This window comes from Diadema antillarum, unplaced genomic scaffold (genome assembly GCF_040938485.1).
Source record: "Diadema antillarum isolate AM-2024a unplaced genomic scaffold, OU_Dant_1.0 seq00000693_RagTag, whole genome shotgun sequence".
NCBI classification, from domain to species: Eukaryota; Metazoa; Echinodermata; class Echinoidea; order Diadematoida; family Diadematidae; genus Diadema; species Diadema antillarum.
The window spans coordinates 159,008-231,096 of record NW_027271598.1 but is presented as its reverse complement, the minus strand read 5'-3'; the positions used below and the strand labels follow the sequence as shown (position 1 = coordinate 231,096).

General features: G+C 37.0%; 1 long non-coding RNA gene across 3 annotated transcripts; it reads right to left on the bottom strand.

The window, feature by feature from the left end:
• Positions 1-20,186: 20,186 nt before the first annotated feature.
• On the bottom strand, positions 20,187-56,222 carry LOC139737410 (uncharacterized). Of its 3 annotated transcripts, none has more exons than XR_011711374.1 (7): positions 56,091-56,222; positions 54,857-54,901; positions 53,080-53,187; positions 52,281-52,411; positions 51,174-51,246; positions 29,612-29,671; positions 20,187-27,366 (listed from the first exon to the last, which is right to left on the bottom strand). It is a non-coding gene; the product is annotated as an uncharacterized lncRNA (long non-coding RNA). The 3 variants fall into 3 exon arrangements; XR_011711375.1 differs by having other exon boundaries at positions 51,182-51,246; positions 56,091-56,221; XR_011711373.1 differs by lacking the exons at positions 20,187-27,366; positions 29,612-29,671 and having other exon boundaries at positions 47,878-51,246; positions 56,091-56,214.
• Between the last annotated feature and the right edge of the window lie 15,867 nt (positions 56,223-72,089).

Here is a 72,089-nt window from a genome sequence, read left to right as displayed (position 1 = left end):
GTTGAAATTTAAACATGCTCTAATCAACCTCAAAATTGTTTTGCACACGTTTCAGGTCATTTACAGCATTTCAAAAAAAATCGACGGACGCGTACGCGCGCGCGCATATACGCACGCACAGCTCATATGCAATAGAAATTTCCCGTTTTATCGCACGGATCGAATGTCTGAAATGTCAAGGAATATTTCTACCAAGTTTCAAGTCGATCCGACTCAATATGACGTCATACGGGCCAATCAAAGTTTAAATTCCGCGCGCGCGTCAATGGCGATATACAGTGCAACTATGCCAAAAAACCGCCAATTTTAAATCCGATTTTACTCGTCAGGATGGACGGTGACCCCCCATTTTCTTTACATATTTTGAAAGCTGATGAGTTGTACATGTCATTTCATGGGGTGGTAATGCTGACAAAATGATCAAAAGATATCAAATTTCTTAATAAAGTAAAAAAAGTGAATTTTCAAAATGACGTCATCAAATTTCAAGTTTATTCGAGCATATCTCACTAGTCCTTTGTCAATTTTCACCCAGATTTCAGTATGTTGTAGCTTATTTAATGTTCTTTCAAACATAAAATTACAAAATTTTGATTGAATAATGGTATCACCTCGTAAAAATGGATTGAAAGTAACCTTGTCAAATTTGACCAGTTTACGTGTTATCTCTATGGGAGTGCAGTTTTTCTGGAAATGAAAATTGACATGACTATCTTTATCGAGCACTAGCTCACTTACTCTTCGGTAAATTTCTCCCAGATTTTGATATGTTGTAGCTGAGACTTTACGCTACCGTAAGTGTGCCCTTCGTTTTTTCATACGATGTCGGGATCACGTCAAAAATTTTGGTTGAAATTCAGGCTTATCTTCGATGTATTGAGATATTTCTTTCTTTCTGCAACTTTCTTTGCAATAGCTCAAGAAAAACACGCCCTATCATTTCTATATTTTGCACATGTTTAGTTCATGTCACGTACATTATTTCATAAAATAACAACTACTTGATCGGACACCTTCTTGGGTATGTAAATTAGGGTCAAAGGTCATAAGTGTTTCATCCTGTATCTTAGTGAATACATGTCTTATCTTTCCCATATTTTGCAAACGCAAAGACCATGTTACAAGGACCATTTCACAAAATAACCACTTTTTACTCAGATGCCATCTTGTCTGTGCAAATTGAGGTCAAAGGTCATATGTACTTCTTTTTGTTTCTTCGTTATGACGTGTTATCTCTATGGGAGGGAATTTTTTTAAATGTGAAAATTGACATGATTGTCTTTATCGAGCACTAGCTCACATACCCTTCGGTGAATTTCTCCCAGATTTTAATATGTTGTAGCTGAGACTTTGCGCTATCGTTAAATTTCATTTTGTTATTTCATACGATGTCGGGATCACGATAAAAAACTTGGTTGAAATTAAAGCTTATCTTCTATGTATTGAGATATTTCTTTCTTTCTGCAACTTTCTTTGCAATAACTCAAGAAAAACACGCCCTATCACCCCCATATTCTGCACATGTTTAGTTCATGTCACGTACATTGTTTCATAAAATAACAACTACTTGATCGGACAACATCTTGGGTATGTAAATTAGGGTCAAAGGTCATAAATGTTTCATCTTGTATCTTGGCGAATACCTGTCCTATCTTTCCCATATTTTGCACACGTATAGACGATGTCGCAAGAATCATTTCACAAAATAACCACTTTTTCCTCAGATGCCATCTTGGGAGTGTAAAGGTGGGTCAAAGGTCGTATGTATTTGTTGTTGTATCTTCGTTATCTAGTGTATACGGAATTTGGTACCAAAGATGGCAGATATGACTCCCTTTTCTAAACGAGAATTCAAACATCACACGGCCAACGTTTTTAACAACAGACGAAACCTGTATGGTCATGCCTATTGCGATCAGGACTCGAATCATTGATGAAAAAAAAATCGGATCACCTTAATTTGTCAGTAATGACAAATTACAATCTCTAGTCTTTATTTCTCCCCAAAAGTTGTGCAGAGGTTAGCTCAGAAAGTGCATTGCCTATCAATGTCAAACTTATACCATATATGTATGGTGACCCAAAGACGACAAATCTTGTAAAATCATTGTGATCAGTCGACCGTGACGTCACTATGACGTCATTATATGAAAACACATTTTCATTCATATCTCATTAATGGAATGGAATTTTTCAATCAAATTTATGTCACATATAGTTCAAGTCAAGCGCATTCTACTCACATTCTCAAAATTTATCTATATCTTAAAACGTGTGCGTACGCGCGCGTTGAAATATTTGTATGCTCAAATCGAGCTCAAATTTTTTTTGCACACGTTTCAGACCATTTGGAGCATTTTTTGAAAAATTGAAAAAATTGGACGGACGCGTACGCGCGCGCTCATATACGCACGCACAGCTCATATGCTATAAAAATTTCCCGTTTTTTCACACTTATCGGCTGCCTGAAATGTCAAGGAATATTTCTACCAAGTTTCAAGTCAATCCGACTCAATATGAGGTCATACGGGCCCGTCAAAGTTGAAATTCCGCGCGCGCGTCAATGGCGATATACAGTGCAACTATGCCAAAAAACTGTCAATTTTAAATCCGATTTTACTCGTCAGGATGGACGGTGACCCTCCATTTTCTGTACATATTTTGAAAGCTGATGAGTTGTACATGTCATTTCATGGGGTGGCAATGCTGACAAAATGATTAAAAGATATCAAATTTCTTAATAAAGTAAAAAAAGTAAATTTTCAAAATGACGTCATCAAATTTCAAGTTCATTCGAGCGTAACTCACTAGTCCTTTGTCAATTTTCACCCAGATTTCAGTATGATGTAGCTTATTTAATGTTCTTTCAAACATAAAATTAAAATATTTTGATTGGATAACGGTATCACCTCGTAAAAATGGATTAAAAGTAATCTTGTCAAATTTGACCAGTTTACGTGTTATCTCTATGGGAGTGCAGTTTTTTCTGGAAATGAAAATTGACATGACTATCTTTATCGAGCACTAGCTCACTTAAGCTTCGGTAAATTTCTCCCAGATTTTAATATGTTGTAGCTGAGACTTTACCCTACCGTAAGTGTGCCCTTTGTTTTTTCATACAATGTCGGAATCACGTCAAAAAATTGGGTTGAAATTCAGGCTTATCTTCGATGTATTGAGATATTTCTTTCTTTCTGCAACTTTCTTTGCAATAACTCAAGAAAAACGGCCTCTATCACTTCTATATTTTGCACATGTTTAGTTCATGTCACGTACATTATTTCATAAAATAACAACTACTTGATCGGACACCATCTTGGGTATGTAAAGTAGGGTCAAAGGTCATAAGTGTTTCACCCTGTATCTTAGTGAATACATGTCCTATCTTTCCCATATTTTGCACACGCAAAGACCATGTTACAAGGATCATTTCACAAAATAACCACTTTTTACTCAGATGCCATCTTGTCGTTGCAAATTGAGGTCAAAGGTCATATGTACTTCTTTTTGTATCTTCGTTATGACGTGTTATCTCTATGGGAGGGAATTTTCTTTAATGTGAAAATTGACAAGATTGTCTTTATCGAGCACTAGCTCACTTACCCTTCGGTGAATTTCTCCCAGATTTTGATATGTTGTAGCTGAGACTTCTTGCTATCGTTTTATTTCCTTTGTTTTTTCATACGATGTCGGGATTACGATAAAAAATTGGTTGAAATTAAAGCTTATCTTCTATATATTGAGATATTTCTTTCTTTCTGCAACTCTCTTTGCAATAACTCAAGAAAAACACGCCCTATCACCCCCATATTTTGCACATGTTTAGTTCATGTCTCGTACATTATTTCATAAAATAACAACTACTAGATCAGACAACATCTTGGGTATGTAAATTAGGGTCAAAGGTCATAAATGTTTCATCTTGTATCTTAGTGAATACCTGTCCTATCTTTCCCATATTTTCCACACGTATAGACGATGTCGCGAGAATCATTTCACAAAATAACCACTATTTCATCAGATGCAATCTTGGGAGTGCAAAGGTGGGTCAAAGGTCATATGTATTCATTGCTGTATCTTCGTTATTCAGTGTATACAGAATTTGGTACCAAAGGTGGCAGATATGACTCCCTTTTCTAAATGAGAATGCAAACATCACACGGCCAATGTCTCTAAACACAGATGAAACTTGTATGGTCATGCCTATTGCGATCAGGACTCGAATCATTGATAAAAAAAAAAAATCGGATCACCTTAATTTGTCAGTGATGACAAATTACAATCTCTAGTTAGGTGATCCGAGTATCCTTCGGATCACCTTCTGTATCTGTACGGATTCTTTCTTCTTCTTTGTTTCTTTATTTCTCCGCAAAAGTTGTGCAGAGGTTAGCTCAGAAAGTCCGCTGCCTATCAATTTCAAAATTATACCATGTATGCATCATGTCCCAAAGACGAAAAATCTAATGTATCATTGTGATCAGTCGACCGTGACGTCACTATGACGTCATTATATGAAAACACATTCTCAATCATATCTCATTAATGGAATGAAATTTTTCAATGAAATTTACGTCACATATATTTCAAATTATGCGCATTCTATTCATGTTCTCAAAATTCATATTTTCTCTTAAAACGTGCGCGTACGCGCGCGTTGAAATATTTGTATGCTCCAATCGAGCTCAAAATTTTTTTGCACACGTTTCAGACCATTTAGAGCATTTTTTGAAAAATTGAAAAAATCGGACGGACGCGTACGCGCGCGCGCATATACGCACGCACAGCTCATGTGCAATTGAAATTTCCAGTTTTTTCACTTTGATCGGATGTCTGAAATGTTAAGGAATATTTATACCAAGTTTCAAATCAATGCGACCCAATATGACGTCATACGGGCCCGTCAAAGTTGAAATTCTGCGCGCGCGTCAATGGCGATATACAGTGCAACTATGCCAAAAAACTGCTAATTTTAAATTCGATTTTACTCGTCAGGATGGACGGTGACCCCCCATTTTCTTTACATATTTTAAAACCTGATGAGTTGTACATGTCATTTCATGGGGTGGCAATGCTGACAAAATGATTAAAAGATAGCAAATTTCTTAATAAAGTAAAAAAAGTAAATTTTCAAAATGACGTCATCAAATTTCAAGTTCATTCGAGCGTATCTCACTAGTCCTTTGTCAATTTTCACCCAGATTTCAGTATGTTGTAGCTTATTTAATGTTCTTTCAAACATAAAATAACAAAATTTTGATTGAATAACGGTATCACCTCGTAAAAATGGATTGAAAGTAACCTTGTCAAATTTGACCAGTTTACGTGTTATCTCTATGGGAGTGCAGTTTTTCTGGAAATGAAAATTGACATGACTATCTTTATCGAGCACTAGCTCACTTACCCTTCAGTAAATTTCTCCCAGATTTTGATATGTTGTAGCTGAGACTTTACGCTAGCGTAAATGTGCCCTTCGTTTTTTCATACGATGTCGGGATCACGTCAAAAATTTTGGTTGAAATTCAGGCTTATCTTCGATGTATTGAGATATTTCTTTCTTTCTGCAACTTTCTTTGCAATAACTCAAGAAAAACACGCCCTATCACTTCTATATTTTGCACATGTTTAGTTCATGTCACGTACATTATTTCATAAAATAACAACTACTTGATCGGACACCATCTTGGGTATGTAAATTAGGGTCAAAGGTCATAAGTGTTTCATCCTGTATCTTAGTGAATACATGTCTTATCTTTCCCATATTTTGCAAACGCAAAGACCATGTTACAAGGATCATTTCACAAAATAACCACTTTTTACTCAGATGCCATGTTGTCTGTGCAAATTGAGGTCAAAGGTCATATGTACTTCTTTTTGTTTCTTCGTTATGACGTGTTATCTCTATGGGAGGGAATTTTTTTAAATGTGAAAATTGACATGATTGTCTTTATCGAGCACTAGCTCACATACCCTTCGGTGAATTTCTCCCAGATTTTAATATGTTGTAGCTGAGACTTTGCGCTATCGTTAAATTTCATTTTGTTTTTCATACGATGTCGGGATCACGATAAAAAACTTGGTTGAAATTAAAGCTTATCTTCTATGTATTGAGATATTTCTTTCTTTCTGCAACTTTCTTTGCAATAACTCAAGAAAAACACGCCCTATCACCCCCATATTCTGCACATGTTTAGTTCATGTCACGTACATTATTTCATAAAATAACAACTACTTGATCGGAAAACATCTTGGGTATGTAAATTAGGGTCAAAGGTCATAAATATTTCATCTTGTATCTTGGCGAATACCTGTCCTATCTTTCCCATATTTTGCACACGTATAGACGATGTCGCAAGAATCATTTCACAAAATAACCACTTTTTCCTCAGATGCCATTTTGGGAGTGTAAAGGTGGGTCAAAGGTCGTATGTATTTGTTGTTGTATCTTCGTTATCTAGTGTATACGGAATTTGGTACCAAAGATGGCAGATATGACTCCCTTTTCTAAACGAGAATTCAAACATCACACGGCCAACGTTTTTAACAACAGACGAAACCTGTATGGCCATGCCTATTGCGATCAGGACTCGAATCATTGATGAAAAAAAAAAATCGGATCACCTTAATTTGTCAGTAATGACAAATTACAATCTCTAGTTCTTCTTCTTCTTTATTTCTCCTCAAAAGTTGTGCAGAGGTTAGCTCAGAAAGTCCGCTGCCTGTCAATTTCAAAATTATATCATGTATGCATCATGTCCCAAAGACGGCAAATCTAATGTATCATTGTGATCAGTCGACCGTGACGTCACTATGACGTCATTATATGAAAACACATTCTCAATCATATCTCATTAATGAAATAGAATTTTTCAATGAAATTTACGTCACATATATTTAAAGTTATGCGCATTCTACTCATGTTCTCAAAATTCATATTTTCTCTTAAAACGTGCGCGTACGCGCGCGTTGAAATATTTGTATGCTCCAATCGAGCTCAAATTTTTTTTGCACACGTTTCAGACCATTTGGAGCATTTTTTGAAAAATTGAAAAAATCGGACGGACGCGTACGCGCGCGCGCATATACGCACGCACAGCTCATATGCAATTGAAATTTCCAGTTTTTTCACTTTGATCGCATGTCTGAAATGTCAAGGAATATTTATACCACGTTTCAAGTCAATCCGACTCAAAATGACGTCATACGGGGCCGTCAAAGTTGAAATTCCGCGCGCGCGTCAATGGCGATATACAGTGCAACTATGCCAAAAAACTGCCAATTTTAAATCCGATTTTACTCGTCAGGATGGACGGTGACCCCCCATTTTCTTTACATATATTGAAAGCTGATGAGTTGTACATGTCATTTCATGGGTAGGCAATGCTGACAAAATGATTAAAAGATATCAAATTTCTTAATAAAGTAAAAAAAGTAAATTTTCAAAATGACGTCATCAAATTACAAGTTTACTCGAGCATATCTCACTTATCCTCTGCCAATTTTCTCCCATATTTCAGTATGTTGTAGCTTATGAAATGTTCTTTCATTAATGTAAAAACAACATTTTGATTGGATGACGTCATCGCCTCGTAAAAATGGATTGAATGTATCCTTGTAGAATTTGACCAGTTTACGTGTTATCTCTATGGGAGAGCAGTTTTTCTGGCAGTGAAAATTGACATGACTCTCTTTTTCGAGCACTAGCTCACTTTTGCTTCGGTGAATTTTTCCCAGATTTTAGTATGTTGTAGCTGAGACTTTGGGCTATCGTAATTGTGCCCTTCATTTTTTCATACGACGTCGGCATCACGTCAAAAAACTTGGTTGAAAATGGCACGTGGCTTCGATGCAGCGTCATTTTGCTTAATACACAGGGCCTATGGAGCATGAAATAGGTCATTGCATAGCGCATCCGACTCGTAATCCTAAGGTCCCTGGTTCGAGGCTCACCCCTGCCAATATTTTTTTTTCATTTTTTTAAACACTTTTTTTCTTCTTTTTCTTTAGTTAGTCTTAATCTCCCTTCCTAACTTTATCTTTTTCTGATTTTTTTATGCTTCTCCTTCAAATTTCTATAAAATAACATATTTTTTTCTTTATTTTTCTTTCTTTCTACTACTTTCTGTGCAATAGATGAACAACAACAATGGCTATCAATCCCATATTTTGCACATGTTTAGTTCATGTCACGTACATTATTTCATAAAATAACAACTACTTGATCAGACACCATCTTGGGTATGTAAATTAGGGTCAAAGGTCATAAATGTTTCATCCTGTATCTTGGTGAATACATGTCCTATCTTTCCCATATTTTGCACACACAAAGACCATGTAACAAGGATCATTTCACAAAATAACCACTTTTTGCTCAGATGCCATCTTGTCTGTGCAAAGTGGGGTCAAAGGTCACATGTACTTCTTTTTCTATCTTCGCTATGACGTGTTATCTCTATGGGAGGGAATTTTTTTAGATGTGAAAATTGACATGACTCTCTTTATCGAGCACTATCTTACTTATGCTTCGGTGAATTTCTCTCAGATTTTAATATGTTGTAGCTGAGACTTTGCAGTATCAGGACTCGAATCATTGATAAAAAAAAAGATCGGATCACCTTAATTTGTCAGTGATGACAAATTACAATCTCTAGTTAGGTGATCCGAGTATCCTCTCGGATCACCTATTGTATCTGTACGGATTCTTTCTTTTAGGTGATCCGAGTATCCTCTCGGATCACCTATTGTATCTGTACGGATTCTTTCTTCTTCTTCTTCTTTATTTCTTTCTCCTCAAATCTTGTGCAGCGGTTAACTCAAAAAGTCCCCCACCTATCACTTTCAAACTTATACCATGTATGTATCATGTCCTAAGGACGACAGATCTAGTGTATCAATGTGATCAGTTGACCGTGACGTCATTATGACGTCATTATCTGAAATCACGTTTACATCAATATCTCATTAATGGAACGGAATTTTTGAATGAAATTAAGATATCATATAGTTCAAGTCAAGGTCTATTGATATATTTCATAAAATTTGGTCACGTTCATAGTAAACGAGCGCGTACGCGCGCGTTGAAATTTAAACATGCTCTAATCAACCTCAAAATTGTTTTGCACACGTTTCAGGTCATTTACAGCATTTCAAAAAAAAATCGACGGACGCGTACGCGCGCGCGCATATACGCACGCACAGCTCATATGCAATAGAAATTTCCCGTTTTATCGCACGGATCGAATGTCTGAAATGTCAAGGAATATTTCTACCAAGTTTCAAGTCGATCCGACTCAATATAACGTCATACGGGCCAATCAAAGTTTAAATTCCGCGCGCGCGTCAATGGCGATATACAGTGCAACTATGCCAAAAAACCGCCAATTTTAAATCCGATTTTACTCGTCAGGATGGACGGTGACCCCCCATTTTCTTTACATATTTTGAAAGCTGATGAGTTGTACATGTCATTTCATGGGGTGGTAATGCTGACAAAATGATCAAAAGATATCAAATTTCTTAATAAAGTAAAAAAAGTGAATTTTCAAAATGACGTCATCAAATTTCAAGTTTATTCGAGCATATCTCACTAGTCCTTTGTCAATTTTCACCCAGATTTCAGTATATTATAGCTTATTTAATGTTCTTACAAACACAAAATTACAAAGTTTTGATTGGATAACGGTATCACCTCGTAAAAATGGATTGAAAGTAATCTTGTCAAATTTGACCAGTTTACGTGTTATCTCTACGGGAGTGCAGTTTTTCTGGAAATGAAAATTGACATGACTATCTTTATCGAGCACTAGCTCACTTACCCTTCGGTAAATTTCTCCCAGATTTTAATATGTTGTAGCTTAGACTTTACGCTACCGTAAGTGTGCCCTTCGTTTTTTCATACGCTGTCGGGATCACGTCAAAGATTTTGGTTGAAATTCAAGCTTATCTTCGATGTATTGAGATATTTCTTTCTTTCTGCAACTTTCTTTGCAATAACTCAAGAAAAACGGCCTCTATCACTTCCATATTTTGCACATGTTAAGTTCATGTCACGTAAATTATTTCATAAAATAACAACTACTTGATCAGACACCATCTTGGGTATGTAAATTAGGGTCAAAGGTCATAGTGTTTCATCCTGTATCTTAGTGAATACCTGTACTATCTTTCCCATATTTTGCACACGCAAAGACCATGTTACAAGGATCATTTCACAAAATAACTACTTTTTACTCAGATGCCATCTTGTCTGTGCAAATTGAGGTCAAAGGTCATATGTACTTCTTTTGTATCTTCGTTATGACGTGTTATCTCTATGGGAGGGAATTTTTTTAAATGTGAAAATTGACATGATTGTCTTTATCGAGCACTAGCTCACTTACCCTTCGGTGAATTTCTCCCAGATTTTAATATGTTGTAGCTGAGACTTTACGCTACCATAACTGTGCCCTTCGTTTTTTCATACGTTGTCGGCATCACGATAAAAAAAACTTGGTCGAAATTAAAGCTGATCTTCTATGTATTGAGATATTTCTTTCTTTCTGCAACTTCCTTTGCAATAACTCAAGAAAAACACGCCCTATCACCCCACATGTTTAGTTCATGTCACGTACATTATTTAATGAGATAACAACTACTAGATCGGACATCTTGGATATGTAAATTAGGGTCAAAGGTCATAAATGTTTCATCTTGTATCTTGGTGAATACCTGTCCTTATATCTTTCCCATATTTTTCACACGTATAGACGATGTCGCGAGAATCATTTCACAAAATAACCACTATTTCATCAGATGCAATCTTGGGAGTGCAAAGGTGGGTCAAAAGTCATATGTACTTGTTGCTGTTTCTTTGTTATAGTGTATGCAGAATTTGGTACCAAACATGGCAGATATGACTCCCTTTGCTAAATGAGAATGCAAACACCACACGGCCAATGTCTCTAAACACAGATGGAACTTGTATGGTCATGCCTATTGCAATCAGGACTCGAATCATCGATTAAACAAAAATCGGATCACCTTAATTTGTCAGTGATGACAAATTACAATCTCTAGTTAGGTGATCCGAGTATCCTCTCGGATCACCTATTGTATCTGTACGGATTCTTTCTTCTTCTTCTTCTTCTTTATTTCTTTCTCCTCAAATCTTGTGCAGCGGTTAACTCAAAAAGTCCCCCACCTATCACTTTCAAACTTATACCATGTATGTATCATGTCCTAAGGACGACAGATCTAGTGTATCAATGTGATCAGTTGACCGTGACGTCATTATGACGTCATTATCTGAAATCACGTTTACATCAATATCTCATTGATGGAACGGAATTTCTGAATGAAATTAAGATATCATATAGTTCAAGTCAAGGTCTATTGATATATTTCATAAAATTTGGTCACGTTCATAGTAAACGAGCGCGTACGCGCGCGTTGAAATTTAAACATGCTCTAATCAACCTCAAAATTGTTTTGCACACGTTTCAGGTCATTTACAGCATTTCAAAAAAAATCGACGGACGCGTACGCGCGCGCGCATATACGCACGCACAGCTCATATGCAATAGAAATTTCCCGTTTTTTCGCACGGATCGAATGTCTGAAATGTCAAGGAATATTTCTACCAAGTTTCAAGTCGATCCGACTCAATATGACGTCATACTGGCCAATCAAAGTTGAAATTCCGCGCGCGCGTCAATGGCGATATACAGTGCAACTATGCCAAAAAACCGCCAATTTTAAATCCGATTTTACTCGTCAGGATGGACGGTGACCCCCCATTTTCTTTACATATTTTGAAAGCTGATGAGTTGTACATGTCATTTCATGGGGTGGTAATGCTGACAAAATGATCAAAAGATATCAAATTTCTTAATAAAGTAAAAAAAGTGAATTTTCAAAATGACGTCATCAAATTTCAAGTTTATTCGAGCATATCTCACTAGTCCTTTGTCAATTTTCACCCAGATTTCAGTATATTGTAGCTTATTTAATGTTCTTACAAATAAAAAATTACAAAGTTTTGATTGGAAAACGGTATCACCTCGTAAAAATGGATTGAAAGTAGTCTTGTCAAATTTGACCAGTTTACGTGTTATCTCTACGGGAGTGCAGTTTTTCTGGAAATGAAAATTGACATGACTATCTTTATCGAGCACTAGCTCACTTACCCTTCGGTAAATTTCTCCCAGATTTTAATATGTTGTAGCTGAGACTTTACGCTACCGTAAGTGTGCCCTTCATTTTTTCATACGCTGTCGGGATCACGTCAAAGATTTTGGTTGAAATTCAAGCTTATCTTCGATGTATTGAGATATTTCTTTCTTTCTGCAACTTTCTTTGCAATAACTCAAGAAAAACGGCCTCTATCACTTCCATATTTTGCACATGTTAAGTTCATGTCACGTAAATTATTTCATAAAATAACAACTACTTGATCAGACACCATCTTGGGTATGTAAATTAGGGTCAAAGGTCATAAGTGTTTCATCCTGTATCTTAGTGAATACCTGTACTATCTTTCCCATATTTTGCACACGCAAAGACCATGTTACAAGGATCATTTCACAAGATAACTACTTTTTACTCAGATGCCATCTTGTCTGTGCAAATTGAGGTCAAATGTCATATGTACTTCTTTTTGTATCTTCGTTATGACGTGTTATCTCTATGGGAGGGAATTTTTTTAAATGTGAAAATTGACATGATTGTCTTTATCGAGCACTAGCTCACTTACCCTTCGGTGAATTTCTCCAAGATTTTAATATGTTTTAGCTGAGACTTTACGCTACCATGACTGTGCCCTTCGTTTTTTCATACGTTGTCGGCATCACGATAAAAAAAACTTGGTCGAAATTAAAGCTTATCTTCTATGTATTGAGATATTTCTTTCTTTCTGCAACTTCCTTTGCAATAACTCAAGAAAAACACGCCCTATCACCCCACATGTTTAGTTCATGTCACGTACATTATTTAATGAGATAACAACTACTTGATCGGACACCATCTTGGGTATGTAAATTAGGGTCAAGGGTCATAAATGTTTCATCCTGTATCTTGGTGAATACCTGTCCTATCTTTCCCATATTTTGCACACGCAAAGACCATATTACAAGGATCATTTCACAAAATAACCACTTTTTGCTCAGATGCCATCTTGTCTGTGCAAAGTGGGGGCAAAGGTCATATGTACATCTTTCTGTATCTTCGCTATGACGTGTTATCTCTATGGGAGAGAATTTTTCTAGATGTGAAAATTGACGTGATTGTCTTTATAGAGCCCTAGCTCACTTAACCTTCGGTGAATTTCTCCCAGATTTTGATATGTTGTAGCTGAGACTTTGGGCTATCGTCATAGTTCCTCCACTTTTTCATATGACGTCGGCATCACGTCAAAAAACTTGGTGGAAATGAAAGCTTATCTTCGATGTATTTTCATATTTCTTTCTTTCTGCAACTGTCTTTGCAATAACTCAAGAAAAAACAGGCCCTATCACCCCCATCTTTGGCACATGTTTAGTTCATGTCACGTACATTATTTCATAAAATAACTATTTGATCTGACAACATCTTGGGTATGCAAATTAGGGTCAAAGGTCATACATTTTTTATCTAGTATCTTGGTGAATACCTGTCCTATCTTTCCCATATTTTGCACACGTATAGACGATGTCGCAAGAATCATTTCACAAAATAACCACTTTTTCCTCAGATGCCATCTTGGGAGTGTAAAGGTGGGTCAAAGGTCATGTGTATTTGTTGCTGTATCTTCGTTATCTAGTGTATACAGAATTTGGTACCAAAGATGGCAGATATGACTTCCTTTTCTAAATGAGAATCCAAACATCACACGGCCAATGTCTCTAAACACAGATGAAACCTGTATGGTCATCAGGATTCGAATCATTGATTAAAAAAAAATCGGATCACCTTAATTTGTCAGTAATGACAAATTACAATCTCTAGTTAGGTGATCCGAGTATCCTTCGGATCACCTATTGTATCTGTACGGATTCTTTATTTATTTCTGGACAAAAGTTGTGCAGCGATTAGCTCAGAAAGTGCTACTCCTATTAATTTCAAAATTCTACCATATATGTATCATGTCACAAAGACGACAGATCTAATAAAATCATAGTGATCAGTCGACCGTGACGTCACTATGACGTCATTATATGAAAACACATTCTCATTCATATCTCATTAATGGAATGGAATTTTTCAATGAAATTTACGTCACATATATTTCAAGTCAAGCGGATTGTACCCATATTTTCAAAAATCATCTCTACCTTAAGACGTGAGCGTACGCGCGCGTTGAAATATTTGTATGCTCCAATCGAGCTCAAAATATTTTTGCATCCGTTTCAGACCATTTGCAGCATTTTTTGAAAAATTGAAAAAATTGGACGGACGCGTACGCGCGCGCGCATATACGCACGCACAGCTCATATGCAATATAAATTTAACGGTTTTTCACACGGATCGGATGTTTGAGATGTCAAGGAATAATTCTACCAAGTTTCAAGTCAATCCGACTCAATATGACGTCATACGGGCCCGTCAAAGTTGAAATTCCGCGCGCGCGTCAATGGCGATATACAGTTCAACTATGCCAAAAAATCGCCAATTTTAAATCGGATTTTACTCGTCAGGATGGACGGTGACCCCCCATTTTCTTTACATATTCTGAAAGCTGATGAGTTGTACATGTCATTTCATGCGGTGGCAATGCTGGCAAAATGATTAAAAGATATCAAATTTCTTAATAAAGTAAAAAAAGCAAATTTTCAAAATGACGTCATCAAATTTCAAGTTTATTCGAGCGTATCTCACTAATCCTTTGCCAATTTTCACTCAGATTTCAGTAGGTTGTAGCTTATTTAATGTTCTTTCAAACATAAATTTACAAAATTTTGATTGGATGACGGTATCACCTCGTAAAAATGGATTGAATGTAATCTTGTCGAATTTGACCAGTTTGCGTGTTATCTCTATGGGAATGCAGTTTTTCTGGAAATGAAAATTGACATGACTATCTTTATCGAGCACTAGCTCCCTTACCCTTCGGTAAATTTCTCCCAGATTTTGATATGTTGTAGCTGAGACTTTACGCTACCGTTAACGTGCCCTTCGTTTTTTCATGCGATGTCAGGATCACGTCAAAAATTTTGGTTGTAATTAAAGCTTATCTTCGATGTATTGAGATATTTCTTTCTTTCTGCAACTTTCTTTGCAATAACTCAAGAAAAACAGCCTCTATCACCCCCATATTTTGCACATGTTGAGTTCATGTCACGTACATTATTTCATAAAATAACAACTACTTGATCGCACACCATCTTGGGTATGTAAATTAGGGTGAAAGGTCATAAATGTTTCATCCTGTATATTGGTAAATACATGTTCTATCTTTCCCATATTTTGCACAGGCAAAGACCATGATACAAGGATCATTTCACAAAATAACCACTTTTTGCTCAGATGCCATGTTGTCTGTGCAAATTGGGGTCAAAGGTCATATGTTCTTCTTTCTGTATCTTCGTTATGACGTGTTATCTCTATGGGAGGGAATTTTTTTAAATGTGAAAATTGACATGATTGTCTTTATCGAGCACTAGCTCACTTACCCTTTCGGTGAATTTCTCCCAGATTTTAATATGTTGTAGCCGAGACTTTGCGCTATCGTTAAAATTCTCTTTGTTTTTCATACGATGTTGGGATCACGTTAAAAAACTTGGTTGAAATTAAAGCTTATCTTCGATGTATTGAGATATTTCTTTCTTTCTGCAACTTTCTTTGCAACAACTTAAGAAAAACAGCCCCTATCACCCCCATGTTTTGCACATGTTTAGTTCATGTCACGTACATTATTTCATAAAATAACAACTACTTGATCGGACAACATCTTGGGTATGGAAATCAGGGTCAAAGGTCATAAATTTTTCATCCTGTATCTTGGTGAATACCTGTCCTATCTTTCCCATATTTTGCACACTCAAAGACCATGTTACAAGAATCATTTCACAAAATAACTACTTTTTGCTCAGATGCCATCTTGGGAGTGCAAAGTGGGGTCAAAGGTCATATGTACCTCTTTTTCTATCTTCGTGATGACGTGTTATCTCCATGAGAGGGAACATTTCTTGATGTGAAAATTGACATGGTTGTCTTTATCGAGCACTAGCTCACTTACCCTTCGTTGAATGTGTCTCAGATCTTAATATGTTGTAGCGGAGACTTTGCGCTATCGTATGTATGCCTTCCTTTTTTTTATACAATGTCGGGATCATGTTAAAAAACTTGGTTGAAATTAAAGCTTATTTTCGATGTATTGAGATATTTCTTTCTTTCTACAACTTTCTTTGCAATAACTCAAGAAAAACAGCCTCTATCACCCCCATATTTTGCACATGTTTAGTTCATGTCATGTTCATTATTTCATAAAATTATAACTACTTGATCGGACAACATCTTGGGTATGTAAATTAGGGTCAAAGGTCATAAATGTTTCATCTTGTATCTTGGTGAATACCTGTCCTATCTTTCCCATATTTTGCTCACGTATAAACGATGTCGCAAGAATCATTTCACAAAATAAACTCTTTTTCGTCAGATGCCATCTTGGGAGTGTAAAGGTGGGTCAAAGGTCATATGTATTTGTTGCTGTATCTTTGTTATCTAGTGTATACAGAATTTAGTACCAAAGATGGCAGATATGACTCCCTTTTCTAAATGAGAATCCAAACATCACACGGCCAATGTCTCTAAACACAGATGAAACCTGTATGGTCATGCCTATTGCGATCAGGACTGGAATCATTGATTACAAAAAATCGGATCACCTTAATTTGTCAGTAATGACAAATTACAATCTCTAGTTCTTCTTCTTCTTCTTTATTTCTTTCTCCTCAAATCTTGTGCAGCGGTTAACTCAAAAAGTCCCCCACCTATCACTTTCAAACTTATAACATGTATGTATCATGTCCTAAGGACAACAGATCTAGTGTATCAATGTGATCAGTTGACCGTGACGTCATTATGACGTCATTATCTGAAATCACGTTTACATCAATATCTCATTAATGGAACGGAATTTTTGAATGAAATTAAGATATCATATAGTTCAAGTCAAGGTCTATTGATATATTTCATAAAATTTAGTCACGTTCATAGTAAACGAGCGCGTACGCGCGCGTTGAAATTTAAACATGCTCTAATCAACCTCAAAATTGTTTTGCACACGTTTCAGGTCATTTACAGCATTTCAAAAAAAATCGACGGACGCGTACGCGCGCGCGCATATACGCGCGCACAGCTCATATGCAATAGAAATTTCCCGTTTTATCGCACGGATCGAATGTCTGAAATGTCAAGGAATATTTCTACCAAGTTTCAAGTCGATCCGACTCAATATGACGTCATACTGGCCAATCAAAGTTGAAATTCCGCGCGCGCGTCAATGGCGATATACAGTGCAACTATGCCAAAAAACCGCCAATTTTAAATCCGATTTTACTCGTCAGAATGGACGGTGACCCCCCATTTTCTTTACATATTTTGAAAGTTGATTAGTTGTACATGTCATTTCATGGGGTGGCAATGCTGGCAGAATGATTGATAGATATCAAATTTCTTAATAAAGTTAAAAAAGTAAATTTTCAAAATGACGTCATCAAATTTTAAGTTCACTCGAGCGTATCTCACTTATCCTTCATTAATTTTCACCCAGATTTCAGTATGTTGTAGCTTGTTAAATCGTCTTTCATTAATGTAATAATAATATTTTGCTTGGATGATGGCATCACCTCGTAAAAATGGATTGAAAGTAACCTTGTCAAATTTGAGTAGTTTACGTGTTATCTCTATGGGAGTGCAGTTTTTCTGGAAATGAAAATTGACATGACTATCTTTATCGAGCACTAGCTCACTTATGCTTCGGTGAATTTCTCCCAGATTTTAATATGTTGTTGCTGAGACTTTGGGCTATCGTAAGTGTGCCCTTCGTTTTTTCATACGATGTCGGGATCACGTTAAAAAACTTGGTTGAATTTAAAGCTTATCTTCGGTGTATTGAAATATTTCTTTCTTTCTGCAACTTTTTTTGCAATAACTCAGGAAAAAACATACCCTTTCACCCCCATATTTTGCACATGTTTAGTTCATGTCACGTACATCATTTTATAAAATAACAACTACTTGATCAGACGCCATCTTGGGTATGTAAATTAGGGTCAAAGGTCATAAATGTTTTATCCTGTATCTTGGTGAATACATGTCCTATCTTCCCCATATATTGCACACGTAAAGACCATGTTACAAGGATCATTTCAAAAGATAACCACTTTTTGCACAGATGCCATCTTGTCTGTGCAAAGTGGGGTCAAAGGTCATATGTACTTCTTTCTTTATCTTCGTTATGACGTGTTATCTCTATGGGGGGAGTTTTTCTAGATGTGAAAATTGACATGATTGTCTTTATCGAGCACTAGCTCACTTACCCTTCGGTGAATTTGTCCCAGATTTTAATATGTTGTAGCTGAGACTGCGGGCTATTGCTAAGGTGCCCTTTGTTTCTCATACGGTATCACGTCAAAAAACGTGGTTGAATTTAAAGCTTATCTTCGATGTATTGAGATATTTCTTTCTGCAACTTTCTTTGCAATAACTAAAAAAGGACATTCCCTATAACCCCCATATTTTGCACATGTTTACTTCATGTCACGTACTACATTTCATAAAATAACAACTACTTGATCGGACACCATCTTGGGTATGTGAAGTAGGGTCAAAGGTCATAAATGTTTCATCCTGTATCTTGGTAAATACACGTCCTATCTTTCCTATATTGTGCACACGTAAAGACCATTATACAAGGATCATTTCAAAAATCACCACTTTTTGCTCAGAAGCCATCTTGTCTGTGCAAAGTGGGGTCAAAGGTCATACGTACTTCTTTCTGTGTCTTCGTTATGACGTGTTATCTCTATGGGAGGGAATTTTTCTAGATGTGAAAATTGACATGATTGTCTTTATCGAGCACTAGCTCACTTACCCTTCGGTGAACTTCTCCCAGATTTTAATATGTTGTAGCTGAGACTGCGCGCTATCGCTAGTGTGCCCTGTGTTTTTCATACAATGTCAGGATCACGTTAAAAAACTTGGTTGAAATTAAAGGGTCAAAGGTCATAAATTTTCATCCTGTGTCTTGGTGAATACATGTCCTACCACATCCATATTTTGCACACGTAAAGACCATGTTACAAGAATCATTTCAGAAAATAACCACTTTTTGCTCAGATGCCATCTTGTCTGTGCAAAGTGGGGTCAAAGGTCATATGTACTTCTTTTTGTAACCTCGTTGTGACGTGTTATCTCTATTTGAGGGAATTTTTCTAGATGTGAAAATTGACATGATTGTCTTTATCGAGCACTAGCTCACTTACCCTTCGGTGAATTTCTCCCAGATTTTAATATGTTGTAGCTGAGACCTTGGGCTATTGATCATGTGCCCCTCGTTTTTTCATACGATGTCGGTATCACGTAAAAAACTTGGTTTTATCTTCGATGTATTGTCATATTTCTTTCTTTTTGCCACTTTATTTGCACTAACTCAGGAAAAACAACCCCTATCACTCCCATATTTTGCACATATTAAGTTCATGTCACATACATTATTTCATGAAATAACAACTACTTGATCGTTCAATGTCATTATTTACACGAAATTTAATGTTTATTGTTTCAAAATAGTGGAAGCATATTGTTCACTCTGCAAGACTTTTAAGAAGGAATAAGAAGTTACCATGACAATGTATTGTCACGTATAAACACGATGGTCCAAATACATGAAAGTGGTTCAATTGAAACCATGGTTTAAATTGGGTTTACCCAAATTTCTTCTGTGTAAAATTATACCATTGACAGACTGCGTAAGCCAATGTCCCAGTTGACGTCAAGCAGCAAATGCTATACACATTTCGGTTAAGGCACGCCTATTTCACACTTATTTAAGACCATGGTCTAATGTCTACCATTGTTTAGATTCAATCCACCTTCGTAATTTCAGGCCAAAGTGTAGGTCTGTGTGTCTTGCATAACTACATCTACAGATCATTAAACTAAACATACCAAATTTGAAATGTCGTTACCAATTAAGCAACATCTTCTTTGACAAACACACACACACGCACCCACACACAAACACACACACACAACACAAAAGCAACAAAGTCTCGCACATCTACGCATCTGCATGGGTTAAGAAAAGAGTAAATTCTTTTCAGAATTTGTTTGTTGTGATATCTGTTTCTTTATTGCTTTCTTAAAAGGTTCACCAAAAGTCAACCACTGTGATCAATGTCACAGTCACATTTTTTTTCACACTGTGTAGATAAACAACAAAAATAATCACATTCCATAAAACAATGTTGCTTCCTGTGCTACACAATTTCAATTGGTGTATGTAAATTCTTTTCACACTTATCTGTAGGCCTATACCAGTACATAGCTCATACAAATGAACTTTGCTATTTTTAGATACAGCGTACAGTGTGTTTATTTTCATCCACCCACATACCTGTAGTTACCACACTGTATGCTCAATGCATGCTGTGATAAATGATACTGTACAGGCTACTCTTATCATCTGAAAATTATCTTATTATTCCTACTTGATGCACCAGAAGCCTGTCGCATAAAAGTTACAATTATGGTAACTTTGCCATCCAATGATAGCGACCATGGCTACAGTTCTCAACAGCCTATCAAAATCAAGAATTCCATAGAAGTTACTATCGGATGACAGAGTTACAATAATAGTAACTTTTGTGCAACGGGCCCCAGATATTTACTGACACATAAAAAAGCATAGTTTGCTTTGTAACCACATATGTCACCTCTTGTGTTTGCATGTGTGAACTTTCCTTTTACACTTTATGAATGCAATAGCATGCACTGATTAAATTGTCACATACAATGGGTTGGAATCAATAGCCAATGTACCTTTTGTGTGTATTTCTGTAGGTCTACGTCAAATTGGCACATCCACCAGTATATTCTACTCATGCTGTTGACATTCTTGCCTGCCTTGCATGCAATGAACATAATGAACAAAGCAACTCTTTGATCTTGAGCACTTCAAATATCAACACTTATTACATATGCACTGTGTCATTACTCAAATCATAAAACTGATCTAATTGTTATTAATGTGGAACTGCAAATGTACAATTATTAGAGTGTAGCTGAAACCTTGGCGTACATCTATCAAAAAATCTGCCACTTTAGGCAGTGCATGATGTCAGCTTCTAACTGATTCATAGTTTGTGTGTTACAGTTCCATTGACATAACACCTTCAGCCTTGCCTGAGGAAGACACCAATCCATAACTTTCACCACTGTATGAATTAGTTCAGATGTGCCAATTTGGTGAACTCCAAATTAATCTGGTGCAATGCAGCTGTATCAACTACATCAGTGCTTTAAATTTGTTGAATGAATCATTATCTATGGCTATAGCATTAACATTGTTTCACATCCTCAAAAGAAATTTTTCACAGGAAGTCTCATTTTTATCCTTTTTCCATGTCCAGAAAACATACAATGTACGGGCTCTAATGCCTGTGGCACGTACTTGACACTCTTTCATGTCAGTTTCAAAATAACACTCAATTTGCATCAACCAAACATAGACACTCATTATTTTATCCTTTTTCCACATCCAGAAAAAACACAATGTACAGGCTCTAATCTCTGTGGCATGTACCTTGACATTCTTTCATGTCAGTTTCATAATAACACTTGGTCAATTTGCATCAACCAAACATAGACTCTTATATTTACATGTGCAATATGTTGTGACAAGACCTTGTATCTGCAATTTTGGTGAAAATGACTTTTTTGGGTTAATGGTCAAATAATGGATTAGGTGATGTCCTATCGAAATCCCAAATGTCTTACTGCAAAAATGAAGCCACCACGGCATGTCAAAGGATAGGCTATTCCATTCACCACAATGTTTTGGCTACCATGTTTTTTTGCTCTCCTGAACATTTGACATTTTTTAGATACGAGTCTTGTCACCCCAGCAACGATGTGCGAGTTAAAGGGGACCTCCGGATGATTTTCAGACTATTACATTTGAACAACTATAAATTAGTTAAACTGAGTACAGAGTTTCAGAATATTAGTGACTGGGATGAGGAATGAGAATGTTTGCAAAATCTATAACAAATTGCAATGAACAAGGATGATGACATAGCAGCCTCACCATAAGAATGCATGAGTTGGGGCTCAAGGAAGCAGAACAAAAGAAAAAGGCATGCATAGATTTTTCACAGGTGAGCTTGTTGAACAAGCGGTATTGTAATGGAATTACACTGCTACATTTCTGAAATAGATGAGGCTCTGATGTCATCAACACTGTTCAGTGTAATTTGTTTAAGATTTTTAATTCATTGGTTTCTCTGCTTAAGGACCACAATAAATTCCACAAATCTATACATGGAGCTGTCAATTTATGTACTACATGATGTGAAATTATGAAAATCGTCCGGAATGCCCCTTTAACCTAACTGCAAATTCCAGCAATTCCGTTTATACATGTGCCGGTATATTGTGTAAGTATATTATAAGACATTATACTGTATGGCCAAATAAATAAATAGATGAATAAAAATAAAGAAAAAAATATATAAATATATATATTTATAAATGAATAAATAGTAGTAATAATAGCTGTAAAGTTTGAGTCTCACCTTCATTTACACTTTTTGAGGAACCATTTGACAGGAATTTTATTCTTTTTTTTTCTCATCTGGACTGGAACACATCCATCATTTCTGGCAAATTCCTAAGAAAGGCTGTAAAAACCCATCAGCCTTCCCACAGACAACCACACAAGATTGTTTCAAATGAGGCCCACATTTTATGCCAAATTTAACGTCTATGGTGTCTTTCAATGAGTGAAAACACAGCAAATAGTGCAAACAAGAAAGTTTTGACACACTTCTGGTTTTGTTCAGCAAAACAGCCTCAATATCATAATGTATCCCGAGTTTCATCAAAACTGCTTCAAAACTGTATGAGTTAGGTATGCAACATTTGCAACAGACTGCCCACCTCACCACAAGCTGATTCGTACTGTATAATACATGTGATCTTTTCATTTGCAAAAATAAGTGTACATGAAAATACAAGCTTATAACCAGACATAAATGTAGGCAAATCTGTTCTGTGACAAAAATGGTGACCATTTCAATAATGGCTATGATTTTTTTTTAAGTTGTTGATACTAAAGATTAAATACATTCTTGCATGTAAATTTCTTCCTGTAGTATTTTTGATTAAACATTAGTAATGTTACTATAAAGCCACCTTTTTCAAGATGCTCGCTAGCACTCTTTCCTGTTGGCTATGTGACTAAGGGCAATTTCCCCTGCACTGACAAAAAAAAAAAACACCACAAAACAAAACAACACAAAACAAAAACAAAACAAAACAATGAACTGTACACTACAAAGTCACATTCTGGCATTTTGAACTTCTTCTGCATCTTTCTTTTTCCCCAACGAGATTGCCAGAGTTAACCACAAATTTCTCCACTTGTTGCATCGACTCCAACAGCATGTAAGTCTGGCAATGGTATGACGCTGAATACAGTTGTGATGTCTCCATAGGTAGTCCAGCTGCCGATGCAATCTCTCTGCCTCGTGACAAAAACAAGACACCAAATCATTGCCACTATTAGCATGAAACATTGGCATGGCACCACATCAGCCAGGGCTAAGACCTTTGGTGATTGCATGAAAACCAATTAACCTGAAGCTCTTCCCAGCTCCAAAGGCAATCCATTGTTCACAGACTTTTCGGTGATGACTGATGGTATGACAAGTCCATATTGACACTTTGCTGAACTATTTATTGTAAGACATCCTTTAACATGCACAAGGATACAATGTACCAGTGTCAGCCTCCTCATGTCTGCATGGTGCTTTATTACTGTGTTTGACATGTCCTGACAATCAGAGCAATGAATGTGACTACCTTGCGTGGTGATGAGATCCTTGTTGGTGTCAATGTCTACCACGTTAGAAACCAAAAAGTACAGCAGCATTATCTGGATGTCATTAATGCAAGAAAACTCTTGCCATTTTTTAGGAAAATAGTTGAAGGCTCAAATTGTTTCCTGCTTCCACTCCTCTCATGCTGGAAGAATCTGTCTGCAACCTGTCTGCCATATTTAGACCTGACACAATGTGTAGTGTGTCAGGATGTCCTCTCAATGTGTAGTCCATCAGACATCACTTACTTGTAGGAGTGATCCCCTGGCATAACGTGTAGGATGGCTCCATTGGATTCACTTTGTCTGAGTATGGAGTGGCTAATTACATGAAAGGATTGGAGTCTGATCGGGGTTCAAGACATCAACTACAGTCTTCAAGATATCCTTCGCATGGCAGACCATGGCTACAAAAATAGCCTTGTCAAAAAAGTAACTCAATTATTTGCCAGTTCAACTAAAACATGGACAATGACATGCCTGATATATACACACACACAAACAAACAAAAAAAAACATACACGAAGACAAATAATCCTAATCCTTGAATTGATGTGACTTATAATGTCAAAGAATTTCAAATAAACAGTGGTACCTATCTTGACAATGACAGCCATTTTTGTCTTAAAACAATGCTCAGCTGAACATAAAGACAGTAAAAAACGCTGATCTGTGACTTCCAATACTGTAAGTCAGTATAAAAAAGAAACATTTCCTTTGTTCACCTTGTTATCACCTACATCATATAAGTACAATATCAAAGAATATCACTTAGCAATGGCAGTTGTCTTGAACATGCCATGCAGCTAGAAAAATACCACCATTTTTGTCACAGGTCATATCTCGTATCTGGACAACATATCTATGAAAATATATAAATAAAGTATTAATTCTGCTGGATTTCAATAAACTTACCAGGGGCAGATCCAGGAATGTGTAAAGGGGGGGGGGGGGGGGGGTAACTAATATTTCTGGTGCCACTTCCGTGTTTCATTTCATTTTTTCTTTTTAGTTCTTTGTTTTGAACGACAAATACGGGGGGGCTCCCTCTGGATCCGCCACTGCTTACAATCAGAATATGAAATAAGCAATGACAACTACCTTCAACATGGCAATTATTTTGTTTCAAGTCACACTGCAACATGTATGTTATGTGGACACAATTACTAATATGCAATCTATGATACAAAGGACAACATTTCCATCATTTGATTCAATTCTTATTACACTGCTAAAGAATTCTACATAAGACACAGAAAACACATCAAAAATAATGACTTCAATTTTTTTCAGAGACAACCCAATATCCAAAATCACCAATGAAACTTGTTCTAAATACTAAATCCCACCCTTGTTCATGAAAACACACAAATTTTCTGAATTTTCACTTCATCTGCAGTTGGGAAAGGTGAGGTATTTTATGTAAATTTTTGTTTCTTGCATGATGCAATAAAAATAACTTGATTATTTTGCAGAAATTTGTATCATGCCATTTCATTGAATCCTTTGGAAACATTTTGTAGCTGGTTCTTTCTTGCTATTCCCACATAGAAAATCAGTATAACTTTCAAAAAACAGATTAAATGGCTTAACTTGCCACACCTATGGGCATCTTGTGCATTGATCAAAATAAAGATATTAAAATATGCAAATACAATGTCTGAGAGAAACCCTCTTTAAAAGAAAAAAAAATCCTTTTACATAGTACATTCAAATATAGAGCAGATGGGCTTCCTTATGTTACTTTCATACCTCAAAAAAAAAAAAAAGGATATGAAATGAACTGCTTCATTATACACACTGTATTTGGTGAAATGGGCTAGGCTTTATGACCTGAATTCACAAAAGTGGTAAAATTAAAACCAGGGTTTCACAAAACATGGATAATCTGTATGGCGCGCCAAATGTTGCATGACCTAGTTCTTCAAAAAATCAGTCATTTTGTCAACGAAATGATAATTTCATCACAAAATGACATTTCATTAACAAAATTAACATTTTTGTCAAACAAATTACTGATTTTGTGCTGAAATAGGCCATGCGACACTTAATACTCTATACAAATTGTCCATGATTTAAAACATGGTTTCAACTGCACCACCTTCGTGAATTCAACCTATGGGGCTAGTTGAGCCATAGCTCAATTTGCCACATAGGGTCCTGCTCAACTAACCGCAGACCTAACACTACTAAAGGTTTAGGTATGTATAAATACACAAATTTTAAGCATCAATTATTCATAAGGATACAACAGAAAAATGACACATACTTGCTTTTCACAGTCACCATCTAATATCTATGTCAGAGCTTTGTTCCATACTAGGAAAACGTAAAAATAAGGTGCTGCACTCATGTGTTCACACCATTCTACTTTCATGGTTAAATTTTGGCTTTGCCCTTTACCTTAGAAGTTTCTGTGTCGATCTAGAAAATAACACTGTTGGGTTAAAGATTATTATATGAGCTGAAATTTTCACGGTGGTTTTATTTTCGCGAATTTCGTGAATCGCCTTTGAACCGCAAAAATAACAACACGCGAATATAACAATATGCAAATAGTTACGTTCAATTAGACCGTCGCAACCGCAAAATTAACAACACGCCCAACGTCCTCCCAGTAGCAATTCGCGAAAATATCTGTACGCGAAAATTTCAGCTCGTACAGCATGCTGTGGGTCATTAACACATGGTACCACTTGCCCTGTTGCATAAAACCCTTACCACTGGACTTACCGTCCTTTCTAGCGGTAAGTCTTCAAATTAGTGGTAAATTTTATAATCCTCAATGCTGATTGGCTGTGATGCCTAATTTTGACGGTAGTAACGGTTGAAATTCAACGGTAAGTTTTATGCAACGGGCCACAGCAGGAACGGTGGCTTAACGTGCCCGTATAGTTAACCTACTGCATTTTCCAGTACTACACATGATTTGCTCACTACGACATAAACATGAAATTGACGATATTCAGGTATTTTATATTGCATAACTATTCCATAATACTTCAAATAAATTTACACGTTTTGCTTTTCCATTTATCAGGCATAATGTATTCTTCACTGTCCTTAAAATCATTGTAGATGGTAGAGAGTGGAAGTCTCAACACACTATGAACTTGCTCATCTGCTATCATCTGATAAGAAGTATCTCGCATGCCAACCAAGTTTGATCCAGGATTGACAGTTGTCCACACAGTTGAAATAGATGGGGTCCATACCTGGTCTAATCGACTGGTTTTGGGCCTTTAGATTTCTACTCCCTGTGCTATACCAACACTACAAAGCAAAGCTGGTGTGTCCTTTCTGCTGGGCAAGACCTGGCGGAAAAGACATAAAAGACATACTGTTACCAATGAAGGACACGGTCCTTTCAACAGTGCTAAAACAAAAGCACTAAAATATGTGTTGTTAGAATGTGAGAACATATGTGTCAGCATGACAAATGTTATGGAGAAAGTTGCACAATATTTTACATATTTTAGACAAATAGAACCAATTTGTTGTAGTGATGACAACTTGTGAATATAACTGTACTGAAAGATGAACAGCTTGACACAGCATAACATCACCTTTTATGTTTATTCTTCCACTTCACGATTACATGTACATTGTACTTATTGCGCTTACAAGAGTACAGTGTGTACCTTATAACTCTCTGGATGTATATCAAGTTTTGTAGCTACAATGTAGGTCAGACAAAACAAGAATTGCAAACAATCACATATATAATATGGAAATGCATAAGCAAAATTTCATAAATGCAATATGGAATTAACAAATATTAACAAAAGTATTTAACACCAAACACAGGCCTACCAAGAATCCCACATCCAAATCAGGGAGATTCCATACAGCAATGAGGAAGATGTGTGTGCATTCTACGCATTTCGATGAGCAAAAATAATTCCCAAATCAGGTAGATTTTAACATTCTCTTATTCAGACATGAGCAGATTTTGACATTTTCAGGGAGACTCCTGCAGAATCAGGGAGACATGGTAGTTCTGCAAACACTTTAGAAACATATGATTACAAACATTTCAGGGGAAAAACTAGAAGTATGTCGCTATGGCGACTGATGCCTCCGCCATAATGCATGATTCTCCCAATAGGCGTACAGTACAATGTCTTCACATGTGTGATCCATGACAGTTTCACATAACTGGCAAAATATTGATATGACAGGTTTGTCAGAAATGACTTGAATATTCACTTTCCTTGAACTGGGTTTGCTATAATTGTCGAAGAGTGCAGGTGCACATATTTGGGGAATTGAGAATTTTTACTTGAATTCTGACAGACCCTATAAGTTTATGCATTGAGTAATTTCCAAGGTATGAAGAAAGAGTTAATTACAGTACAAAATAGATTTTTTTTTTTTTTTTTTTTGGGGGGGACGCATGGAAACCTGGCCTTTGACCCTTAACCTCTGACCTTTGACATTCTGGCTGGAAATTTCCTGGAGAATCTCCATTAGGTAATGCATGTATATATTAAGTTTGAAAACTAATAATGCAAGCATTTCATATATTAGTGTATGAGGGAAACAGTAAAATATTGAGGAGTTGACCTTGACCTTTGACCCATGACTATTGACCTACGACCCCTAAATTCCCTAGATAATCTCTGCCAGTCAGTACATGTGTATGTACCAAGTTCTATGAAGATACATTGAACCATTTGTGAGAAAAGTGATATTACAACATTTTCACCTAACCTTCGACCTTTTGACCTTTGACCTTATGACATGAAACTCTCTCTGGAGAATCTATATGCAGTAGTACATGTCTGCACCAAGTTTCAAGAAAATACCTTAGGGCATTGCATAGATATTGGGGAAATAGCAACATTTTTAGCATTTGACCTTGACCTTTTGACCTTTGACCTCTTGCCAATGTCACTAAAATCTACTCAACTAATTGTCCCATCATACATCATCCTTGGACCAAGTTTGGTGAAAGGTGCTTCATCCAGTTTTGAGTTATCACGTAAACAGATAAATTTCAGGATTTGACCTTGATCTTTGACCTTTGACCTCAGTCCGATTTCACTAAAAAACTAATCAAGTAATTGTCCCATCATACATCATCCTCCGACACAGTTTGGTGAAATTTGCTCGATCCAGTCTTGAGTTATCGCGTAAACAGATACAATTTCATGATTTGACCTTGACCTTTGACCTTTGGCGGATTTCACCCAAAATCTAATCAACTAATTGCCCCATCATACTTTATACTTGGACCAAGTTTGGTAGAATTCAAGTCAATATTACTCAAGTTATCGCGTAAACGAAAGCGGACGGACGTACGGACGTACGTACGGACGGACGGACAACCCGAAAACATAATGCCTCCGGCACCACTTCGTGTCGGAGGCATAAAAAAATATTTCTAAAGAAATATCCTGCTCACACATGATTCTACAGGTTACTTTTATAGAACTTAAAAACACACATCCTGGAGAGATTATTACATTCAGTGTCTAGTTTCAACATTCTGTATGATTGAGCCTGATTTTGACAAAATGTAGAAAAAAAGGGAAAGGAAAGAAATAGAAAACTTACCTGTAAAAACACTTGGACCCAAGGATGGATATGTTAGGCACAAGCACAGACCAGTTCATTCTTCCCCAGGCAAAAGGAAAGCCATAAAGATGTTAGCCATAAAGGCCTAGATGCAACACACCAAAATTGATGCATTATTTTGTCAGTGCTTTACTTTCACTACCATAGCTGCCAAAGACTAATAAAATAACAACTAATTAAAGCAAATTTTTGACAAACACATGTCAGATAACATTTAGCATTAATTTGCTTGAAATAATTCAAAACTTGTGTTATATAGCACATAGTGTAAACAGGAAAAATGCAATTAATATTACTTGTCAAAACAAAATTTATCAAAACTGTATTCTAACAGCTTCATGATAACTGTAGTAAAGAGGAATAACTTCGGTGGTAAGTTTATCAATACCTATGCTATATACATGATCAATCAATGTGTCACCTTCGGTTGTGGCATCATGTACATGTTGTTGGTATCCATAAGAACACATCAATTTATGCACATGTGAATCACCTGGGCTTTGTCTGAGATTTTCATTGAAGTCCCCAATAACTATGCATTTTGTACTTCTTTGCTGTAATTCTACAAGTAATTTCCTTAATTTCTCACAAAACTGTATCTTGTCATATCTAGGAGGTCTATATATCACTGAAATAAGAAATGAAGGATGAGTTACTGCAAATGTTATAAATTCTAGGTTCTTGATATGTAATGTCAGCCTACTAATGCATTTGATTTTGCTGTACACTGCAACTCCCCCATGTGCTTGTTTTTTCAGTGCAGAAAATAAGGGACTGTCATCAGAATAAGATTTTGACCGAGGCTGATTGTACATTTTAAACTGATCTAAATTCACATCAAAAATGTCATCATTAAGCCAAGTTTCTGTTAAACAAATGATATCAGAGTTTTGAAAGACACCATTTGACTGGATATCTTTGAAATGTGCTTTGAGGCCTTGAGTGTTATGTAATATGATATTCATAGTTGTATTGGTAACATCATTGGCAATACTCTTTTCGTCAAGAAATGTTGGCATGGTCTCTAAGCTTTCTTTAACGGCTGGATTGCAATACATAACTTTTGAATTAAATTCTTCAATAACTAGTCCAGATAATGACGTTACACGGCTCAGAGCTACATATGCTTGTCCAGGCAAAAATATATTTTTCAGAGAAACAACAGCTCTTTCTATTGTCATACCTTGTACTTTATGTATTGTGCATGCATATGCTAATTTCAAGGGAAATTGTCTCCTAGTATATTTTTTCCCAATTGATTCCTGTTGCATTTCTATTGACTGAGTTCCTATTTTTTCATTGTCAAATTTCACCAATACACTCGTTGGTCTTGAATTTTCATTCAATCTCATTATGTCAGTCACAGTGCCAATGCAACCATTTGATAAACCTTTGGTCACATTTACATTTCTGATAAGCATCACTTTAGAATTTACAGCAATCCAAAGATACGCCGACAAAGAAGCTTTAGCACATTTTCGTGGTTTGTCACATGCTCTGTTTTTACCCTCATCACCCAGTTCATAATCTTCTGCATCGATGCATATGATATTTGTGCATTTCTTGTGAAGCATTCTTTTATTCCAATCATTTACTTGCTTGTTTGAAGAATATATGTGCAATGCACCCTCACATTGTTCTCCAGTTTCGCATGATTGAAGAACTGCTACATCATCAGTTGATAATTCATCTTCCTTTCCCTTTACCCTTACTTTGTTCAGAAGAATAGCAAACGCTGCGTCATCCTTTTGTCTCATTATTTCATCCAAGTTAATTATAGAGAAGTTGTCTGTCCATAGAGAACTTTGCAATGAATCTTTATACAAAGGAGTGCCTTTTACTGGGGGTAACTGATAGAAATCTCCAACTGCTATAACTGAAACCTTTCCAAATGGAGCATCATCACGTGTCTGCTTTATTTGTCTCAAACGTCCATGTATATACCACAACAGTTTTTGATCAACCATGGATATTTCATCAATTATAAGCATCTGCAATTGACCCAGTTGATTACGTAGATGACTTATCTTTTCTTCTCCAAGGGGTTGGTAAGGAAGTGTTGCAGAAATGGGTATGGATAGAGCATTATGAATAGTACTTCCTTCAATGTTGTAAGCTGCAATTCCAGTTGGAGCTACTTTCATAATTGAAATATCATCTGGGTTACGCATCATTCTGCTAAGAATTCGCGTCCCTTCATTACATATGCATTTCACAAGATGGCTTTTCCCTGTTCCAGCACCACCTGTCACAAAAATCTGAAATGTTGCAGGCTGTTTTCCATTAACTCTGTCAAGACACCATTGTCGTATTTTGTAGAATACTTTTTGCTGCTTGCTATTTAAAGTTCTTAATAACACATTACTGTCTTCTTTTGTAATGCTACATGATCGAAATTCTATGCCATATAACTCTTTCTCTCCTGATTTAGATTCAAGATCTGGGATTCTAAATTCATTGTCAACATCTTCAATTTCTTCACGGATTTTAACCGTTTCATGTCTTTCTACTTCTGTTTCTGGACAAAGTAGGCCCCATGCATCTTCTTGTGGACCAAACTTCTCAAGAAATTCTTGTGCTTGATCAATTGTATCAGCATTTTTTTCGTACTGCCTTAGATTTTCATTGACAATGTTTTTAACACTTTCAAGTCTCTTGTTCAACATTCGTACAGAACCAGTCTTATAAAAATCCTCATAAGTCAGAAATTGATCAGGTTTTAACTGTTTATCAGTACGAAACGGTAAAAATAGTTGCAGTATGCTCTGATAATACTTTTCAGGGGTTACAGTCATTGAAAAACGAGGATATCTCACTACAGCATCACTGGTTCTTGTTCGTTTTTGCACATAGCCCAGCTGACCTCTCAATTTGAACACATTCTGTTTCTGTTTCTTACCCTTTATATCAGATTCACTGAGTAGTCTATACTTTGAACAAAATGTGGCTAAACACATATTTTCAAATTCACAACCATCAGGTCGGGCTTTATATTTATCAATTCTGCTGGGCATCCATGGACTCCTATCATCATCGTCTCGTCTACTTTGTATAACACTCAATGGTAAACTCATTCTAATGGGATTTGGTCCAACAGGTATAAACTCTACTTTTCGTGAGCACTCTTTCAATCTCAAGCTACAAACACGATACACACTTTCTTGTGCTGAAACTTCACGATTTTGCATATAGACATGTCCTATTTTTTTCATACTCTTTCGAGCATCTTCATTGCCTTCTTTCATTTCACTTTCTGCATTTTTCAAGAGCAAACCCATTTCTCTTTCGGCTTTTGACAAGTATGACACAACATAAACAATGCAGGCATACTCATTTGTAATATACTGCAAATCCATATTGGCATTCCAAGCTCTGAGTAAGAATTTATTATACTGATTCACCCATATATCTTTTGGATCTCTTCTCATGACTATATCTCCTTTTGTAGCTACAGCATTATAGGCATCTTCAAATTCCTTTTGAGATATCCCAAGAACTTCAAAGAGCTGTCTAGCATTACCGTGTTTCCCTTCCATACATGATGAATTCTTTACTGTAGACAGAATATCCTGTGCTTCCTCAGTAACTTCTGGATTATCATCAGGCTTCACAACAAAAGTTTTCTCAGAGGGTGGTCTTGGAAAATTAAATCTACAAGCTGTTCCCTTTTTCTGGCATGATTTTGAATGTTTCTTTGAGTGAAGCTGAACATTACTCACTATTTCATGTAGTTCATCATCTTCATCTTCACATGGATTGTTGCATGAAATGTATTTATCAACAAAATCTATGACAGTTTCATCTTTATCAATCCCCAATTTTGGTGCATTTTCAACCCAGAATAAACAGTGTGTGTGTGGAGATCCTCTCTGCTGAAATTCAATCCTGTAAAAATAGTCAATTATTTTTCCTATAGGCTCTGCCTGGGAAAGAATCACTTTGTTCAAGAATGTATGAAAGCGTTTATCAAACATCCGTGCCACTGTCACAGGATTTGACTTAAGTAAGTTACACTTATCCATCCAATCTAGATCATTTGCTTTTCTTGTATCTCCTTGTTGACTTAGCATCGTGTCAACAACTTCAGGCCATCTCATTTCAGCTGATGAAAATGATGCAAACCATGTAGGCTTCCCAAGTTGTCTAACCATTGCTAATACATCTTTCTGTGTAGATTGCCAGTATGGAGGTGTTCCCCGTATTTGTTTCAAAAATTTGAACCCTTTATTAGAATCCAGAATCTCATGAACTTTTCTAACATCTTTTAGATCTGAAGTTTTCACTGAAATGGCATTATCTATTTTTTCTGAGCTTTGTCTGAGAGCAATAGAAACATTAGAAAGTATTTGTTGCAGTTCATAAATACACTGCGCATAAAATATATATTCTGTGTTTTTTGCAAATCTGTTGTCTACATGCATCAGACGATTATGTAAATAACGTCCCAGTGTTATTCCAATACACCTAGTATCATGAAACGTTGGCTGGCCTGTTGGAAATAGAGCAGGAAAACATTTTGCTTCATTAGCGTTATCCATCAACAATGATACAGGACTATTCTTTTCACAAGGTGCACAACAGATAATATCATTGAAGTACTGATCAAGCACTTCCTGTCTCATATCAACTTTTTGTAAACATGTGTCCAACTGAATACCTTGTAATCTTTGGTCTTGATCATCCTCTATATCACCATCCTCATCATTAGTTTCACTTGAATCCAACAATTCAACACACGCTACTTGACTATTCTTTGATAAATCAGAGCTCCATTCACTATCAATAGTAATATCAGAATACCACTTATTATTTTTCTTTAAATATTCCAATGCAGCCAGGACATTCTTTTTCTTGACAAACTGATATTCATGATGTCCTTTATATGATAGTTTCCTCTTTAGGCGCACCTGGTAAAGTAGGGACTGCGAGCGACGGAGAGCGACACTCAGCGACGGGGACATATTGCGAGAACAATGAAGTGCGTCGCAGTATGTTTTCACTCCGTCGCTAAGCGTCGGTCAAAGCAGTACGCGCCATCATTTTGATGATACCGCGACGCTTGCCGACGCTTGCTGACACTTGCCGACACCCTCGAAAGAAGCTGTTGATTTTTTCTATGTTGCGTGACCTCCGCTCACGCAAGTGTTCGTTTTAATAGCGCCGACGTTTCGGGACATGGCGCTTGAGATGTAGCGAGATTTCTGAATGGTCACGGCCAGTGCTCAAATTGAATAGCGAGCGACGTGTCCAGACGCGCCTCTCCAGATTACAAATGATGTTCGTGATAGCCCGACGATGAGCGACGTGTCCCGACGCTTTCCTTTGTCTCAACATTGGTTATGAGTTGATTTGCGTTTCGTTTGGCTACTGTAAAAGTGGTTTCTTTCGCGTACAGAAACTTTCGCGGTTTCCATCGGTGCCGACTTTTTCGCGTGTGTTTAAATTCGCGGTCGGTAATGACGGCGTTGTAACAACCCACGAGTTCAAAACGTAATTATGGGGTGTGATCTCACTGAACGGGGAACACTTTGAAAGTAGCGATCGAAGAGGGTTTATGAAAACACATGTAGGTCTACACTTAAACGCGAATGTATGCCTTAATTAGGCAGCTCCATACATGTAAAATTTTGCATGCATGAGGTGAGATCTTTTTTTATCTGTCAAGTGACTCAAGAACTAAATACAGTGTATTACGAAGTCGTCCTATTTCTCCCGTAGGAAAAAGTCAGAATGTTTGCCTTTACTTTTGGAAATGAACAGCGGCAACAATCGGCTCCGCAAGATGCTAAAATTAATGTCAGGTGTTTCATTTTAATTTTGGAAATGAATAATGGTAATTTCGTATGATACTAAAATAAATGTCGGATGTTTGTTTATACTTTTGGAAATGAATAACGGTAAGATTCAGCTCCATACGGTGCTAAAATTGATGTCAGATATTTGATTTTGCGATCGGAAATGCATAAGGATAACATTTTGCTCCGGAAGATGCTGAAATAAATGTCGAATGTTTGCTTTGACTTTCGGAAATGATTAACAATAATATTCAACTCCGTACGATGATAATAAATAAACGCCGCATGTTTGCTTTTACTTTCGAAAGTAAATAGCAACATTTGGCTCCAGAAGATGCTAAAATGACTATCAAATGATTGCTTTTACGTTCGGAAGCGAATAGCAGTAATATTCTGCTCCATACGATGCTAAAATAATTGTCGGATGTCTGCTTTTTAAATTTCGAAATGAATAACAGTAACATTGATTCATTAAAATTGACGTTTGATGTTTGCTTTGACGTTCGGAAATGAATAACAATTATATTCAACTCCGTATACGATGATAAAATAACTGTCTGATGTTTACTTTTATGTTTGAAAGTAAATAGCAATAACATTCAGCTCCGGAAGATGCTATAAATGCTGGATGTTTAATTTAACGTTCGAAAGTAAATTAGCGATAACATTCAGCTCTGGAAGATGCTAAAGTAAATGTTGAATGATCCCTTTGACGTTTGGAAATGAATACCAATAATATTCAACGCCGTGTGATGGTGAAATAAATGCCGGATGTTTGCTTTAATGTTCGAAAACAAATATCAATAACATTCAGCTCCGGAAGATGCTAAAATAAATGTCGAATGATCCCTTTGACGTTCGGAAATGAATAACAATAATATTCAATTCCGTACTATGATCAAATGAATGTCGGATGTTTGCTTATACTTTCGAAAGTAAATAGCAATGACATTCGGCTCCGGAAGATGCTGAAATAAATGTCAGATGATTGCTTTTACGTTCGGAAGTGAATAGAAGTAACATTCTGCTCCGTACGATGCTAAAATAAATGTTGGATATTTGCTTTTACATCTCGAAATGAATAACAGTAACATTCAGCTGCGTTTGATGGGAAAGTAAATGTCTGATATCTGCCTTGACGTTAAAAATGAACAACAGTAGGCCCTACTTTTCGGCTCCGTACGATGCTAAAATAATATTGTCAGATGATTCATTTCACTTTCGGAAGTGGACAGCAGCATATAACATTCGGCTCCGTATGATAAATAAATGTCGGATGTTTGCTTTTAAATTTGGAAATGAATATCAGTAATATTCTGCTCCGTACGATGCTAAAACAGTAAGAGATTGTTGCTTTTACATTAATTTTGGAAATGACTAACTGTATCAATCGGCTCAGTTAGATGCTGAAATAGATAGCGGATGTTTGCTTTCACGTTCGGAAATGAATAAGGATAACATTCAGCTCCCTAAGATGCTAAAATGAATGTCGGTAGTTTGCTTTTACATTTGAAAATGATTAACGGTAACATTCGGCTCCGTAAGGTGCTAAAATACTAGTAAATGTTGCATGATTGCTCTTACAATCGGAAATGAATAACGATAACTTTCGGCTCTTTATTGTGCTAAAACGTTAATGTCGGATGTTTTTAAAATGTCTGCAAATGCTCCCACTTTCTCATTTCAAACGTAAGATTTGACCACCTAAATAGGCATCAACTTTTAAGTAACTAACAGTGTGTGGGATTATTCCGAAGGTGCCTTAGTCTGAACACTCTTAATCCGGCACGAAATTTTATTTATTTATTTATTATGTATTTATTTATTTATCTATCTATTTGTTTAGTTACTCATTTATCTTTTGAGTTTAACAACGATTTAATATCGACCCCCGTTTCGTTTTCGAGTCGACGATTCTTCAAAAAACGATTCCCCCCCCCCTTGTTCGTCAATTTGGGATTTACGAGCCTTCGGAATGACTGTAACTACGTTTATTTTTTTTTTCAGTCGATTAGGGGATGGGGGGTGGGTGATTCAGAAAATAAATGTAGAAGGGAGTGAAAATCTTGAGGCAAGAAATACAAGTAAGTGAAATTCTCAGTTTGATATCGTTCATTTTTTTTGCGTGATGTGTGTATTCTGGAAAGGGGGAAGGGTAATTCAGAAAAGAAATATATAGACGGCATCAGGGAAAATTTTGAGGCAAGAAATCAGTTTCTCAGTTTGACATTGTTAATTTCTTTGCGTGGTGGTTATTATTCCAAAAAGAGTCAGGTATGATGATACCGGATAGGTGTATATACTTATATTCCGATGGTTCGTTCTTCCGTATCCGAAAAACGCAAATTCCATGTTTGTTACTATAGTAATCTGAAAGTGTAGTAGGGTTTGTTAATCCGAACATTTTGTGACATTCCGAAGGTTCGTTAATCTGAAAATGGGAAATACGGTTCGTTAATCTGAAAACGAATAATGTGGTCAGAAATTTGTTTTGTTTTCGGATTAACAGCATTTAGAAAACCAAACCTTCCTTCGTTTTTGAATTGACGAATCTTCAAAACAGCAACACAGTTTTGTTGTTGCTTTTATTTTTTTTTCGAATAACGAGACTTCGGAAATTGCAAACTTTCAAAGTAACGAACAGTTACGATTTTTTGTTAATCATTAAAGCGAGTAGTGGAGGATAATTCAGAAAAGAAATATAGACGGGAGGAATAATCTTTGATTGATGATGATGTTGGTCATGTTTCTGAATGTTTATAGAAAAAGGCTGAGTGATCTGAGTGATGGTGATGATAAGTTATACTAATGCGAGTGTAAGACAGCTTGCAGAACATACTTCTTTCCCTTCCGGCCCATGAATGGTGCAAAAAAAAAAAAATACATACACCTCACAACAAAAAGAACCACGTGCTAGCAACCTTCGTAAAGGTAAATCTAGAAGTTCATTACCAGCAAAGGGGAAAAACACAACAGTAACTGAAGCAAAGAGATTGTGTAGGCACTCTCTGGCATTTACGAGAAACTTGACACCCCACCCTTCTCCCCTCCTTGTGGAAAATTTCCACAAAACCAGGTGCCAGACCCAAGGTGCCAGACGAAAGAATGCGCGCACTGGAATAAACCGCGTGTAAATAGCCTGGAAATATCGATCGAAGAACTAGCTCATGAGTTGTCATCGCAAAGATCATGATTCTAATTATAGCCTTTCTTTTGACCGTTAGTAGAAATATCGAACAGTTTATTATTGTGTACTTAATTGAGTATTTTAAATGTTTACTGAACTACAAATTGTACAGGAAGGGATTGGTTACTCACAGAAATATACGAAAGGCCTCGTATGCCCACACAAATTCACTACGAGTATGTGATGCAGCCACTACCGGGTTAGACAGCAAAATCCTGACAATTTCACGCTCAAAACTACGTATTACTTTGGAAAATTTGAAGGAACTTCACCTACGAACTGTGAAGTTATTTGGCTATCAACATTCGTTCGTTTTTGTTTTTTCCTCGTTTAAAAGACATAATTTCTTCGTATGGAACGTAAACTGTTTAGCGAACATCGTTATGGCAGACTTTGTGATATCAGTCAGGGGGAAAGAAACTGGAATAGTTAAGATGTATAGAATCCAATAAATAACATGAAAAAGCCTGTAAATAACACATGACTATGTTTTATAGTAAACAATAACTGGATATACCCAAAACATTTTGCATTGAAAGAAAGATATTATTCAGAGGGGTGAAGGTTCAGATGCGAGTTTCTTCACTTTGCCTCCCTCTACAAATTAAATTTGTTAAGATCGCAACTGCTGATCTGTAAATCAACAAACATGTACATCTGAACTTACTCGTTGCCCTATTGTGATGTGGAGCGAGTTTTACCTTGCATTTTAAAAGGCGAGTTTTCTTTCTGTTAAATCATCCTCAGTAACTGATCTCTGCAATATTAATGTACGAGTAGGCCCTTTAGCTTCTTACTTAGTCTAAACACGATTTCAGTCGATTTTGCTATTAACAGTTCAAGTTTTTGCGTTTGTAAACGGCATTCACTGGTGCTTGCTTGTTTGCTTGCTTGGTACATTTCTGTCATGCGGCTGGCAGTTCGTGACTTATATTTTCCACCTCTCTTTTACGGTCAGCAACGATTTGATAAACAAATTCATAGGGTTCATCAACAAGATGGTGCACATAACGTGATACAATGCGTATTCAGCACATTGGCGTGGTGGCGTAGGAAAATTAATGAACAAGCACTAATCTGTCATTTTTTTACGCATCGCACTGTGTCTTGCAAGGAAGGTGTCTCAGTGACCCCCTACACCACAGACTTTCAAGTACAGTGTACAGAGTAACTTTGATCAGAGACAATTACGGCTTGCCGATTTCAAAACAGAATGTCCACGCCACGCCTCGTGCGAACAAAAGACGGATTAGGAGGCAACTCATTCACTAACTACCCAGCCCTTGTCGCTGCATAGAATTGCACTGCGTCTGGTCAGGCTTACTAGCAATTCCCTCAGAAGAAGGTGACGGGCACTCTCCGCAGAACTCTAAAGAAGTTCTGTGGCACTCTCTCGTTTCGGGACAATTATTTTGTGATTGAAAAAAAAGAAGATTTTTGGGAATGAACTGGATGATAACACATTTGCTCCTGCGATAATTGTTCTTGCATGTATTTTGTGCATGTGAAAAAGCGTTCGAACTTTGTTTCCAGTGTCCCGTGGAAACTCGATTAGGCATAGGAGATCCTGATGTAACAAAATAATACCCGATATAACAAACTAATTTCTCCGGTCCCAACGAATTCATTTTCTGTTTTGTATTGTTTATTGTGTACTGATAAAGATTACAAAGAACAAAATATGTCTGTCTCAAGATCTCGTCATAGCGAGTTGCCACGTGTTGACTTTGTATAATTTTCGCGTGGTGTTCGCTGCTGCAAACTTCGGCGAGGGCCTTTACTCATTGTTTTATTTCCTCTGTTTCTCATACCTCGTTTGGTACGATTTCTTTTGTTTAATGTCACTTTATTCGTTCCCTTTGTTTCGAAGTACCGGTATGTAAAAATTCTTTCAGGTGTCTCTCTGGTTACAGCTCGTTATTCCGAAGGTTCGTTATTCCGAAGGCTCTTTATTCCTAAGATTTGTTATTCCGAAGGTTCATTGTTCCGAATTTCAGATTCGGATTAACCAATCTTCGGAGTAACGAACCTTCGGAATAACGCCACAAACTTTCGGATTAACGAACCTTTTTCATTTTCGGATTAACGAACCTCTAGGTATAGGGAATTTGCGTGTCTGCGTCTGATTAACGACCCTTCGGAATAACGAACCTTCGGAATAGCGAACCTTCGGAATAACGAACAGCACCCGTCTCGGTTACTGCACATGTATTTTCGTAACGGCGATTTCTCCAATTTGCTGTAGTACTGCATATTTCGAAGGAAGTTCGATCCCAGCCTCTTCGGTGTGCTGTGTGATATTTTGTAGTGTTTGTGTTGTTGTCTGAGAGGTTGTTGGTACTTTGTGATTAATTTGCTTAAGTGTTATCTCGAGTGATGATGGTGGTCGTGTTCCTAATTTTGATACGAAAAGGGCCAAGCGATGGTAATGATATTACTGATGCTGGTGTAAAAGACAGCTTGTTGAGCTACGTGTCCTCCGTCTGATTTCATTTCTCCCTCTTTCACTCTTCTTCTCTTCCCATGAATGATGGGAAAAATACATACACCTCACCTTCGTTAAGTTAAAACTAAATGTTCATTACCAGCAAAGGAAAAAAAAATAAGGGGAAAAACACGAACGGATTGTATGCGGTCGAACCTTATTTAATTTTCGAATGAACGAACCTTCGAAATAACGAAACTTCGAAATAACGCCACAAAATGTTCCGATTAACAGACCCTTTTTCATTTTCGGATTAACGAACCTCTAGGCATAGGGAATTTGTGTTTCGGCATGTTACGACACCGAGATAACAGTCCATGTGAGCACCTCTCCAAGTTTACAGCCAAGGGACTTTGAAAGCTGTCGTGCGTGTCTGTGGGTGTTAAGGTAAGTTAGTAATCGACGCTGAAAATTATCGAAGAGTCCGTCGACGTTCAATCGACGAGGGAATTGCAAACCCAACGGCTGCTTATAAGGTACCACCAAGATAGGAAAGAATGAATTTTATGAAAACCAAAACAAACGAATGAACACGAGTGTGAGCGCTGGTACCAAGGTATGTTGTGATACACATCGATAATAACATTTTATTGGTGATGCAGTTATGTTCCCTATCTATATACATTACTTTTTTGTCTTAATACTAGATGAATGATGATACTGTTGATTCGTGAATGGACAGAGAAAAATAAATCGTGATGAATGAACAGTCACTGATGCCAACATGTGAATGTCCAGACCCCCTTCTTTGATGAACATTTTAAACCTTTTCGTATTTAATCAGTGTGTATATAAAGACGAAATTTAGACGAAAAGTTTAATGACATAGGTTTAATACAGAATTTAAAACTGCTGTCATGAATGTGACAGCTTTGTAGAGCAGATCTATATCAGCAAGATGATGTTCTCTCTTTGAAAACAATGGTTTTACCAAGAATTACAAACAACGCACCAACGCGCGCTGGAAGATTAAATACTACGTTAGTATGCTTCATGATGATGACTACAATCGGCCTCGTATCTATACTTGCCACTAAATACAACTGTACTTAGTGGGTGCTGTTCGTTATTCATTATAAAGTAAAGAATGGCATTATAAAGTACAAGTGTATAAAGAAATTCGGCATTTTATATCCTTAACTTTTCCACAGCTGCGTGCAGTCACCAGCTGTCCGAAATACTTCCACAATCCCCTTTTCCGTTTCTCTGTCCAGCGTGCAGGCACTCTCTTTATTTCTTTCTTTCCCTTCTTCCCTTAAATGTGTGTGTGTGTGTGTGTTTTTTTTTTGTTTTTTTTTTTTGCTAAGGGTATTCCTTTCAATCGTATCCCCCTCAGTTTAGTCATGCCATGTTGTTGTGTCTCTGTTCTTTGTTTCATTTTGTCTTATTTCTGTATTATGTACATGTACTTGTACTTACAACAAGTATTTTTGAAGATATTTTAGAGTGGTCCACAATCTACAAGCAATGCTTTTTAGTGGACCCCTCAGTTCTCATTTTTTTATCCTTCAAACATAACTTTGTAATTCCAGTATGTGTGCATATCTTTGCAAGTTTGTTGATTACCATTGATTGTTATACTTTGTAATGTATATAATTATGCTTATGATTGAATTTGAGATTTACTTTGTGTTATGTTTTGTGGAATGAAAGAAAAAAATGAAAATGAGAATGAAATGAATCAAATCAAATCAATTCAAAATTCAGAAGGTTCGCTATTCTGAAGGTTCGTTATTCCGAAGGTTCGTTGATCCGAAATACGCAAATTCCCTATATCTAGACGTTCGTTAATCCGAACATTTGTGGCGTTATTCCGGAGATTCGTTAATCCGAAAATGAAATTCGGGAATAACGAACCTTCGGCATAACGAGCTATAACCTACTTAGTAGCACGTAAGGGACTATCACAATTTGCTGAAGGTCTCAAAGAACGCATTTAAGAGAAGAAAACGAATCACGTTTTACTTCCAAATCCGTAGTATTTAGAGTAACTTTACGCTTCATTAAGACATTGTAAGATAATGATTAATCTTCTCTTCTTTGTTTGCCAGTACAGTTTAGCGCTTTCTATTCATTAAAAAACAGCAGTCGCCATATCAGAGAGGGACTCCTCGGGACGCATGATGACGCAGTTAAGCAGAAAGCAAAATAAAATGTGATGTGTGTATGTAAATGGCGACGGACATCCAGTCGCTGGTAATCCAGAATGCGTCCGGCATGCAGGCATTCTCTACTTCATTCCCGGTCCACGCATTCTGCCTGCACTGAGAATGCCCTATTGTTACTCCCCTCAGCCTTGTGAATAGAGGCATTCCGTCGTATTCCGAGAATGGGGATTATAAAATCCTCTATTCAAGGCGTCCGGAATGCGTCCGAGAATGCAGACGCGTTATACTGAAACCATTCATTCACGAAGAATGATAGCGGCCTCGTGCACCTCTACTATTGTCTTTGACCTTCAAAAGAACTACACGCCGCCCTGTTGCGTTGTGAGAAAGAAAAGTCGCGCCATTATACACGTTGTGTTTCAGTGTGAAAAAAAAAATGAGTGAAAGTGTCTCTGGAAACTGATTTCTAACACAGAGATTTTGTTTTTATTCGATTTTCTGATTGGTATGTTGGTTAATTTGTTTTTTTACGATATAATACTCGTCGCCTAAAATTGCGTTTCGTACCGCAGTTCGATACATTCGTATTTTTTCTTGCCAGATTGAGACGCCAACCCTGTTGCTAGGAGGTACCTACCAGGTATACCGTCAGGTCTCGATACTAGCGGTGGCCCGGGGCCATCAAAAAACGCACGTCGGGCACCAGAATTTCATATACAAACTGTATGAAGATTTTGGTGGACCGATCGGGCCACCAAGAAAAGTCGGATGTTTGCCTTTATACTTTTGGAAATGAACAGCGCTAACAATCGACTCCATAAGATGCTAAAATAAATGTCGGATATTTTGTTTTTATTTTCGAGAAATGAATAACGGTAATATTCGACTTTATGATACTAAAATTAATATCGGGTGTTTGCTTATACTTCTGGAAATGACTACAGTAAGATTTAGCTTCCTAAGGTGCTAAAATTTATGTCAGATATCTGATTTTGCGTTCGGAAATGAATAAAGATAACATTCGGCTCTGGTAGATGCTGAAATAAATGTCGCATGTTTGCTTTTACGTTCGAAAGTAAATAGCAATAACAGTCGGCTCCGGAAGATGCTAAAATAAATGTCGAATGATCCCTTTGACGTTCGGAAATGAATAACAATAAAATTCAACTCCGTACGACGATGAAATAAATATCTGATGTTTGCTTTTATGTTCGAATCTGTAGCAATAACATTTACCGCCGAAAGATGCTAAAATAGATGTCGGATATTTGTTTTTAATTTTGGGATATAAATAACGGTAATATTTGACTTTGTATGATACTAAAATAAATGTCGGATGTTTTCTTATACTTTTTGGAAATGAATCACAGTAAGATTCAGCTCCGTACGGTGCTAAAATTAATGTCGAGTATTTGGTTTTGCGTTGGGAAATGAATAAGGGTATCATTCGGCTGTGGAAGATGCTGAAATAAATATCGCACGTTTGCTTTGACGTTGGGAAATGAATAATAATGATATTCCACTCCGGACGATGGTAAAATAAATGCCGGATGTTTGCTTTTATGTTCGAAAGTAAATAGCAATAACATTCGGCCCCGGAAGATGCTAAAATAAATGTGGAATATTTCCTTTAACTTTCGGAAATTAATAACGATAATATTCAACTCCGTACGACGATAAAATAAATGTCACATGTTTGCTTTTACGTTCGAAAGTAAATAGCAATAACATGCAGCTCCGGAACATGCTAGAATACATGTCGAATATTACAAATTTTCCTATCTGTAATTTGCCCGTTTGCTTCATGGTTGTGAGGGTAGCTCGTTAGCCACGCTGGTCTGTAATTTCATAACAGCCCTGTCGCCTTAAAAACGCTTTGTAATACATTATAGGTCCTGCAGTATAAGATCAGTAACTTGTAATCATTCGTAGTGACGTAGAATGCGTTTGTATTGTAGCATCAGCACTGATTTTCATATTATTATTCATATCAGTTCAATTCTGTTTGATCCAAATCCGGTTAATTTCACATGATCGGCATTTGAGGACAATTTATGGAACTGTGCAAAAGTATAGGAGACAACATGCTCAGCAGACGATTCCTCCTTTTGATTCCCCTCTCCCTGTCTCATTCCCTCTCAGCTCACTTTGATCTTTCCTCTCCCCAGCCCACCCGACAAAGAAGAAGTTCGGTACAATACAAAAACAAAAACTAAACTAAACTAAAACTAAAACAAACAAACAAAGGAACATGTGCTAGCTGAATAAATGGGAATGATACCTATGCCCCAGCCAGGCCAAGTTTGTGGAAATTTCCATGAAAGCAGAGTGGATCAATCAATAAGTTCGTGTTGCCTGCCAGCAAAGGAATGCGCGTATGCATTCCTTCACACCCCACCCTTGTTGTAAACCACGTGTAGATATCAATTAGACAGTCTGGCCTGGGAGTGGGAGTGAGCCAGGGACATGTCTCTAGCACTAGTCTTGAGTAAAAGCCCCTTTTGAGTTCCTGTAAACGTCATATGATACTGTTTTGTCTTTCTTTTCGCCTAAAAAAAAGCATATAGCGAACAGACCTCACCTCCCTGATATCATAAATGTCCACGTAGCCATGCAAAAGGATTGATTTATTCCTTCTCGGCGAAAACTGAATTAAATGTCCTTTGATAGAAAATTCGAAATCTAGCATGCCTGTATAAAGACTACCTTGGTACCTTCGCAATACCAGGCCAGCTAGAGATCCAGCCACATGTTCGATCGTTGAGAGCTAGCGAAGGAAGCAAAACGGTGAGCTAGTAGCGTCATGTACGTATACAAAATGCACCTCATTGGTGAAAGCGTGGGGCTGATGGAATGCATGCTAGAAGACAAAGGTTGTGAACCCTGGTAAATTAATCCTGTTGGTAGTGTTACCGTTAGGTTTTAACAGACAATAGAGAGATTAGACAAAGTCACCCTTATTGTTGATGCATTCTCAGTTTCATTCCGGAATGCCCGGCTTATTTCTAGGCCCTGTTAAGCTGAGCATTCCCAGGCGACGGCCGGAATGGGTATAGAATGGGCGCATTCTCGAGTGCATGCCACTGAGATAAAAGGTACAAAGTGTATTCCGAACGCATTCTGGAATACCAACGAGTGGATGTCCGTCGTGCCAGTAACAAAAGTTGTTGGGACCAGGGCTCGCTGGCCCTGTGAGAGATTTGACTTGCAACTGCAAATAAGTAATACAGTTTTGCCTGAAACTGTGCGTTGAATTAGAAACAAACGCAAATTGGCATTGGATTCGTCAAGGTTGCGTTCGATATTTTCCCTACGAAATCGAGCGTCCGCTTAGCAATGAACTTGCTTGTCGCTCTCGGGCGGGAACTTGCATGTGTTGATGCTTTACCTCTCACAACTACTGAAATTTCCCAAGCTCAGTGCTTAGATTATGTGCACTATACCACACGCTATATTATAACACAATACTTAATGCGTATCGGGGATTTTCGGAACGATATCGGGAGTTGTAACGAGCGAGTAGCGCGAAACAGTAAATTCGCGATTTTTGTAAGCATCGGGCAGCAATTCTACCTTCATACTTAATGCCGAATTTGGTTCGAAACTGCACTGCTGAGGAGCTGAATCATGTCAGACTTCATTTCTGTAACCTAGAAAATCAGTAAGTGTAATTTTCAGGTCAAAACAGTGCGTAGCCCCAAACCCTGTTCTATTGCTGATGGCTTCTCCGCTTCGTCTGCTAGTAATATGTAGCACTTTCTATTCCATTTGATTAGCGAAGGTTGCGTTCGATATTTGCCTATACGGAATCACGCTTCCTTTTAGCAATGAACTTCCTTGCGTTTAAATGAAAATTTACGTACGGTGCGGGGACTTGCATTTGATGTTTTAGCTCTCACAAGTCACAGCTGTGCTTCATAAAATTTCATCTCAAGCCCAGGGCGCAAATTGTGTGCCCAAGTATACTCGGACGCTGCACTACGTACACGCACGCGTATCGGAGATTCGTATGAGTAGCGAGCGAGTAGCGCGAATTAAACGGTAAACTCGCGATTTTTTAAAGCATCAAGCAATAGTATATTTATGGCATTTCCTCCTTAATACTAATTGCCGAATTTGGTTCGCAGTTGCATTGCTGAGGAGTTGAATCATGTCACAATTCATTTCTGTAACCTAAAATACATTAATTATTTTGCACATGTATCAGTAAGTGTAATTTTCATGTCAAAACAGTGCGTGGCCCCAAATCCTGGATTGCCGATGGCTTCTCCGCTTAGCACTATAGTAGCACTTTAGTTTTCTATTCATTACGAAACAATAGTCGCCATTCAACGAGGGACGCCTCGAGACGCATCGGGACGCATCGGTAGGGTAGAGGGAAGGAGCTTATTTCGCGGACGCAGCGAGACGGCCACCAGGTAAGCTCCTTTTCGTACATGCAACGGTCCACTTGTGAGGGCTCGTCTTTTACAAGTATACTTGGGAGTTAGCCGACGCTTTGCGACGCTCGGCGGCGCCCGCCGACACGCAGTCTAAACTAGTGACTGTACGCCGTCGCTAACCGTCGCTGGGTGTCCTTTGACGTCGGAAATTGAAAGAAATTTGCAGAAGCGTCGCACCGCGTCGCTCGCCGTCCCTAGTTTACCAGGTGCGCCTTAGTTTTACTCGAATAAATTGGTCATCAGTCTCTGGTCGAGGTAATATGTTTACAGTTTCAGCCGTGCATGAAGGTACACAAACTGTTGGACCATGTACTCCATACTGTCCTCCTTTTGGCAGGTTCAAAATTTTGATGAATGGAATGTTCAATGCAATTAAATGGGTTTCCAGCTTATTCAGATTTTTAAGTTCAGCAGGTATAGCATGTAATTCCAAGTTATTTCTGGTAGCTTCAGCAGGCATATTACCAGCCAGTAATTTCCTGTTGCAAGTATAACAAATCCACAATGAACTTCTTGATGACTTTGCTATTTGACAATCAACATCACAGTCATTACTGCATGAATGCAAAAATTCTTCTCTGACGCATAATGGATTCTCATATTTGGCTTTTGTGCATTTCAATACTTGATTTCTGAATAATAATTTTAAGCATACACAACACACAAATTCAGGGCCATGCGAAACAATTTCTCTAAATTTTTTTCAAAACATGACCACAGTTTCTCATATTCACTTCTTCTTGTTTTTTCCGTTTTGCATTTCTTATAGCAACCTGTTGTCTGTAAACAGAATTTGCCTTATACCTAATGTTTGCAATTTTTCTCAATATTTTCTTACGCCTTTCTCTGAATGAAGCATCGTTACTATATCTAGCTTTCCTCATTTTCTTTAACTTTTCTCTGAATGAAGCATTGTTCTGATACCTGGCTTTCCTCATTTTCTTTAACTTTTCTCTGAATAAAGCATTGTTCTGATACTTAGCTTTCCTCATTTTCTTTAACTTTTCTCTGAATAAAGCATTGTTCTGATACTTAGCTTTCCTCATTTTCTTTAACTTTTCTCTGAATAAAGCATTGTTCTGATACTTAGCTTTCCTCATTTTCTTTAACTTTTCTCTGAATAAAGCATTGTTCTGATACTTAGCTTTCCTCATTTCCTTAAGCCTTTCTCTGAATGAAACACTGTTTTTATATTTGGCTTTCATCATTGCACTCATCAATTTCTTAACATTTTCTCTGTACCTGGGATCCAAGCAATACTTGTCTTTCTGCCTCACTCTGGCTTGCTTTTTTTTCTCACTCCTGTATGTACATGTGGGATTGTCATACTTTTCTTTCTGTCTCTCCTTCACTTTCTTTTTCTTTTCTAACCTGTGATTTATATCTGTTTGATATCTTACTCTCTTTGCAGCTGCATTTTTAAGTTTTCGGAGTGGGAAAGACTGATCATCTAGTAGAATTTCTGTTTGTAATTGCTTTCGGTCACTTTTTGCCTTTTCTCTTTGTGCTCTCATTCGATCTCTATTTTTTTGTCTGGTAACATTGGCATTCCTTTTTCTTCTTTGTTTTTTCCTTTTTGTAGTTCGCATAATAGTTTTAACATCTTCAGATTCCTCAGTGTGCCTACTCATTTTAACGGCAGGTTCCATGTCACCCTCTAATACTTGATCATTCAAAAAATTGATTTGACAATCATTGACTTGTTTCATAACTTTCCTCTTTGTCGTGAGTTTTCTCTTTCTTGTCACAGGTGTTTCCATATCAGTAGTGTTTTGTGGTCTTGGCAAGTTTTGGGATGAACATGATGTTTGGATCCTTGGACACACAGATTCTACAACATCGTAATGATTGCCGTTTGTGTGTTGCAAGTAAATACCTCTTTCTGATGTAACAATTCCAAACTGAAGTTTGCTTGCGCCAAATAATTTCCATTTTGAAAGGTTTTCTTCATATACATAAATATCAGTATCTAGTAGATTTGATAAGGCCATTATTTCCAATTCTGTAGCCCATGTGCCATTGTTGAATACTCTTTCCTTTGCAATGTATTTCACAATATCTGTGTATCCTGATCTTAAAAGGCTTGCATATTCTTGCCTGTTTTGTAAAATATGCTTAACTATTGCTTTTCGAACATCACGGTGTGAATCTTCTTTGCCACATATGACATATGATATAGCTCTGTAAAAGCAATTTCCATCACCAGTAATTCTATAAATAGTCAATGGTTGTGACAGGATAGTAATATCACCCTTTTCTACCATATCTTTTTGCATATCATTACTGCTACATTTGTCATTAACCTTTATACCTAATTTGCAACAAAGCTTCTCTCTATCAGATTTATTTACTGGTCTGTACATGAGATTAATCTTTTTTATTTCTCCCACTTGTTTCACCTCAGATACATCAATGTTGGCATTTAAAGTCTGTTCACATGTGTTTTGTACTGGAATTTGTGTCTCTTGCAAATTTGATACCATTATTTGTTTTGATGTCATTTTCTTCAGTCTAACACTGCATTTCTTTAAGGTCAGCTTTTTAGTAATCTTAGATGATTCATCATGACTTTCCCTCTTGTTTTCTACACTTGTATCTGAATTCACATGTAATACAGATAATTTCTCATCCAAAGTACTAGATGTAGTTACACTTTCCACTGCGTCAAAATGATTGCCTCCAGTGAACAGAATATATATGCCTCTCTCGGTTGTTACTTTGTTGTAGTATCCAGGTTTCTTTGCAGACAGTATTTGCCAATTTTCTGTTCGATCATCATACACATATATATCACGTTCTAGCATATGTGCCATTGAACTAATATCAGTGTGACCAGCCCATGTTCCTAAATCCATCAATTTCTCTTGAAGTACAAAGTCCCTGACACTCTGATATTTCACTGTGTCTATTACATTTTTAAATAAATCACCCGATTCCAGTAAATGTGCCACATTGAATTTCCTGAGCATGAAATGGTTTCTTTCGCTGCCAGTAACAACATGAGCAATACTTCTGTAAAAACAGTTGCCATCACCTATAACTCTCTTGATATTTACAGGTTTCCCAATACACAAACTTTCATTTCTATCCTCCATTGATTCATTGGCAGTACCACTGTAACTGAAATTCAATTTATTGCACAAAGACTGTTTGTCTACGTATGTAATCGGCACAAATTTGAAATTTCGATCTCTTTTTTCTGTTGTCTTCTCAACTGAAACAAATTCAACTTCATTCTCATTTCCATAGTCATCACTGTTTACATTTACTCTGTTTTTCTTTGTTTCATTTTGAGTCTTACAGCTATCACTGTTAATACCTTCAACATGATCACAATGTTTTGAAATACTGCTACTTTGATCATTTGTATTCCTACATGCAGTATTTGCTGAGTTTGATCTCTTGGAGCCACTAGTTGTCAATGCATTTTTCTTAGAATTGGATTCTAATGCCAGACCGGTTAGTTCAAACTGAGTAGTATGTAAATCACATGCCATTGATTTTGCCAAATTCAAACAGTGTACCTGTATACCTTGCCATGATGAAATGCTAAGCAAGACACTGCATCCATCTTGTACCAAGTATCCATCATGACTTCTGGAATGAGAATCAAATACATAATAACCGTTGTCATGTGTAATGATTGCAAATGTACTCTCAGCAAAATTCATAAGACATGCATCATATCTGCACAGTTCTTGTTCTAAGGCTTGGCTCAATGACAAAGCACCAAAATTTGACAAATTGTTTTTATTTCCATCCAACACTCCATATTTTGATTCAGCATATGTTATTTGAAAGTTTTCATCCAGAATATGAAGTTCCTTGGGTAATTCATCTATCATTACAAGCTCTTCATACAATGGTGAATCCTTCTTTATGTAATAATACAACTCATTCCCAAGTGTCAGAATCTGATCAAGATCACGAGGTCTCATTTCGATTCCAGTCTTTGTTTGGGTGTAGAGAACAGCCACAAGGGAATTACATGCACATTGTTTGCCAGCAGTGTAACCAAATCGTTGATCACCTTGATTAAAATTTCCTTGTGCAATTGTTTTGGTCATAGGGTATAATTGCCTTTTACCACATTCAGAACTTGAGAGTGAAACAGGCTTACAGACACGTTCTTCATTCTCTAAATCACTTGCAGCTGGTTCATCATCTAATACATGTACTGTCGATTCCTGTACATCATATGAATTATGGTGGTCAGCACTTTTTGCAGAATCATCATTCATTACTATGCAGTCAGATGGATTAGTAATTTTTTCACGTTCAGGCAAGAATATTGAATCATTACAAACTTCAGCACACTGTGTAGCTGAAACAAGTCTGTGACATGGAGAGTGAACACTTCCATCTGTACAAGAATTCACAGAGAACAATTCCTTCACTGATATTTGTCTGTCACTTTCAACATCTTTTCTTCCACTGTAACACGAGTTCAGTTCATGCACATTGTGCATTCTGTCATATTTCACTTTGGATGTATCATTCGAGCTTGTGTTGTCTCTACTTGTGGAATCACTGTCCTCGTGGTCAAATGCTTCATTCTTACACAACTTTTCATTATTTGCTACATGTTCTCCTTCAGGAATGTCAGGTTTAACCTTTCCATTATCACGCACCTGTGAGTCAGCATTTCGTACCGGTAGCACACTTTGTCTGTTGATCTTCGTGAAACGACCTTTCTTTCTTGGTTGCCGTGCATTTCCACCTCCATACAGCCTGTTCACATTCCAAACTTCTTTTTCAATGTCTGTGGAAGGGACAGAGGCACATGTAGTCTGATCACCATTCGGTACGCAACATTCATTACTCATATTCGAAGTGCTTTTAGCCACATCAGCCCAACTTCTCTGTGTTTTTGCATAGATTTGCTCAGTGTATTTTGCCATAACATGAGGTGACTGAACACACTTCGAATATACATTCAATATAGATTCAGTATATACCTGCAGACTATCATTTCGTTCTGTGTCCAAGTTTGCATTCACATTTCGCTTCACGAGTTTACCAGGTTCTTTTTGCCTTCTTTCTACTTTTGATTTCTTGCCCTTGCTGGTCTTGGCTCTTTTCTGTTTTTCAAGATAGTAGGCTTTCATTGCTTTGCCAATGTAGGTCACACCAGGTTGGAGAATCACACCATTTACTGATCTCACTGAGCTCTTGTTACTGGTCTTGGTCTTAGGATTGTCAGTCATTGTTTCGGATGTTGTCAGTTTGGCCTTCTCAATCATTTTTGTCTTCCTTGATTTCACAGTTGTCCAACCATCATCAACTGCAGTTTCTAATGGTTGAAATTGCCTCCTAGTGAGATTTGTAGTGAATGTCGGATCTGATTCATCTCTGTCACAATTTGCTCTTTCCTCCACACATACATTTGTCATTCCTAGAACACCACGTTTGTTCTTTCTTTTCACATACCTCTTTTTCAGTCTCTTCGTTGGTTTCTTTCTCTGGTTGCTCTTGCATGATGAAAGTGAAACATCAACATGAAAATCTTCATCACCAAGGTCTTCGAGAAGCTCGTATCTATTGAAATGACAGGGAATGCCAATTTTGTCAAAGATGCGATGGGCAATATTATTGCTTCCACATGCTGAACATATCCAAATCAACCTTGCATCACACATTCTAGCCTCATGAGAAATAGCTCCTGTACACATCACATGAAACTGCTTGCCACAATCCTCACATGGTACTCTGCTTTCATTTTCATTGATCACATTGCAACATGCATCACATTCACTGACCTCTACATTTCTCATCAAGTCACAACTATGGAGGATATCTAGGATATCACCAACAATCTTGAATTCACTTGCTTCCATTGTCAAACTACAGGGCTTTCAAATCTTTGAAAGTATGTGGTACTATTACTAAATAAATGTATATCAACCAACTGTTCAATCAACACAGTTATATTCTTTGAATCACTATACTTTTAACAGAAATTTCAGCTTCAACAGTTAATTTGACCAAACTATGCCTTTATCTCGAGATTATGCTCTTTGCAATAAAGGTTTCAATTTTACCAATTATGCTTTTGCCTTAACTGCACAATAACCAGTCTCCCTTATATGTTTTTCTCTTAGGGTAGAGCTTTTTGCAACAAAAATTTCAATTTCACCAATTATTCTTTGTTTTCACTGACAATTAAAGAAACAGTAATGTTTCTGTTTTGAGATGACTCCTTTTGCAATAAAGGTATGTCTTTTACTAATTGTGCTTTTGTTTTCACAGCCCAATAATCATAAATAGCCCTTGAAGGTGCAATATTAATGTCTCTCCATTCGTTTACTATGACTAGAATGCTTTCATCTGAAGATGGTGCTCTTCAATTATTCTTTTATCCTATCAACAAATAACGAAAATTCAAAACTCAAGATACCAAAAAATATTTTTACATAAAATTTTTAGTATACTTCTCGCCTCACCTCATAAATTGTTTCTCACACTTTTAACAATTCCTTCAGAATTTCAACTCCTAGCTATTAACTCTTTTCAACTGTAGTTGAATTATTTGCAGCAACTTTCAATGCAGAATATATCAAATATCAAATAGTCCTTGAAGGTGCAAATATTGTCTACCCTAATTATGTTCACAACACTATAATGCTTTCGTCTCAAGACAACACTCTTTAATAATCTTTCAGTGTATTCTGGACTCTTAAACACCTTTTCTCAAATCAACTGTTTCTGTTTTCAAGTTTTCAACAAACTTCTCGCCTTCTCTACGACAATTCTCTTTCCACAGTTTTTAACTATCCTTTTAAAGAATGAACTCTCTCATTCAAACACTCCTTAAAACTCTGTTATTCTGTTTAATTTTTACTCTTTTTTTGTGAACTCTCACTCTTCCTCTTTTTGATCTCACTCTTTTTCTCTTTGACTCTTTCTAACTCTTTCTGCCTCTGATTCTGAAACTTTCTCTCCTTCTGATACTGTCTTATTCTCATGCACTCAGAAGTTTTCTGTTCTCAGCTTTCTTCAAGTTCAAGTTAAGGTATTTCAGCTAAAGTTCAGGTATTTCATGTATATTTCAGATATTTCAGGGATGAGTTCGTGAATTCCAGGATGAATTTTCAGATGTAATCTCAGTGAATATTCAGTGAATATTCAAGGATGAAGGTGAAATGGTATGAGATGAAATGTAGGATGAAGATGATTCAACAAATAACAAACACAAACACAAACGTACTTTCAACAAAGACCAACACAAATCTCGCTCCAAGGCAACCAGTACCTGCAGAAAGAAAAAAAAAGGAAGAACACAAACATTACAACAAAACCTGTACAGTGAACTCTCTAAAATTAGCACTGATGAAACGAAGTTCACTATAACAAGGTAATTTTTTGTGGTCCTAGATTGTAATTTTCATTTGTATTGTATTATTTTTGTAACCCTGATATAACAAGGTTTCATTATAACAAGCACATTTTTCTGGTCCTGAGGACCTTGTGTTAAGGAGAGACCACTAATAATGTAAGGTACACACATTCTGAAAATACATACTTGAGAGGAATATGACGCACAACGCCCAAATTTTTTATACAAATCTTTGTAAAATTATTTCACTGTTCCTGCAATCTAAACAACTCTTTTGACAAAGGAGAACCATCTTTTAAACTTATAATCTTCATTAAAAACACATTTTTCACTGTGCATACATACACAGGGAAACCCTATTATAACACGGTCAGTAACTCAGTGAAATTAGCACAAAGTCAAGCTTTTGATGTATAATTGTGGGACTGCATATTGGAAAATAAATGACTTTTCTTCAATTACATTTCATGATTAAACAGGAAAGATACTTCTGTATGACAAAACAAGGTCCAGGCTAAGTAACGTTATATTTCTTCCCCTGCATGCCCCCTAAAAAAAAAGGTGAAATGAAAGAATACAGGAATCACCCCTATATAGCACTGTAAAATACGCCCTCTACTGGTCGTGGTGTTGGCTACGCATTAAAGTAACGGCCTCCGCATTTCGCCCAGCCCACAAGCGAATCACGGGAGTAAGCCCCATCGGTAAGCACTCTTAGCCAACGTCAACTCTTAACGTAGGTTCTTTGAAAGTTAGCCTTCCTAGTAATTACATAGCAAATCACGATATGGCTCACACCTTGTCCATTCAGGAAACGCGGTCTAACGTTAAAAACTACGCAACTTCCTTCCTGATACTCCTGACATTTAAACGCACGGTGTACGCACTACAACAGCTTACTACACGTATAGGGCCTGAGCTGTGGTGGATACGATGGGCATGATGAGGCCAGACACTACTGAACACATAAGACTCAGTGATACTACTGATAGACTCTAACGTTTCTCGTCACAACACTAACAGCACCACGACTACACACATTTTTTGTTCTAAAAACCCAAATATCTGTGTTTAGGCATGCCTGCGTTTACAGACTAATACCCACCTGGTACTCGAACCCAAAACTAATCAAACCGTCAGTTTCCAGCAAAGCCAAAGGTCCTCAGAAATTGTATTTGTGAGCCTGTGACTGCGCTGTCACGCCAAGTAGCTCACGTAATGATTATTGACGTCAGATACATCTCCGAGCTGCAACCACAGAACTCTTACACATAGAAGAATCACACCCATTCACAACCCGCTGAGCTCGGTGTCGCCACCGCGCGCCCCGGATGTGACGCCTCAGTGCACACGCCGCCATGTTGCTTAGCGGAACCTCCGCAGCTCCTCGCGAGTACGGTACGGTCAACTCACTGATCGGGCAGTATGACAGCCGCTCATAGCCCTTGATATTTACTTGAACTTGTAAACTGTCAAACTGGTACTTCTCAATCCAGCGTTGACCACAGATTCATGTACTCATTTATGTTATTTATTTCACACTCTTCCCTGAAAGTTGTCTGTATTGAAACAGGTGTTTTTCCCCTTTTGGATAGATCTACTAGTATTTGACTTCGGAGACGTGAATTGCTTTGGTATAAAATAATCTAAGACGCGCGCCTGTCCTTGTCTGTGTCCTGCCATTTTTCTGATACCCCTCTCAACCCTATGTCTTGCATTTTCCCCCTCCAATGATATTGTAAGAAGATGTGTGTTCGTGCTTTTGATTTTTCTCCCATTAAACAGGTCAAATTAAATTTCCAGTCAGTCCAGTTGTAAAAATCAATGATTTGTGGATATGATCATGTAATACATCTTCCCCATCTGACATATACTCGTTCAACATATTAGAAATTTGGAAGACAACATCACCTTACTTATATATATTCCTGCTGTTATCATTATCATTAGTAGTGTGTAGTACAATGTAGTTATCACTATTGCACATATTGGTATAGGAAGCAATAGGCCTATAGGCATATATACGCTGTATATCTGTATACATGAAATAAAACAGAAATCGAGTTCATGCTAATCACCGACAATTTATTTCACCACACCAATTTTTGAGCGATTTCCAACAACACTTGAGAAAGAGCGAATCGCTCAAATATTTGTGTGCTGTAAATAAATTGTTGGTGATCAACATGAACTTGGTTCCTGTTTTACTTTTGATATCATGATATTGCTGCACCAACATGTAGACTACCCGGTACTCAATCAATATATATATATATATATATATATATATATATATAATTATCTATGTATGTATATATATATATATATATATATATATATATATATGTATTCACACACACACACACACACACACACACACACACACACATTACAAACATGAACTCCTTTCAAGATTGTCTTCCCACAAAAAAAAACAGGAAGTTAAGTTGGACAGAGTTAATTTTCCAGATTTTTTACAATTTATTTGACATTTATCAAGGTCAAAGTTGATTGCTGAGAATCAACCACAGTACAGTGATATACCATTTGCTTGAAGTACACATACCATTATCATACCTAATACGGCGGCTATAATCACAGGCAGTACATGCGTCAGGAACATGTTATGCAAATGATAGGCAAGACCACCAGTGTCCCAAATTTGTGACAACTATTGTAATCACAAAAGCAAATGCATATACATCTATAATGGACATGCACTAGGGCAACAACATAAAATTCATGAATAATGAACACTGTCTGGCAAGATTATCTAAGGCAATACATCAATATAGTGCACAATTTCACTTGCCCTTGATAGCTTCAAGCGTGATTCAAAAAGAAAATCCTAATGAGTGTAAAAATGCACTATGGTATATATTGTGTTGATCCGCATGCACTATGGCAATATAAATCTACGAATTATGGACACTGAAAAGAACACCAAAGGCATTCCTGGTAACAGTATTAAAGGCAAAACATTTGTAAATGTAAGATTTCACTTGTACTTGTTAGCTCAGCATGATTCAAAATTAAATCCTTAGTAATGAGTTTAACAAAAACTACCCCATACACTGTATAGTATGAAAATATAATTTGGTAACAACATGTAAGCAAAACAAGTATCACAGATATATACAACAAATGTTGTATATCACGAAAGCAAATGCCTGTATAATCAACTATCATGCAATATAGCAACAACATAAAATCCATAAATAATGAACACTGTCGGGCAAGAATATCACATGCATTCTTGGCATAACAAGATCAACTAAAGGCAATACATGAACATCTGTATAATGCAAGATTTCACACACACCCGTTTGCTTCAAACGAAATTCAAAGTGAAATCTAAAGAGTGTGAAAACATACTACAGTACACTGTATCTCAAAGTATTATGTACATGTAGGCAAAACAAGTGTCACAAATATGACAACTACATGTCTTGTATATCATAAAAGCAAATGCATGTACAATCACTTAGCATACAATATGGCAGCAAAATAAAACCATGAATAATGGACACTGGCAAGAATATAAAAAAAAATATCAGAGGCAATACTGTATAATCCATGATTTCACTTGCACTTGTTCGCTTCAAGCGCAATTCAAAATGAAATCCTTATGAGTGTGAAAACATACTATGGTATAGTACGAAATGTTAACGTGGCAACAATATGCAGGCAAGACAAGTCTCGCAAATACATGTATGAAAAATATTGCATATTGCGAAAGCAATATGTTTCATGAACATGCATTAAATTGGCAATGTGGCAACAACATAAAAATAAATCCATGAATAATGGACACTGTCTGGCAAGAATATGAAAGGCATTCTTGGCAATGATAACAAAGGCAATACATTCATATACACATGTAGTGCAAAATTGCACTTGCTCTTGTTAGGTTAAGCACCATTTAAAGTGAAATCCTGCAATATAGTTTGAAAGAACAGAAGTGAATGTGATAAAAACCTAAAATGGCAATAGACCTCAAAACGCTTTATCCTGGCAAGGAAAGCGCATTATTTAGAAACAAGACACCAAACAGGTTAGTCATCGCATTCTTCATCAGCGACCAGGATGCGATGTGATGGTAGATTAAAATCCGTTTCTAAAGCAGACATACACAGAAGGGTATATGTCTGCTCCTGGTCGGACGGATTTCAAAACTAAAACTCAAATTTCAAACACCTAACATGCAAAATTAAAATGTGTTCTTCTGCATGTACCCTCATGAGATGTTGTGGAAAGTTGGATAAAGTTGGTACAGCATCTGCCCGCAGCCTTGTTATCTGGCCGGTGTGATCGAAGTACTTCTCTTCAAAGTGGTCAGAACACAAGGTAGAGTATGGTTTGGGAATCCAGTGGTCTCTTCTCATGTTCACAATCCATCTTTGGCAAAGAGCAACACCCCCTCTTGGAAATCTAGGATTTTTAACACACAGAGAACATATGATACATGTGAAAATTATTACCATATCAGATTTGTATAGACCTCATATTCATAATCATAAAACATGTGTACCTACAATACAACTATGGCAAGCATGATGATGATTGCATGCATGGACATGGTCCATGGAAAGCTCCTGATAATACTAGAGTACACAGTCAGTCTAGACAATCTAGTATCTAAACGACTGTAGAGTGTTGTCACTGACACTGACCCACCACTAGTACTGTACGTGACTCTAGCTAGACAAGAATAAATCTACGTGTAAAGTTTACACCTAAGCTCAAATTTACATAAATAGATAGTAACATGTACAAAGCTGCTTGCCCCAACACACAACGTACAGAGTGTATAGCCCCAGGGCCTAAATTAGGCCTACTTGATCTTTTTTATTTTGCATATTTTGGTGTAGTTGGTGGTAAACAGATATGTCGACGGCAAACACAAAATCCAGTGTCTGGGACTACCTTTGCTACTGCGCTCACGAGAAAGCCAACATACGACCGATCCGCCTAATTGTAACGTTACTTGGGAAATTAATTACTTGTTATTCTCATCATGGCTTGGTGTCAAACTTACCTGTTTCCAAATCCTTTTGTCAAGTGATTTGTGCAGTTTACAGCCGCACACTACGGCATTTTAATGCCTCGCTCAGGGTCTCGGAACGTCAGAAAAACACGGTGCAACATGCAGTCACTGTATGTGGATGGCGTCTGCTGGGATTTGCACGCAAAAAAGTTCCGCTAAGCAAAATGGCGGACGTCACGTGACAATGAGTCGAGCGACGGCGACAAAACGGGTGGCGAGTGATTCTTCTATGTGTAAGAGTTCTGTGGCTCCAACCCCGTACTACGCGTAGGTACTACGTATAAGCGAACCGTACCAAGTAATAAAGAGCATAGAAGCGCACGCGTGCGCTTCTATACTCTTTGGTACGTATACTTCACGCATGCATGCACTGTATGGATCATGGAGGGAGCACCGCGAGACGCGATACACCATGGAAAGCCCGGCGCACACGCCCGAAATTCGAGGGTGTTTCATAAAGCTGGGGGGCGTTTCATATCAAGGAGTTCGTCGTCGGTTTTCACCGACGAATTTGCTATCAGCCAGTCAGACGCAAGGATTTCAGTAGCTTTTAACAGTTGTCAATGTAAATCACTGACAAAAAGTTTCATGAAACGGTCCCCAGTTCTTGTGCTGAATTATTGAAATTCTGATAACTATAAGTTGTTCGTAACTATATATACGAACAGCTTTATGAAACAAGTTACGCATAACTTTGTCTTCACATACTAGTAATACAATATGTATTCTCAAAGCTGCGGCGATGAATGGTACATTTCCCCCTTTCATGGGTAGCCGTTGACCGACAAATCGGTCTGCATAATTACTTCTTTCTGCAAATTTCTTTGCAGAAACGCATGAAAAACAGCCCCATCACTCCAAAATTTTGCACATGTTTAGTTCATGTTTAGTTACGCACATTATTTCACAAAATAACAACTACTTGATCGGACACCGTCTTGGGTATGTAAATTAGAGACAAATATCACAATTTTCTCATCCTGTATCTTGGTGAATACATGTCCTACCTCTCCCATATTTCGCACACAAGACCATTCTACAAGAATCATCTCACAAAATAACTGCTTTTTGCTCAGATGCCATCTAGCCTATGCAAAGTGGAGTCAAACGTACGCCATACGTACTGTACCAGGTACTTCTTTCTGTATCTTCATGACGTACGTGTTATCTCTATGGGAAGGAATTTTTCCAGATATGAAAATTGACATAATTGTCTTTATCGAGCACTAGTTCACTTACCCTTAGGTGAATTTTTCCCACATTTTAATATGTTGTACCTGACACTTTGAGCTGTAGTGTGAGCGTCCTCCGTGTTTTCACACGATGTCGGGATTAGAAGTGAAAATTGACATGATCCCCTTCATCAAGCACTTGCTCACTCACCCTTCAGTGAATTTCTCCCAGATTTTAATATGTTGTAGCTGAGACTTTGCGCTATCGTATGTGTGCCCTTCGTTTTTCATGCAATGTTGTGATCACGTTAGAAAACTTGGTTGAAATTAAAGCTTATCTTCGATGTACTGAGATATTTCTTTCTTTCTGCAACTTTCTTTGCAATAACTCAACAACAAAAAAACGGCCCCTATCACAACCATATTTTGAACATGCTTACCTCATATCATGTACATTATTTTATAACATAACAACTTCTTGATCGGACACATCTTGCGTATGTAAAGTAGAGACAAAGGTCATAAATGTTTCATCCTGCATCTTGGTGAACACCTGTTATCTTTCACATATTTTGCACACGTGTAGACAATGCCCAACAATCGTTTCACAAAACCATAGAGATTGTAATTTGTCATGACTGACAAATTAAGGTGTTCCGATTTTTTTTTAAATCAATGCTTCGATTCCTGATCGCAATAGGATGACCATGCAGGTTTCAAATGTGTTTAGAGACATTGGCCGTGAGATGTTTGGATTCTCATTTAGAAAAAGGAGTCATATCTGCCATTTTTCGGTATGTATAAATTAGGGTCAAAGGTGATAGATGTTTCATCCTCCATCTTGGTGTATACATGACCTACCTTCCTCATATTTTACACACGCAAAGACCATGTTACAAGAATCATTTCACAAAATAACCACTTTTTGCTCAGATGCCATCTTGTCTGTGCAAAGTGGGTTCAAAGGTGGTGTACTTCTTTCCACAAGTTATCTTCGTTATGACCTACATACGGGAGGGAATTTTTTCTGGATGTGAAAGTTGACATGATTGCCTTTATCGAGCACTGGCAAACTTACCCTCGGTGGATTTCTCTCAAATATTGATATGTTGTACCTGAGGCTATGCGCTAACGTATGAGTGTCCTTCGTTTTCCCACACGATGTCGGAATCACGTTAAAAACTTGGTTAAACTGAAAGCTTAACTTCGACGTATTGAGATATATCTTTCTTTCTGCAACTTTCTTTGCAGTAACTCAAGAAAAACAGCCCTTAACACCCCCATATTTTGCACATGTTTAGTTCATGTCACGTACATTATTTTATGAAACACCAACTACTTGATCAGACACCATCTTGGGTATGTAAATTAGGGTCAAAAGTCATAAATGTTTCATCTTATATCTTGGTGAACACCTGTCCTATTTTCCCCATAATTTGCACACGAATAGACGACGTCGAAAGAATCACTTCACAAAATAACGACTTCTTCCTCAGATGCCATCTTGGGAGTGTAAAGTTGAATCAAAGGTCATTTATGTATTTCTTGCTGTATCTTCTTCATCTAGTGTATACAGAATTTGGTACGAAAGATGGCAGATGCATGTGACTCCCTTTTCTAAATGAGAACCCAAACATCACACGGCCAATGTCTCTAAACACACATGAAACCTGTATGGTCATGCATATTGCGATCAGGACTCGAATCATTGATAAAAAAAAATCGGATCACCTTAATTTGTCAGTAATGACAAATTACAATCTCTAGTTAGGTGATCCGAGTATCCTCTCGGATCACCTATTGTATCTGTACTGAATCTTCTTTATTTCTTTCTCCTCAAATGTTGTGCAGCGATTAACTCAAAAAGTCATTCACCTATGACTTTTAAACTTATACCATATATGCATCACGTCATAGGAACGACAGATCTAATGTATCATTGTGATCAGTCAACCATGACGTCACTATGACGTCATTATCTGAAATCACGTTTACATTCGTATCTCATTAATGAAATGGAATTTCTCAATGAAATTTACATATTATATAGTTCAAGTCAAGTTCTATCGATATATTTAATAAAATTTCATCGCGACCCTGGTAAACGAGCGCGTACGCGCGCGTTGAAATTTTAATATGCTCCAATCGAGCTCAAAATTATTTTGCACACGTTCCAGGTCATTTGGAGTATTTCAGAAAAAATCGACGGACGCGTACGCGCGCGCGCATATACGCACGCAAAGCTCATATGCGATGAAAATATCCCGTTTTTTTACATGGATCGGATGTCTAAAATGTCAAGGAATATTTCTACCAAGTTTCAAGTCAATCCGACTCAATATGACGTCATACGGGCCCGTCAAAGTTGAAATTCCGCGCGCGCGTCAATGGCGATATACAGTGCTACTATACCAAAAAAACGCTAATTTCAAATCCGATTTTACTCGTCAGGATGGACGGTGACCCCCCATTTTCTGTACATATTTTGAAGGCTGATGAGTTGTACATGTCATTTCATGGGGTGGCAATGCTGACAAAATGACTAAAAGATATCAAATTTCTTAATAAAGTAAAAAAAGTAAATTTTCAAAATGACGTCATCAAATTTCAAGTTCATTCGAGCGTATCTCACTAGTCCTTTGTCAATTGTCACCCAGATTTCGGTATGATGTAGCTTATTTAATGTTCTTTTAAACATAAAATTACAAAATTTTGATTGGATAACGGTATCACCTCGTAAAAATGGATTGAAAGTAATCTTGTCAAATTTGACCAGTTTACGTGTTATCTCTATGGGAGTGCAGTTTTTCTGGAAATGAAAATTGACATGACTATCTTTATCGAGCACTAGCTCACTTAAGCTTCGGTAAATTTCTCCCAGATTTTAATATGTTATAGCTGAGACTTTACGCTACCGTAAGTGTGCCCTTTGTTTTTTCATACGATGTCAGAATCACGTCAAAAAATTGGGTTGAAATTCAGGCTTATCTTCGATGTATTGAGATATTTCTTTCTTTCTGCAACTTTCTTTGCAATAACTCAAGAAAAACGGCCTCTATCACTTCTATATTTTGCACATGTTTAGTTCATGTCACGTGAATTATTTCATAAAATAACAACTACTTGATCGGACACCATCTTGGGTATGTAAAGTAGGGTCAAAGGTCATAAGTGTTTCACCCTGTATCTTAGTGAATACATGTCCTATCTTTCCCATATTTTGCACACGCAAAGACCATGTTACAAGGATCATTTCACAAAATAACCACTTTTTACTCAGATGCCATCTTGTCTGTGCAAATTGAGGTCAAAGGTCATATGTACTTCTTTTTGTATCTTCGTTATGACGTGTTATCTCTATGGGAGGGATTTTTTTTAAATGTGAAAATTGACATGATTGTCTTTATCGAGCACTAGCTCACTTACCCTTCGGTGAATTTCTCCCAGATTTTAATATGTTGTAGCTGAGACTTTGCGCTATGGTTATGAGCCCTTTGTTTTTTCATACGATGTCTGAATTATTATAAAAAACTTGGTTGAAATTAAAGCTTATCTTCTATGTATTGAGATATTTCTTTGTTTCTGCAACTTTCTTTGCAATAACTCAAGAAAAACACGCCCTATCACCCCCATATGTTGCACATGTTTAGTTCATGGCTCGTACATTATTTCATAAAATAACAACTACTAGATCGGACAACATCTTGGGTATGTAAATTAGGGTCAAAGGTCATACATGTTTCATCTTGTATCTTAGTGAATACCTGTCCTATCTTTCCCATATTTTTCACACGTATAGACGATGTCGCGAGAATCATTTCACATAATAACCACTATTTCATCAGATGCAATCTTGGGAGTGCAAAGGTGGGTCAAAGGTCATATGTTCTTGTTACTGTTTCTTCGTTATAGTGTATACAGAATTTGGTACCTAACATGGCAGATATGACTCCCTTTGCTAAATGAGAATGCAAACACCACACGGCCAATGTCTCTAAACACAGATTAAACTTTTATGGTCATGCCTATTGCGATCAGGACTCGAATCATTGATAAAAAAAATCGGATCACCTTAATTTGTCAGTGATGACAAATTACAATCTCTAGTTAGGTGTTCCGAGTATCCTCTCGGATCACCTTCTGTATCTGTACTGATTCTTTGTTCTTCTTTTTAGGTGATCCGAGTATCCTCTCGGATCACCTATTGTATCTGTACTGAATCTTTCTTCTTTATTTCTTTCTCCTCAAATGTTGTGCAGCGGTTAACTCAAAAAGTCATTCACCTATGACTTTTAAACTTATACCATATATGTATCACGTCATAAGAACGACAGATCTAATGTATCTTTGTGATCAGTCAACCATGACGTCACTATGACGTCATTATCTGAAATCACGTTCACATTCGTATCTCATTAATGAAATGGAATTTCTCAATGACATCTACATATAATATAGTTTAAGTCAAGTTCTATCGATATATTTAATAAAATTTCATCACGACCCTGGTAAACGAGCGCGTACGCGCGCGTTGAAATTTTAATATGTTCCAATCGAGCTCAAAATTGTTTTGCACACGTTTCAGGTCATTTGGAGTATTTCAGAAAAAATCGACGGACGCGTACGCGCGCGCGCATATACGCACGCACAGCTCATATGCAATAGAAATTTCTAGTTTTTTCACACTTATCGGCTGCCTGAAATGTCAAGGAATATTTCTACCAAGTTTCAAGTCAATCCGACTCAATATGACGTCATACGGGCCCGTCAAAGTTGAGATTCCGCGCGCGCGTCAATGGCGATATACAGTACAACTATGCCAAAAAACTGCCAATTTTAAATCCGATTTTACTCGTCAGGATGGACGGTGACCCCCCATTTTCTGTACATATTTTGAAAGCTGATGAGTTGTACATGTCATTTCATGGGGTGGCAATGCTGACAAAATGATTAAAAGATATCAAATTTCTTAATAAAGTAAAAAAAGTAAATTTTCAAAATGACGTCATCAAATTTCAAGTTCATTCGAGCGTATCTCACTAGTCCTTAATCAATTTTCACCCAGATTTCAGTATGATGTAGCTTATCTAATGTTCTTTCAAATATAAAATAACAAAATTTTGATTGGATAACAGTATCACCTCGTAAAAATGGATTGAAAGTAATCTTGTCAAATTTGACCAGTTCACGTGTTATCTCTATGGGAGTGCAGTTTTTCTGGAAATGAAAATTGACATGACTATCTTTATCGAGCCCTAGCTCACTTAAGCTTCGGTTAATTTCTCCCAGATTTTAATATGTTGTAGCTGAGACTTTACGCTACCGTAAGTGTGCCCTTTGTTTTTTCATACGATGTCAAAATCACGTCAAAAAATTGGGTTGAAATTCAGGCTTATCTTCGATGTATTGAGATATTTCTTTCTTTCTGCAATTTTCTTTGCAATAACTCAAGAAAAACGGCCTCTATCACTTCCATATTTTGCACATGTTTAGTTCATGTCACGTGAATTATTTCATAAAATAACAACTACTTGATCGGACACCATCTTGGGTATGTAAATTAGGGTCAAAGGTCATAAGTGTTTCACCCTGTATCTTAGTGAATACATGTCCTATCTTTCCCATATTTTGCACACGCAAAGACCATGTTACACTGATCATTTCACAAAATAACCACTTTTTACTCAGATGCCATCTTGTCTGTGCAAATTGAGGTCAAAGGTCATATGTACTTCTTTTTGTATCTTCGTTATGACGTGTTATCTCTATGGGAGGGAATTTTTTTTAATGTGAAAATTGACATGATTGTCTTTATCGAGCACTATAGCTCACTTACCCTTCGGTGAAGTTCTCCCAGATTTTAATATGTTGTAGCTGAGACTTTGCGCTATCGTTATGTGCCCTTAATTAGGTGATCCGAGTATCCTTCGGATCACCTATTGTATCTGTACTGATTCTTTATTTCTGGACAAAAGTTGTGCAGAGATTAACTCAGAAAGTCCTCTGCCTATCAATTTCAAAATTATACCATATATGTATCATGTCACAAAGACGACAGATTTTGTAAAATCATTGTGATCAATGGACCGTGACGTCACTATGACGTCATTATATGAAAACACATTTTCATTAATATCTCATTAATGGAAAGGAATTTTTCAATGAAATTTATGTCACATATAGTTCAAATCAAGCGTATCCTACACATTCTCTCACATTTCAGTTTACACTCAAACCGTGCGCGTACGCGCACGTTAAAATGTTGACATGCTCCAATCGAGCTCAATTTTTTTTTGCACACGTTTCAGATCATTTGGAGCATTTATTGAAAAATTGAAAAAATTGGACGGACGCGTACGCGCGCGCACATATACGCACGCACAGCTCATATGCAATAGAAATTTCCCGTTTTTTCACACTTATCGGCTGCCTGAAATGTCAAGGAATATTTCTACGAAGTTTCAAGTCAATCCGACTCAATATGACGTCATACGGGCCCGTCAAAGTTGAAATTTCGCGCGCGCGTCAATGGCGATATACAGTGCAACTATGCCAAAAACCGCCAATTTTAAATCCGATTTTACTCGTCAGGATGGACGGTGACCCCCCATTTTCTGTACATATTTTGAAAGCTTATGAGATGTACATGTCATTTCATGGGGTGGCAATGCTGACAAAATGATTAAAAGATATCAAATTTCTTAATAAAGTAAAAAAAGTAAATTTTCAAAATGACGTCATCAAATTTCAAGTTCACTCGAGCGTAACTCACTAGTCCTTTGTCAATTTTCACCCAGATTTCAGTATGATGTAGCTTATTTAATGTTCTTTCAAACATAACATAATTAAATTTTGATTGGATAACGGTATCACCTCGTAAAAATGGATTGAAAGTAATATTGTCAAATTTGACCAGTTTACGTGTTATCTCTATGGGAGTGCAGTTTTTCTGGAAATGAAAATTGACATGACTATCTTTATCGAGCACTAGCTCACTTAAGCTTCGGTAAATTTCTCCCAGATTTTGATATGTTGTAGCTGAGACTTTACGCTACCGTAAGTGTGCCCTTTGTTTTTTCATACGATGTCAGAATCACGTCAAAAAATTGGGTTGAAATTCAGGCTTATCTTCGATGTATTGAGATATTTCTTTCTTTCTGCAACTTTCTTTGCAATAACTCAAGAAAAACGGACTCTATCACTTCCATATTTTGCACATGTTTAGTTCATGTCACGTGAATTATTTCATAAAATAACAACTACTTAATCGGACACCATCTTGGGTATGTAAATTAGGGTCAAAGGTCATAAGTGTTTCACCCTGAATCTTAGTGAATACATGTCCTATCTTTCCCATATTTTGCACACGCAAAGACTATGTTACAAGGATCATTTCACAAAATAACTACTTTTTACTCAGATACCATCTTGGGTGTGCAAATTGAGGTCAAATGTCATATGTACTTCTTTTTGTATCTTCGTTATGACGTGTTATCTCTATGGGAGGGATTTTTTTTAATGTGAAAATTGACATGATTGTCTTTATCGAGCACTAGCTCACTTACCCTTCGGTGAATTTCTCCCAGATTTTAATATGTTGTAGCTGAGACTTTGCGCTATCGTTTTGTTACCTTCGTTTTTTCATACAATGTCGGGATTACGATAAAAAACTTGGTTGAAATTAAAGCTTATCGTCTATGTATTGAGATATTTCTTTCTTTCTGCAACTTTCTTTGCAATAACTCAAGAAAAACACGCCCTATCACCCCCATATTTTGCACATGTTTAGTTCATGTCTCGTACATTATTTCATAAAATAACAACTACTAGATCGGACAACATCTTGGGTATGTAAATTAGGGTCAAAGGTCATAAATGTTTCATCTTGTATCTTTCATAGTGAATACCTGTCCTATCTTTCCCATATTTTTCACACGTATAGACGATGTCGCGAGAATCATTTCACAAAATAACCACTATTTCATCAGATGCAATCTTGGGAGTGCAAAGGTGGTTCAAAGGTCATATGTACTTGTTGCTGTTTTTTCGTTATAGTGTATACAGAATTTTGTACCTAACATGGCAGATATGACTCCCTTGGCTAAATGAGAATGAAAAAATCACACGGCCAATGTCTCTAAACACAGATGAAACTTGTATGTTCATGCCTGTTGCGATCAGGACTCGAATCATAGATAAAAAAAATCGGATCACCTTAATTTGTCAGTGATGACAAATTACAATCTCTAGTTCTTCTTCTTCTTTATTTCTCCTCAAAAGTTGTGCAGAGGTTAGCTCAGAAAGTGCATTGCCTCTCAATGTCAGACTTATACCATATATGTATCATGTCGCAAAGACGACAGCGCAAGTAAAATCATAGTGATCAGTCGACCGTGACGTCACTATGACGTCATTATATGAAAACACATTTTCATGCATATCTCATTAATGGAATGGAATATTTCAATGAAATTTACGTCACATATATTTCAAGTCAAGCGCATTCTACTCAAATTCTCAAAATTCATTTTTATTTCAAAACGCGCGCGTACGCGCGCGTTGAAATATTTGTATGCTCAAATCCAGCTCAAATTTTTTTTGCACACGTTTCAGACCATTTGGAGCATTTTTTGAAAAATTGAAAAAATTGGACGGACGCGTACGCGCGCGCACATATACGCACGCACAGCTAATATGAAATAGAAATTTTCAATTTTTTCACACGGATCGGATGTCCGAAATTTCAAGGAATATTTCTACCAAGTTTCAAGTCGATCCGATTCAATATGACGTCATACGGGCCCGTCAAATTCAAAATTCCGCGCGTGCGTCAATGGGGATACACAGTGCAACTATGCCAAAAAACCGCCAATTTTAAATCGGATTTTACTCGTCAGGATGGACGGTGACCCCCCATTTTCTTTACATATTCTGAAAGTTGATGAGTTGTACATGTCATTTCATGGGCTGGCTATGCTGATAAAATGATTAAAAGATATCAAATTTCTTAATAAAGTAAAAAAAGTAGATTTTCAAAATGACGTCATCAAATTTCAAGTTTACTCGAGCGTATCTCACTAATCCTTTGCCAATTTTCACCCAAATTTCAATATGTTGTAGCTTATGAAATGTTCTTTCATAAATGTAATTAAACAATTTTGATTTGATGACGACATCACCTCGAAAAAATGGATTGAAGGTAACCTTGTCAAATTTGACCAGTTTACGTGTAATCTCTATGGGAGTGCAATTTTTATGGAAATGAAAATTGACATGACTATCTTTATCGAGCACTAGCTCACTTATGCTTCGGTGAATTTCTCTAAGATTTTAATATGTTGTAGCTGAGATGTAGGGCTATCTTAAGTGTGCCCTTCGTTTTTTCATACGTTGTCGGGATCACGTGAAAAAACTTGGTTGAAATTAAAATTTATCTTCGATGTATTGAAATATTTCTTTCTTTTTGCAACTTTCTTTGCAATAACTCAAGAAAAACAGCCCCTATCACCTTCATATTTTGCACATGTTTAGTTCATGTCACGAAAATTATTTCATAAAATTACAACTACTTGATCAGACGCCATCTTGGGTATGTAAATTAGGGTCAAAGGTCATAGATGTTTCATCCTGTATCTTGGTGAATACATGTCCTATCTTTCCCATATTTTGCACACGTAAAGACCATGTTACAGGGATCATTTCATAAAATAACCACTTTTTGCTCAGATGCCATCTTGTCTGTGCAAAGTGGGGTCAAAGGTCATATGTACTTCTTTTTCTATCTTTGCTATGACGTGTTATCTCTATGGGAGGGAATTTTTTAGATGTGAAAATTGACATGACTCTCTTTATCGAGCACTATCTTACTTATGCTTCGGTGAATTTCTCTCAGATTTTAATATGTTGTAGCTGAGACTTTGCAGTATCAGGACTCGAATCATTGATTAAAAAAAAAGATCGGATCACCTTAATTTGTCAGTGATGACAAATTACAATCTCTAGTTAGGTGATCCGAGTATCCTCTCGGATCACCTTCTGTATCTGTACTGAATCTTTCTTCTTTAGGTGATCCGAGTATCCTCTCGGATCACCTTCTGTATCTGTACTGATTCTTTGTTCTTCTTTTTATTAGGTGATCCGAGTATCCTCTCGGATCACCTTCTGTATCTGTACGGATTCTTTGTTCTTCTTCTTCTTCTTCTTCTTTATTTCTCCTCAAAAGTTGTGCAGAGGTTAGCTCAGAAAGTGCATTGCCTCTCAATGTCAGACTTATACCATATATGTACCATGTCGCAAAGACGACAGCGCAAGTAAAATCATAGTGATCAGTCGACCGTGACGTCACTATGACGTCATTATATGAAAACACATTTTCATGCATATCTCATTAATGGAATGGAATATTTCAATGAAATTTACGTCACATATATTTCAGGTCAAGCGCATTCTACTCATATTCTCAAAATTCATTTTTATATCAAAACGCGCGCGTACGCGCGCGTTGAAATATTTGTATGCTCAAATCCAGCTCAAATTTTTTTTGCACACGTTTCAGACCATTTGGAGCATTTTTTGAAAAATTGAAAAAATTGGACGGACGCGTACGCGCGCGCACATATACGCACGCACAGCTAATATGAAATAGAAATTTTCAATTTTTTCACACGGATCGGATGTCCGAAATTTCAAGGAATATTTCTACCAAGTTTCAAGTCGATCCGACTCAATATGACGTCATACGGGCCCGTCAAATTCAAAATTCCGCGCGTGCGTCAATGGGGATACACAGTGCAACTATGCCAAAAAACCGCCAATTTTAAATCGGATTTTACTCGTCAGGATGGACGGTGACCCCCCATTTTCTTTACATATTCTGAAAGCTGAT